Consider the following 72,089-nt stretch of genomic DNA (forward strand, 5'->3'; position numbering starts at 1 on the left):
ACGGAGCGCAGGGATTCCATGTGGAAATGCCGCACTCTCAGGGACTTGTTCACTTCTTTTAAGTCCAGAATAGGGCGAAAGCACCCACCTTTTCGCGGCACCACAAAGTAGATGGAGTATCGGCCGCAGCCTTGCTCTGCGGGAGGCACCGGGGTCACTGCCCCTAACTGAATCAGACCTTGTAAAGTCTCCTCCACCGCCGCCCGTTTGACGGCAGAACTGCATCGGGACTCCACAAACACGTCTCTTACTGGGGCGTTGAATTCTATTCTGTATCCATCTCTGATCAGGTCCAGAACCCACTGATCTGAGGAAATCTTGGCCCACTCCTCGACAAAGAGGGAAAGCCGTCCTCCGATGACAGGCATCGAGGAGAGGGCCGGCGCACCATCATTGAGAGGGTCGCCCCTGAACTCCTGGTCTTGAGCCACCGGCTGCGGAACGCTTGTCCGAGCGAAAGGAGTTCCTCTGCTGACCACGGGCACGTGAAGTGAACCCAGCAGAACGCCCCGGGCGGTACCTTCTAGCTTCACGGAAGCGAGGTCTGTACGAGGAGTGGACCGCCTGGCCCTTAGAGGAAGGCCTCTGCCTATCTTCGGGCAAGCGCTGGGGTTTTGGATCACCCAGGCCTTTCACAATTTTCTCCAACTCCTCACCAAATAGGAGAAGTCCTTGAAAAGGCAACTTCACCAACCTTTGCTTAGAGGCCATGTCCGCTGCCCAGTGTCATAGCCACAGACGACGGCGAGCCGCCACTGCTACTGCCATTTGTTTAGCCGAAGCTCTGACAAGGTCATAAAGGGCATCAGCCAGAAAGGACAAGGCCACCTCCATCCGCGGAGCCACATCCAAGAAGGGCTCCGCTCCATCTCCGGGCTGAGCCACTGCCTGTTGCAGCCAAGCTAGGCAGGCTCTCACAGCATAACAGCTGCATGCAGACGCCCGAACAGTGAGACCTGCAATTTCAAAGGACCGTTTCAATGCTGTTTCCAGCCTACGGTCTTGAACATCCTTCAGGGCAACACCTCCTTCAACAGGGAGGGTAGTTCTCTTTGTCACCGCAGTGACTACGGCATCCACTGTAGGCATTTGAAAACGAGCCATATGTCCCTCACGCAGAGGGTATAACTGCCCCATAGCCCTGGAAACTCTCAAAGGTCCCTCGGGGTCAGCCCACTGAGCCGAAACAAGCTCTAGGATGGAATCGTGCAAAGGGAAGGCCCGAGCAGCTTTCTTAGTACTAGCCATCCTGGGATTACCCGAGGAGGCCATGCCACTGTCAGGATCTTCAATCGAGAGGGCCTGCAGGGTATGTGAAATAAGCGCTGGCAGCTCATCACGGTGGAAAATCCTCACCGCGGAGGGATCATCCAGATCCTGTGGTAAATCCGCACCTGACTCTGGTTCCTCAGACCAAGAACGTCTGTCAGAGTTCTCCGAATCCTCACACCCCGACCACGGGGGGGAAAAAGGTGCACCACAATCTGAAGGGGAATTAACCCTTCTGCGCTTATCTTTAGGCCAAGCATCCGGGAAAAAAGCCTCACTGGGCAGTCCCAGGCCAGAATCCATCGGGGGGGGCAATCAGAGGAGCCTCAGGTGACCCCTGAGGAAGGGCTCTTTTCATCATGTATGCTTTATGCAGCAAAAGTACAAAATCCGGGGAGAAAATCTCACCCTGGGCACCCAAATCCTGTCCGGTGCTAGCCACTCCTGAAATAACCTCATCTCGAGGTGCCCCACCCGGCTCAGGTCTCTCCGTGTCCACGGAGGCCGCGCCATGCGGTGTAAGCAAAATGGCGCCCGCTGCCAGCTCAGAGCGGGAAGAAACATCGCTCGCCATGCTCGGGCCGGCTCCTACGCCAGTACAGCACGATTTACAGAGCCCTGCTGCTGATTTGCGCTTGCCACAAGTGGAACAGCGCTTTACATTGTCCACAGCCATCACCGAAAAACGGCGGTAAAATCCAAAATGGCGGTTTCGCGCCAAAATCGCCCCGATCGCGGGCCCACCCCGGAGGAGTTGGAAAACACTCTTACCTCAAAGGATCTAGTGTACAACTATGATCCTGCTGAAAATCAGGTCAAAAACCTCTGTTCCAGCGTCTCTGCGTTTAAAAACGCGACGCGACTTTTTTTTTTCTTTTAAGCTGCAGAGGTATTGAAGACTCCGGAGGCTCAGATGAGTGGGAAAGGCAGGGAAAGGGCAAACCTATATGCCTGCACCCACTGTTGGTGGGTAAGGACAGGGAAAGCAAGGCAATATGTCCACATCCACAGAGGTATGGGTAAGGCAGGGAAAGGGCTAACCTATGTGCCTTTAAAGTGAAGCTGCTATAGCCTCCAACACCCCGGTTAACAACTGGCAAGCCAGGAACCACCTCCCGGCAGATTTTTCTGGAGCTCGAACAAGCTGCAGCCACCCTGCTAAGGGAGATAGAGAATACTGAAGAGGCAGTGGAGCTAGCTGGCCAAGAGGGCACTGTGAAAGTCTGAGTGCTCTCTATCTCCCCTGCTGGTTGATGGACATAACCCATACGTAATGGCTTCATCTGCTTGATGACAAGGAATAGTAAATTTAAAAAGAGTGGGCGTGAAAGGAGGTTTAGGATAAGAGCCTGTGATCCAATATGAGGGGTTAGGACCAGTTTGTGTGTTAGTAGCCAACTGAATGATCGCAGCAGGCCCAGATCAGGTAAAAGTAGAGATGTGGAATAAATCAGTACGGTGTCATCTGCATAGAAAAATAACTTGATGTTAAAGTCTTGAATCAATGTAGATAATGTGCTCAGAAAAATATTGAAAAGAAGGAGAGCAGATGGATCCTTGTGGAATTCCACAAAGAAGGGGAATCTCAACCGAGGTAGATGTTGAAGTGAAAACTGAATAAGTGTGGCCTTTTTAGATAGGAAGAAAAACAATTTAAAACAGTACTGGAAAGGTCCATAGCCCAGAGAGAAGAAAGCAGTAGTGAGAGATCAATCAGATCGAACACTGCCAAGAGGTTAAGCAAAACTACAAGAATAATATCACCAGAGTCAAGAGTTGAGCCTGCAAAGAGGTGGGATAATGTGGGATACAAATGCCATTAAATAAATAAATAAACAAACTGCCTTAATACTACTGATGGGAGAGTATATCAAATTTAATAACTGAAATAGATTGCTTCTCCCTGCACTGTACACTGCTGACAGTGGGAAATCTTTGAATGTTCATTCAGCAAATGGTTGGCTAGGTAATAACTATCCAATTTCTCTGCAGATGTCTGTGAGCTGAGGTGATTTCCCATAATCATGGAATAAACAATCACAGCTATGTGGAATTTCAGGAGTGCATTTTATTGGCAATATTTTATTTTCATTGGATCTAGGATACAGAAAATAGTTGAGAATAATATAATCAACAGTTTGTTAATAATTACAATCTACTGAATTGTGGTGCCTTTTCTAATAATTTAATTCAACTTTAATACATGGAAACTGACACTTCAAACATGATGCAAAATAAACTGTTATGAACCTTTCCATTTGATTAGTCATCCAGATACATCACTCCAAAATATCAACAATTTAAAACTACTGTCTCTCAATAAAAGGAAAGCATCAGAAACACAAGGCATGGAATTGAAACTCCACAGAAATATAAATCAGGGAGGTAACTGTCATATCTAGCAGAACACTACCTTTTAATATATTATGCAATAAATTCAATTACAACTGCATCCATACAATAAGAGATCATGTGGTATACCAATAGGACAATATATTTACAAAATACACAAGCTTTCAAGAGTACTCAGAAGCCAAAGGTGTTCTCTCCACTGTACGCCACATACAAAAAGCCATCTTCATCTTTTTCTTTCTCATACAGTTGTCCCATAGTGAGGCTTTGGAAGAAAACAAGAAAACAAATACAAGCTTGAGATTAGATTAAAATTTGGAAAGGCTCTAGCTCTCCGCTAACCATGAAATGCACCTCTTTGAAGGGAGGCTCTTTCTGCAGGTACATAATGCCTTGCAGGAAAGCTAAAATAGGTCTTCAGCTAGGTTAAATGAGAACCCCGCTTTTGCTGCAGAAAACATCCAAGAGAAAAGCAGCAGCAGAGTAAACAATAAGGTCACTATCACCGATCCCTTCCAGCATGGCTTTGACATTTGTTGATGGAACACAAAATATCAGTGCTGGTGCCAGATTGCAACAACTCCTAGTCAAAGGTGGTTCACCCACTGTACTGCAAAGCTTTACTTTTGTACCTTGATTTGAGCTCATAAAAAAGGGTGAATTAAACATAAAGGTGGCTGGACTTGACTAGTAAGGAGCTGATTCATTTATGTTTTCTACCTATTCTGTGTCTATAGGAAAAGACAGATGATTGGGTATCTGGGTTTAAAAAAGGTTTGGACAGGTTACTGGAGGAAAAGTCTATAGTGTGCTATTGAGACAGACATGGGAAAGCCACTGCTTGCCCTGGGATTGATAGCATGGAATGTTGCTACTATTTGAGCTTGTGACCTGAATTGGCCACTGTCGGAAACAAGATACTGGGCTAGATGGACCACTGGTCTGACCCAGTATGTCTGTTCTCATGTTCTACCTTTTTATTGAGGCATTAACATTTCAAAATGTGTCATGATGGCTTATTCCAGAGCTTCCTAAACCTGTCCAGAGGACCCCACAACCAGTCAGGTTTTCAGGATTTCTAAAATATGCATGAGACAAAGGGGCTCATTTCAAAGCACTTAGACTTACAAAGTTCCACAGATTACTATGAAACTTTGTAAGTCTAAGTGCTTTGAAAATACACCTCATAGTGGTATAAGTTGGAAGGGAAAATTACATCTTACCTGATAATTTTCTTTCCTTTAGTGCTACCAGACCAATCTAGACAAATGGGTTGTGTCTGTCTACCAGCAGATGGACACAAAGAAAAAATAGTTCAAATAAACCACCCAATAAGGGTATCGTGCAACCATGGAATGTTCAGTATTTCATATAGCCAAGCAATAGAGTCCATAACATCCATTGAGAATAACGTCAACAATGCACCCCCCTAAAAGGCCACTCCATACCAGATACAGCACATAGTGTGGCTAATACTCAACTGACAAGCAGAAATTACACTGAGTCAGGAGAAGAGTGCCACGGGAAGCACTGAAACAGGAAATGAAAGAGTGTCCCAGTGTGTGGCAGTGGCCAAAAAAACCCAAACAGGATGCTAGGAATTATTAGGAAAGGGATGGTAAATAAGACCAATTATATCATAATGCCATTGTATCGCTCCATGGTGCGACATCACCTTGAGTATTTCATTTAGTTCTGGTCACCATACCTCAAAAAAGATGTAGTGGAATTATAAAAGGTTCAAAGAAGAGTGACTAAAATGTTAAAGGAGATGGAACTCCTCTCGTATGAGGAAAGGCTAAACAGGTTAGGGCTCTTCAGCTTGGAAGAGAGACGGCTGAGAGATATGACTTGAGGTCTACAACATCATGAGTGGTGTAGAATGAGTAGAAGTGAATCGATTTTTTACTATATAAAAAGTACAAAGACAAGGGGACACTCAAAGTTACATGGAAACACTTTTAAAGCTAACAGGAGGAAAAGCGAAAGCTACATACCTGTGGAAGGTATTCTCCGAGGACAGCAGGCTGATTGTTCTCACGATTGGGTGACGTCCACGGCAGCCCCCAGAATCGGAAGATCTTCCTAGCAACAAACGTTTGCTAGCTCTCACGTGATCCATGCGCATCGCGCATGCGCGACCGTCTTCCTGCCCGAACGCGAGCATGCTCGCCAGTCAAGTAGAAAGCAAAAGACCAGGGAAGACACAACTCCAAAGGGGAGGTGGGCGGGTATGTGAGAACAATCAGCCTGCTGTCCTCGGAGAATACCTTCTACAGGTATGTAGCTTTTGCTTTCTCCGAGGACAAGCAGGCTGCTTGTTCTCACATATGGGGTATCCCTAGCCCCCAGGCTCACTCAAAACAACAAATATTGGTCAACGGCAAGGACATAACTGAGATTTACCTACTATTCAACCAACTAACAGAGAGTGCAGCCTGGAACAGAATAAAAATAGGCCAAGGGGGGTGGAGTTGGATTCTAAACCCCAAACAGATTCTGCAGCACCGACTGGCCGAACCGACTGTCGCGTCGGGTATCCTGCTGTAGGCAGTAATGAGATGTGAATGTGTGGACAGATGACCACGTCGCAGCCTTGCAAATCTCTTCAATAGTGGCTGACTTCAAGTGGGCCACTGACGCTGCCATGGCTCGAACACTATGAGCCGTGACATGGCCCTCAAGAGTCAGCCCAGCTTGGGCATAAGTGAAGGAAATGCAATCTGCTAGCCAATTTGAGATGGTGCGTTTCCCGACAGCCACTCCCCTTCTATTGGGGTCAAAAGAAACAAACAATTGGGCGGACTGTCTGTGTGGGCTTGTCTGCTCCAGATAGAAGGCCAATGCTCTCTTGCAGTCCAACGTGTGCAACTGATGTTCAGCAGGGCGGGTATGAGGACGGGGAAAGAATGTTGGCAAGACAATTGACTGGCTCAGATGTAGAGTCCTAATAAATCATTTTGGTAAGTTTTAGACCCCTGAGGCCTTTTTTGGCCGAAACACGGACCGTGTAGGGTCCTAATAAATCATTTTGGTTTCTCAACATCTGTGACTTCAGTTTTGTCTTTCTGGATATCTTCCGCTTATTTTGTTGTCTTCTTGTGTTTTTGGCGGGAGATTTGGACTCTTTGTTGTTCGTTGTCAGATGGAACTCCGACACCACCTTGGGCAAGAATTTAGGGTGAGTGCGGAGGACTACTCTGTTATGATGAAATTTGGTATAAGGAGCATGAGCTACCAAGGCTTGAAGCTCACTGACTCTGCGAGCTGAAGTGACTGCCACCAAGAAAATGACCTTCCAGGTCAAGTACTTCAGATGGCAAGAATTCAGTGGCTTAAAAGGAGGTTTCATCAGCTGGGTTAGAACGACATTGAGATCCCATGACACTGTGGGAGGCTTGACAGGGGGCTTTGACAAAAGCAAACTTCTCATAAAGCGAACAACTAAAGGCTGTCCTGAGATCGACTTACCCTCTACACGGTAATGGAAAGCACTAATTGCGCTAAGATGAACTCTTACAGAGTTGGTCTTAAGACCAACCTCAGACAAGTGCAGAAGGTACTCAAGCAGGGTCTGTGTAGGACAAGAACGAGGATCTTGGGCCCGGCTGTCACACCAGACGGCAAACCTCTTCCACTTGGAAGCATAACACCTCTTCGTGGAATCTTTCCTGGAAGCAAGCAAAACTCGGGAGACACCTCCGAAAGACCCAAGGAGGCAAAGTCTACGCTCTCAACATCCAGGCTGTGAGAGCCAGGGACTGGAGGTTGGGATGCAGAAGCGCCCCCTCGTTCTGAGTGATGAGGGTCAGAAAACACTCCAATCTCCAAGGTTCTTCGGAGGACAACTCCATAAGAAGGGGGAACCAGATCTGTCACGGCCAAAATGGAGCAATCAGAATCATGGTTCCACGGTCTTGCTTGAGTTTCAGCAAAGTCTTCCCTACAAAGGGTATGGAAGGATATGCATACAGGAGGCCCTTCCCCCAATGTAGGAGAAAGGCATCTGACGCTAGTCTGCCGTGGGCCTGAAGTCTGGAACAGAACTAAGGGACCTTGTGATTGGTCTGAGTGGCAAAAAGATCTACCAAGGGGGTGCCCCATGCTTGAAAGATCTTGCGTATGACTCTTGAGTTGAGAGACCACTCGTGAGGTTGCATTATCCTGCTCAACCTGTCAGCCAGACTGTTGTTTACACCTGCCAGGTACGTGGCTTGAAGAAACATGCCATGACGGCGAGCCCAAAGCCACATCCTGACGGCTTCCTGACACAGGGGGCGAGATCCGGTGCCCTCCTGCTTGTTGATGTAATACATGGTAACCTGATTGTCTGTCTGAATTTGGATAATTTGGTTGCAGAGCCGATCTCTGAAAGCCTTTAGCGCGTTCCAGACCGCTCGTAACTCTAGGAGGTTGATCTGGAAACCTATCTCCTGGAGGGACCAACATCCCTGGGTGTGAAGCCCATCGAGATGAGCTCCCCACCCCAGGAGAGGCGCATCCGTAGTCAGCCCTATTTGCAGCTGAGGAATTTGAAAAGGACGTCCCAAGGTCAAATTGGAGCGAATCGTTCACCAATGTAGGGATTGGAGAAAAACTGTTGACAACTGGATCACGTCTTCCAGATCCCCCGCAGCTTGAAACCACTGGGAAGCTACAGTCCATTGAGCTGATCTCATGTGAAGACGGGCCATGGGAGTAACGTGTACTGTGGAGGCCATGTGGCCGAGCAATCTCAACATCTGCCGAGCTGTGATCCGCTGAGACGCTCTTACCCAGGAAACCAAGGACAGGAGATTGTCTGTCCTGGCCTCGGGGAGGTAGGCATGATTAGTCTGGGAGTCCAGCAGAGCTCCTATGAATTCTAGTCTTTGGACTGGGAGAAGGTGGGATTTTGGATAATTTATCACAAACCCTAGTGGCTCCAGAAGTTGAATAGTCACCTGCATGGTATGCTTTGTAGCGCTATAGAAATGCTAAATAGTAGTAGTAGTAGCTCCTGCCTCCGAGGTTTTCTTTACCAGCCAACTGTTGAGATAAGGGAACACATGCACTCCCAGTCTGCTAAAGACGCCGCCACTACCGCCAGGCATTTCGTGAACACTCTGGGTGCAGAGGCGAGACCAAATGGAAGCACACAGTACTGAAAGTGCTGTGTTCCCAGACGGAATCGAATATACTGTCTGTGAGCTGGCAGTATCGGGATGTGAGTATAAGCATCCTTTAAATCCAGAGAGCATAGCCAATCGGTTTTCTGAATCATGGGAAGAAGGGTGCCCAGGAAAAGCATCCTAAACTTTTCTCGGACCAGATATTTGTTCAGGGCCCTTAGGTCTAGGATGGGACGCATCCCCCCTGTTTTCTTTTCCACAAGAAAGTACCTGGAATAGAATCGCAGCCCTTCCTGCCCCGGTGGCACGGGCTCGACCGCATTGGCGCTGAGAAAGGCGGAGAGTTCCTCTGCAAGTACATGCTTGTGCTGGAAGCTGAAAGACTGCGCTCCCAGAGGACAGTTTGGAGGTTTTGTGATCAAATTGAGGACGTATCCTAGCCAGACTATTTGGAGAACCCACTGGTCAGAGGTTATGAGAGGCTACCTTTGGTGAAAAAAACTGTAATCTCCCTCCGACTGGCAAATCGTCCGGCTCAGACACTTTTATCTCGGCTATGCTCGTCTGGAGCCAGTCAAAAGCCCATCCCTTGCTTTTGCTGGGGAGCTGCAGGGGCCTGAGGAAGCGCACGCTGTTGACTTGAACGAGCGCACTGGGGCTTGGCCTGAGCAGGCTGGTGGGCAGGTGGATTGTACCTACGCTTACTATAAGCGTAAGGAGCATTCCTCCTTCCCCCATAAAAACGTCTACCTGTTGAGGTAGATGCTGAAGGCGTCCGATGGGAGAGCTTGTTGAATGCGGTGTCCCGCTGGTGGAGCTGTTCTACCACCTGTTCAACGCGCTCACCAAAAATATTATCCCCCCGGCAAGGAGCATCCGCAATCCGCTGCTGTACCCTATTCTCCAGGTCAGAGGCACGCAGCCTTGAGAGTCTGTGCATCACTATACCTTGAGCAGCAGCCCTGGACGCTACATCAAAAATATCGTAGGCACCCCTGGACAGGAATTTCCTACACGCCTTCAGCTGCCTGACCACCTCCTGAAAAGGCTTGGCCTGCTCCGACGGGAGCTTATCAACCAAGTCCGCCAACTGCCGCACATTGTTCCGCATGTGGATGCTCGTGTAGAGCTGGTAGGATTGAACCTTGGACACGAGCATAGCAGAATGGTAGGCCTTCCTCCCAAAAGAGTCCAGAGTCTTAGACTCATGCCCCGGGGGCGCTGAGGCGTTATCTCTACTACTCTTGGGTTTCTTGAGAGCCGAATCCACAACTCCAGTCATGAGGCAACTGGGTCCTCATCAACTCCAGATCCCCATGGACTCGATACTGGGATTCAACCTTCTTGGGAATGTGGGAGTTACTTATCGGTTTCGCCCAGTTTGCCATCAATGTCTGCTTGTAGACATTATGAAGGGGAACAGTGGACGATTCCTTAGATGGTGAAGGATAGTCCAGGAACTCGAATATCTCAGCCCTGGGCTCGTTCTCAGTAACCACTGGGAAGGGAATGGCCATAGACATTTCCCAGACAAAGGAGGAGAAAGACAGACTCTCGGGGGGAGAAAGCTTTCTCTCAGGTGAAGGAGTGGGATCGGTAGGAAGACCACAAGACTCCTCGTCAGAGAAATACCTGGTGTCCTCATACGCCTCCCACGAGGCCTCACCATCGGTATCGGAGAAAAGTTCATGAACCTCAGTCCGAAGCCGAGCCCATCTTGACGTCGAGGAACCCGGTCCTCTATGGCGGTGTCGAGAAGACGACTCCTGTGCCGGCGGCGACGAAGCTCCTTCCAGCGACATCGGCAGGGAGTCCTCCTGGGTGGCAGGAGACGCTGATGCCGCAAGCGGTACCGGCGTCGCAGTCCGCACCAACTGCCACATCTCTCGATGGTACCGCCAGCGCAGGCACCGGCGGTACCGAAGCAGAAGGTCGCAGCAGCCCTTCCAGAATCTCTGGAAGTATGGCTCTGAGGGGCTCGTCCAGAGTGGCTGTCAAGCAAGGCAGTGGGGCTGGTACCGGTGACAAGCTGAGAATCTGTCTGGAGCGTGGAGGCGGGACCGGGCTGTCCGGGGCAGAGCGCATTGACACCTCTTGTATGGAGGGCGAGCAGTCCTCCCGGCATCGACGCTTCACGGGTACCGAGTCGTTCGGTGTCCTGGAGCTCTCGGTACCGTGTCGGGAAGGTGACCGATGACGGTGCTTCTTCGCCTTCGTGTGTAGCACGGCATCGGAACCTCCCGGTACCGATGAGGAAGACATGGAATCCAAACGTCTCCTCGGGGCCAGGTCCGAAGGTGGTCGGTCCCAGGGGGCCTGCACCGCAGGAGCCCTCGAGGCAGGCGGAGACCCACTCGATGGCTCACTGCTACCAGCGTGGGATCTCTGGACAGCCATCACCTGCGCTCTGGACGTTGATGCTCCCTGGCGACGACCTCAGTACCGCTGGCTCCGTCGACATCAAAAGACCGGACGAGGCCCCGAACAGGATGTTCTACTGACCTAATCTCGCCGCCTGGGTCCTCTTCTTGAGCTGGAGGCACAAAGTACAGGCGTTAGGGCGATGACCAGCCCCGAGACACTGAAGACACAAAAAGTGCCTATCATTGAGCGAGATCGTCCGATTGCACCGCGTGCACTTCTTGAAGCCGCTGGCAGGTTTCGAGGACATGGGCAGAAAAATAGCGCCAGCATGGTCAAAAGCGATGATGCCGGAAAAAGGGGCACCAAAAAGGGGAAAACCCCGTATGGGCGGCAAAAAAAGCCGCTAACGTAAGAAAAAGGAAACTTACGGAGAAAACTTCTAAAACGTAGCGGAGCTTATTTTTTTTTTAAACAGGAACATACGAGGAAAAGATGGGCCGAAAAGGCACGAAAACCGTGACGGGGGCCTCTCTGGGGGAGAGAACGAACACGTCCGTTCTGACCGCGGAAAAAGAGAGACTGGCGAGTACGCTCGCGTTCGGGCGGGAAGACGGTCGCGCATGCGCGATGCGCATGGATCACGCGAGAGCTAGCAAACTTTTGTTGCTAGGAAGATCTTCCGATCCTGGGGGCTGCCGTGGACGTCACCCAATCGTGAGAACAAGCAGCCTGCTTGTCCTTGGAGGATATTTTTTTATTCAAAGAATAGCTAAGCTTTGGAACTCTTTGCTGAAGGATGTAGTAACAGCGGTTAGCATATCTGGGATTAAAAAAAGGTTTAGACAAGCTCCTGGAGGAAAAGTCCATAGTCTGCTATTGAGACACACATGGGAAAGCCACTGCTTGCTCTTGGATTGGTACCAGGGAATGTTGCTACTATTTGGGTTTCTGCCAGGTACTTGTGACCTGGATTGGCCTCTGTTGGAAACAGGTTACTGGGTTAGATGTACCATTGGTCTGACCCAGTATGGCTATTATTTTGTTCTTATGCTAGATGACTGAGGGGTAAAAGGGGCACTCAGGGAAGATAAGGCCATAGTGGAGAGACTAAATGAATTCTTTGTTTCGGTCTTCATCGAGGAAGATGTGGGAGAGATACCAGTGCTTGAAATAAATATCTGTAAACCCAGAAGATGGGGCAATTTGACAAATTGAAGAGTAGCGAATCGCCTGGACTGGATGGTATATATCCCAGAGTACTGACAGAATTGAAAAATGAACTTGCAGAGCTATTGTTGGTAATATGTAATTTATCTTTAAAATCCAGCACAGTACGTCAGTGCCGAGCAAAATGGTACAGACTATTATAAAGAATGAAATTATGCATAACCATGGATTAGTGAAACAAAGCCAGCATGGATTTAATCAAGGGAAATCTTAACTCACCAATCTACTACATTTCTTTGAAGGGGTGAATAAACATGTGGATAAAGGTGAGCTGGTCCATATGCTGTATCTGGATTTTCAAAAGGAATTTGAAAAAGTACATCATGAAATGCTCCTCAAGAAACTAGAAAATCATAGGATAGGAGGTGATGTCCTATTGTGGATTAAGAACTGGTTAAAAGACAGAAAACAGAGAGTAGGATTAAATGGTCAGTAGTCTCAATGAAGAAGGATGGGTTTCTCAGGGGTCTGTGCTGGGACTGCTGCTTTTTAACATATTTATAAATGATCTAGAAATGGGAATAACTAGTGAGGTAATTAAATTTGCTGATGACACACAGTTATTCAAAGTTGTTAAATCGCAAGAGGATTGTGAAATACTGAAAGAAGACCTTGGGGATCTTGGGAGACTGGACATCCAAATACCAGATGGCATTTAACGTAAGCAAGTACAAAGTGATGCTTGTGGGAAAGAGGAACCCAAACTACAGCTATGTGATGCAAGAGACTAGGAAAAGGATCTAAGGGGTATGTTTACTAAGGTGCATTAGCATTTTTAACGCGCCTTTAAATTTAAGGCATGTTAAATACTAACACACCAATACATTCCTATGGGTGCATTAGCATTTACTACTACTACAAATCATTTCTATAGCGCTACCAGTCGTACGCAGCACTTCACAATAGAACATGAAGAAAAGACAGTCCCTGCTCAAAAGAGCTTACAATCTAAATCAAGACAGACAGACAGGACAAATAAGGGATAAGGGTAGGACAGACAGATAGGACACATAGGGAAAAGGGACTATTGAAGAGAGGAAGACAAGAAAAAGGTTACGAGCAGGTGACAAGTTAGGAATTAAAAGCAGCATCAAACAAGTAGGCCTTTAGCCCGGATTTGAAGGCGGCCAGGGATGGAGCTTGACGTAATGGCTCAGGAAGTCTGTTCCAGGCATAAGGTGTGGCGAGATAAAAGGAACGGGGTCTGGAGTTAGTGATGGAGGAGAAGGGTGCAATTAGGAGAGATTTGCCTAGTGAACAGAGTTCCTGGGAAGGAGTGTAGGGAGAGATGAGGGTGGAGAGGTAGTAAAGGGCTGCAGAGTGAATGCACTTATAGGTTAATAAGAGGAGTTTGAACTGTATACGGAAACGGATAGGGAGCCAGTGAAGTGATTTCAGAAGAGGGCTGATATGGGCATAGCGTCTTTGGCGAAATATTAATTATGCAGCAGAATTTTGAACAGATTGAAGAGGAGAGAGATGGCTGAGTGGAAGACCTGTGAGAAGCAAGTTGCAGTAGTCCAAGCGAGAGGTGATGAGATTGTGGATGAGGGTTCTGGTAGCGTGCTCAGAAAGGAGAGGGCGAATTTTGGCAATATTATAGAGAAAGAAACGAAAGGTTTTAGCAATCTGTTGAATATGTGCAGAGAAGGAGAGGAAGGAGTCGAAGATGACCCCAAGGTTACGAGAAGATGAGACAGGAAGAATGAGCGTATTGTCGACAGAAATAGAGAGTGGGGGGAAGGGGAGAGGTTGGTTTAGGTGGGAAGATAAGGCGCTCAGTTTTGGACATACTGAGCTTCAGGTGGCAGTGAGACATCCAGGCAGCAATGTCAGACTGGCAGGCAGATATCTTGGCCTGGATTTCTGCCGAGATTTCTGGTGTGGAGAGGTAGATCTGGGAGTCATCAGTGTAAAGGTGATATTGAAAACCGTGGGCTGAGATCAGAGCACCAAGGGAGGAAATTTAGATGGAGAAAAGGAGAGGTCCTAGGACAGATCATTGAGGTACACCCACTGAAAGCGGGATACAAGAAGAGGAGGATCCACCAGAATATACACTAAAAGTAAGCTGAGAGAGGTAAGAAGAAAACCAGGAAAGAGTAGAGTTCTGAAATCCAAGTGAGAACAGCGTGCCAAGGAGTAGGCTGTGATCAACAGTATCAAAAGCAGCAGAAAGATCGAGAAGGATGAGGATAGAGTACAGCCCTTTGGATTTAGCCAGGAATAGATCATTGGAGACTTTAGCAAGTGCTGTTTCAGTTGAATGAAGGGGATGAAAGCCAGATTGGAGTGGATCAAGAATAGCTTGAGAAGAAAGAAAGTCAAGGCAGCGACGGTGGACAGCACGTTCTAGTATTTTGGATAAGAAAGGGAGGCGGGAGATGGGGCGATAGATGGAATGAGAGGTAGGATCCAGAGAAGGTTTTTTGAGGAGTGGGGTGACTACGGCATGTTTGAAGGCATCAGGGACAGTCGCAGTGGAAAGTGACAGATTGAGGATATGACAGATGAAAGGGGTGACAGCAGGAGAGATAGTGTTGAGTATTAGCATTAGTATTAGCATTTAAAGTGCGTTTAAAGCATTTAAAGTGCATCTACCATTAATGCGCATTAAAAACTCTAGTGCGACTTGGTAAACATACCCCTAGGTGTCATCACTGATGACACTTTGAAACCCTCTGTTCACTGTACAGCGGCCACTAAGAAAGCAAATAGAATGTTAGAAATTATTAGAAAAGGAATGGAAAATAAAAATTAAGACTGTTCTAATGCCTTTGTATCACTCCATGGTATGACTGCACCTCGAATACTGTGCAATTCTGGTCACCTCATCTCAAAAAACGTTATAGTGGAATTAGGAAAGGTACAGAGAAGGGTGACGGAAATGATAAAAGGGAAGGGACTACTTCCCTATGAGGAAAGGTTAAAGAGGCTAGGACTCTTCAGCTTAGAGAAGAGACGGCTGAGGGAAGATATGACAGATGTCTATAAAATACAGAATGGAATAGAACAGGTAGACATGAATCGCTTGTTGACTCCTTCCAAAAATACTCGAGAAAATACTTCTTCACTAAATGTGTAATTAAACTCTAGAATTCATTGCCAGAAAAATGTGTTAAAGCAGTTAGCTTAGAAGGGTTTAAAAAATGTTTGGATAATTTCCTAAAAGATAAATCCATAAGTGTCACACTTTCACAGCAGGAACTAGGTTTGTGAGCCCTTGGGCCACTGCCGAGGAGCGGCAGGCGAAACCACCCCACACCAGAGACAAGGCAGAACTCTGACAAACAGTTAGACTTCACCTACACTTGACCACCGTTCCTCAGGAGTTGAGCCCCTGGGTGCAGGTGGCCAGCAGGACTTACCGGACAGGGCAGGACCTGTATCCCCACTAGGCTGAACCAGGACTGAGGGTCAGAGGGGAAAGGAACATACAGGGACAGCAGGCAGGGAAAGGATAAGCTAAAGGACAGGACTGAAAGCTGCAAGCAGCCACTAAAACAGGGAACAAAACACTGATAAACAAGACACAGAACTGAAAGCTGCAGAGCAGCCACAAAGACACAAGCAGACAAGGACTAAACACAAAACTAACCCAGAGACAAGACTAGAAAACAAACCACAACCTAATCTAACTACACACAGACTAACTGAAAACAGACAAGAAATTTCAGGCAAGAACCCCCACAAAGCAGAAGTGCAACAAGCACCAACAAACCAGGGCCTAAGGCGATGATGCAAAGGCAAAGCAGAAAGGTTTCAAAATGGCTAATAAGCCCAGCAGCAGCTGAGGCTCACAGCTGCAGCAATCACCAGGCAACTACGGGTGTTGTGTAGGTTCAAACAAAACAAGTCTGGCAGCCCGGAAGATCCAGACCGGACTGGGCTGAAATCTGGAACGGGTGATAATAACCAGACAGTTCATTGCGGCCACCAGGTCTGGCCACCAGGTGGCGAGAAGAAGGAGAGCCCAAAACATAGGCACAACCGTGACAATAAGCCATTATTAAGATGAACTTGGAAAAATCCACTGCTTACTTCCAGGACAAGCATCATAAAATCTGTTTTACTCTTTTGGGATCTTGCCAGGTACTTGTGACCTGGATTGGCCACTGTTGGAAACAGGATACTTGTCTTGATGGACCTTTGGTTTGTTCCAGTATGGCAATGCTTATGCTCTTATCCCGAAGAACCACACCACCTAAGAAATGAGATGTGGAGGGGCTCTGGACCAGTCTTGGTAGGACTAAAGGAAAGAAAATTATCACGTATGACATAATTTTTCCTTCCTTCGAATCCAAACCAGACCAGTCCAGATGAATGGGATGTAGCAAAGCAGTTTTCCAATAGGGTGGGATGACTATATGAAGGGAAAGCCAACTTTTCTCAAGGCATAAGAATTCCCAAATCACACCGAAGGCCTAAAAAAAACTGGAAAAGGATGCAGACAAAGGAAAAGTTTAGATTTCAGCAAAGCTTCCCCACAGGAGGCTCTTGAATAAACTAGACAGGCTGAAGATAGGACCTGAAGTGGTTAACTGGATTAGGAACTGGTTGACGGACAGAAACCAGAGGGTGGTTAATGGAATTTGCTCGGAGGAGGGGAAGGTGAGTAGTGGAGTGCCTCAGGGATCGGTGCTGGGGCCGATTCTGTTCAATATATTTGTGAGTGACATTGCCGAAGGGTTAGAAGGTAAAGTTTGCCTTTTTGCGGACGATACTAAGATTTGCAACTGAGTGGACACCAGGGAGGGAGTGGAAAACATGAAAAAGGATCTGCGGAAGCTAGAAGAATGGTCTAAGGTTTGGCAATTAAAATTCAATGCGAAGAAATGCAAAGTGATGCACTTAGCGAGTAGAAATCCACGGGAGACGTATGTGTTAGGCGGGGAGAGTCTGATAGGTACGGACGGGGAGAGGGATCTTGGGATGATAATATCTGAGGATCTGATGGCGACGAAACAGTGTGACAAGGCGGTGGCCGTAGCGAGAAGGTTGCTAGGCTGTATAGAGAGAGGTGTGACCAGCAGAAGAAAAGAGGTTTTAATGCCCCTGTATAAGTCGTTGGTGAGGCCCACCTGAAGTATTGTGTTCAGTTTTGGAGGCCATACCTTGCTAAGGATTTAAAAAGAATTGAAGCGGTGCAAAGAAAAGCTATGAGAATGGTATGGGATTTGCATTACAAGAGTATGAGGAGAGACTTGCTGACCTGAACATGTATACCCTGGAGGAAAGGAAAAACAGGGGTGATATGATACAGACGTTCAAATATTTGAAAGGTATTAATCCGCAAACGAACCTTTTCCGTAGATGGGAAGGTGGTAGAACTAGAGGACATGATATGAGATTGAAGGGGGGCAGACTCAAGAAAAATGTCAGGAAGTATTTTTTCACGGAGAGAGTGGTAGATACTTGGAATGCCCTCCCACGGGAGGTGGTGGAGATGAAAACGGTAGCGGAATTCAAGCATGCGTGGAATAAACATAAAGGAATCCTGTTCAGAAGGAATGGATCCTCAGAAGCTTAGCCGAGATTGGGAGGCGGGGCTGGTGTTTGGGAGGCGGGGCTAGTGCTGGGCAAGACTTCAACAGTCTGTAACCTGAAAATGACAGATATAGATCAAGGTAAGGTATACACAAGAAGTAGCATATGAGTTTATCTTGTTGGGCAGACTAGATGGACCATGCAGGTCTTTTTCTGCCGTCATCTACTATGTTACTATTATGGCTATTTTCAAAGCACTTAGCCTTCCAAAGTTCTATAGGTTTCTATGGAACTTTAGAAGGCTAAGTGCTTTGAAAATATGCCTCTATGTATCCCAAAATCAGGAAAAATACCACAAAAAAGTCAACAGAAGACAAGGGCCATAAGGACTCGAAATCAACTGGTATGCCACCCACCAGTGACTCACAAGGCTCTGAAACCCAAGCCCAGCGGGTTGGTGTGAGAGAGGAAAACCCAGTCCAAGGCCCGCAATAGCCTAGAGAGAACAACCCAAGATCCAAGCACAGGGATGGATCCGAACCCTACAGAGAGTGAGAAAAATACGCACTACCAATGCCGACAGGGCAACATAATGTAATTTGAGAGCCAGAAGAGTTCATTAGACTCCCAAGTGAAAAGGGAGGCAGCTAAACCTAGAGTGCCCCCAACAAAAATAATGCACTAGAAAGGCAATGAGCTCTCCCAGAGATGGAGATGCAACCACCACGTCATGTTGGAGCAGCGTCGCCCCATGAACGCTGCAGTTAAAAAGAAAATGCAGAAGCGCATGTGGACTCGATATCCAGAGCTCGACTCATAGTCACTGCAAGAGGTGGAGCCGCGACCATGGCCAACGAGGGAGCTCTGCCATCCGTCAGTGAAGAGGACCAACCGCATCACCCAGGAAGGAGGCATCTGCCCCACAAAGAGAGGGAGCTGTGACCCATACAGCAAAAATACCTGCACTCCCTACACATAGAAGAATCTGAGCTGGATATGGAGAGATGACACATGTTTCTACAAGAGAAAATGGTGGAGCTCTGCACACCCACAATGAAAACTGCTCCACATATGTACAGATGAAGCTGCACTCTACCCAAAGAGATGGGCCTGCAGACCCCATGTAGAGATGCAGATAAGGTCCAAATGTCGAGACAGAGGCACACTTAACAAACAGAGGTGAAGCCGCACATTACATGCAAGAATGGAGCTGCACCCTACTACCATGGATGTGGTAGTGTCCCACCAAAATTCTTTAACTGCTATATTTCACTATATGTCCGTCTCTATGCTGCAGAAGCAAGACCAGTTTCTTCCACAGAAATGCCCTGGGCCATTTTGGGGGTGGGAGGACTTATTTCTCTGGAGCCCATTTCCCAACTTGATGTGTCAGACATATCTTCCCCACCCCCACTCCCCCCATGCAAATTTCATTTCACTCTATTACATTTTCTGCATTATTTTGCCCCTAGTAGAAAGGTAGGCAGGTATCTCTTGACCCATCAAACACATAAATGGCAAGTGACCGACTCACCTGCAAATGCGCAGTAGAGACTTCCCTCTCTGTCCCGCCCTCGCATCAAGACATGATGACAGAGGGCGGAACAGAGAGGGAAACGGTGTCGGACTGTTGGACGCTGCCACTGCCGCTTGGAAACGAACATTGCGCGCACCAACCTCCACCCTCCCCCCCATCCCTGCCGCTCCCGCCCCCCTCCGTATCGGGCCCCCTGCACTGACCTGACAGCGCCTCTCACCTCCGTGTGGAAGCGCAGCAGGCATCAGCAGAGCGATCTGCTGCTGCCTGCTGCGCTTCCACACGGAGGTGAGAGGCGCTGTCAGGTCAGTGCAGGGGGCCCGGCACAGAGGGTAGCTGGACATGGGGGGAGGGCAGGGGGGAGAGGGCATGGTTGCTGGACATGGGGTGCGAGCAGGGCAGAGCGGAGAGTTGCTGGACATGGGGGGAGGGCAGGGTTGGTGGACGGGGTGGGGGGGAGGCCAAGGTAAAGAGGAGGGTTGCTGGATATGGGGGGGGGGAAGGATCGATGGACGGGGTGAGGCCAGGGGAGAGAGGAGGGCTGCTGGACATGGGGGGGGGGAGGGCAGGGGAGAGAGGATGGTTTGCAAAACACAAATGTCGCCCGTTTTAACGGGCTTAACGGCTAGTTTTGCATAATTCTTTCCAACTTTGGGTGGGATGGAAAGATTAAAAAATTACCAACAGAATCCTTACCTGGACTGTGGAACGGTCTTGTCTACAAACAGGAAGATTGCTTTCTCTGATGGTAGCTGGATCCGTTTCCTGATGATCCACATAAACTGCGCAACAGTAATATCTGATGGAACTAAGTATTTTCGCTTATCAATATCCACAATTTGGGAGCCTGAAACTTTTTCCACAATGACCTGAAAGGACAGAAGGAACCTGGTGAAGAGATGGACCTAGACTTATCCTTGACAAACACAAAATGATGGTTACAGAAATTAACCCTTACCTTCGCTTCTCTGAGAAGCAGTTAGAAAAGAAAAGATTCCGGGATAAAAGTACACAAACAAGGCTTCCCTTTTGGGCTCCTGAGCTCATGGATTCAAAAGAACAGTTTGGTATCCTCCTAGCTCGAGGCCCCAGGCACTCGCCTTTCTTGCTTACCCTTTACACCTTAACACAAGCAAATCTAAACTTCTTCTAATACAGGGAGATGGAAATAGTCCTTACACAATCAGCAGGGAATCTTGACAACTGCACGGATACATTTTAATAATACTATAAAGTCAAAATATTTATATCCAGAATTAAGTGGATCTGATGTCAGGGGCCAAGGCAAAATATTTAGTCACTGTCCAAATAACTCTTTTCAAGAGGGCTTACTATCTTAAAAGTGTGCACCTAAGACAACAGAAGGTAAAGTAAAAAAAAAAAAAATCACAAGAAGAAGCAGAGGGATCTCAACCATGGCTTTCCTGATTCTCAACCTGCTCCTCCTACCAATAGGCTACTTTTCTGCTGTATTCCGAATGCAGAAATGAAAGGAGTAACTTTATATGGATAAGCTATCTATGTAAAGTTATGCCAATGTTTTCAACACTCAAGGCTGAAAATCTGCATAAGTTTGTGTTCTTCAGCCAGCTTATTTTTCAATGGCTGGAAACACAAGGAAATAGATACACGAGAGGAGGTGATGATTATTTTGTTTACAAATTTGTACACTGCTATATCTTAATAGTCTAGGCAGAGTACAAAAATAAATCCATAATAATAATAATAGAACAAATTAAAACCTATACTTAAAATATAAACATAAAATCAGATTAGATCAGACATATGGATGTGTGCTGGGAGTAAAAATGTAAATCAAGGAGAAATTATGTCTTGCCGGATAATTTTATTTTCTTTAGTCAGTGAGACCGTTCTGCACTAATGGGTATTATCCCTTCCTACCAGCAGGTGGAGGTACAGAAAACTGAATTCTGCCACTGATATCACCAGCAAAAGCTGAGGTGCTCCGTGAAACAATCCAGTATACATCTGCCCAAGCAGCAGAAGGTCCCTTTATAATGCACCCAGACCCATCAACTACTGCAGCTGCAATGATAATGAAGCAACCAAAACACCATGCAATGGCATTCGCTACCCGCATACACCAAGGTATAGATATATCACAGGAACCCCATATGGCTGACAATCACAAAATGAATTTGTCCTCTAATGTTGATTTGATAAACACTATCCACTTTTCTTGTTATTATATGACCATTCGATCTGTAAATAATAAAACATTTCTGATTAGAGATTGGATCAGTGCACATTGACAAGGGTGCTTTTTCTTAACTGAAATCTGGCTTTCTGTGAATTTTGTCCTGTAGGTTATAGGGTGATTTCTCTATCATGGGGTGAAAGGAAAGGGGTGGTCTTGCCTTAGTCTATAAAGCAACTTTTGATGTTAATCTAATAGAGTCGATTGTTACAACATATAGAGATTTTTGCATGTCAGCTTATGGAATCTACTTTACATTTCAACTTTTTTATTGATGACACTTCAAAAGAAAAAAAAAAGAATAAAGGAAATATCCCTTTACATTCTTCGAACTGATTTAACTGAACATATTCCTAAGAACATTCAAGCAATACAACCATGAAACATATCATCAACATTTTCCACTTACTTCCCCCTCTCTATCCAACTCCCTCCCTCCTCCCCACCCCTTATTTCCAACTTTGGTATGCCAACAGTTTTTATTGTTGACAAATCTAGTAACTCTTTTCCCTATAAATTCCCATTAGAACGTCATACATAAAAATATGAGTACACACCAATGGTCATCACACTATTACATGTTGCTTCCCCTTCCCTTTATTAGTCAAAGGTCTCTATCCAGAATTAGTTACCAGGTCTGTGGTAGCCCCTGTCCCGGGGGAAGTCTTAGGGCCTGTGCTCTGATGCCCCCCTCCCCCATTCATGAGAGCGTCTCTTTTATTGTGGCTGACTTATACGGCTGCACCAATCAACCTAATACAGTGACAATAACTGGACCTGATAACATTTGTATATCGGTTAGTGTTTATGCCAAATCCTCCTTAGCGTAATTCCCATGACCACTTGAATTAAAACAATCCGGCCTTCTCCCTCCTATCCACCCTCTCTACCCACCCTTTTATACCTAAAGAAATAAATAGAAGCAAAGAAAACAAAACAAAAAAACAACAACCCCACCTCTGTATTATAAAGACTTCATAGACGGTTCAGGATGAAACTACGAGCTTTGGGTGCCAAGGATTGTAAATAAGGTTCCCAAATCTCCAGGAATGCCTTCTTTCTTTTTGGGGAGGATCCCACCTCTCTCCTCTCCATCATCAACAGCTCATAGTAACATAGTAACATAGTAGATGACGGCAGAAAAAGACCTGCATGGTCCATCCAGTCTGCCCAACAAGATAACTCATATTTGCTGCTTTTGTGTATACCCTACTTTGATTTGTATCTGTGCTCTTCAGGGCACAGATCGTATAAGTCTGCCCCGCACTATCCCCGCCTCCCGACCACCAGCCCCACCTCCCAACCACCGGCTCTGGCACAGGCACAGACCGTATAAGTCTGCCCAGCACTATCCTCACCTCCCCAGCCCCGCCTCCCAACCCCAGCTCTGGCACAGACCGTACAAGTCTGTCCAGCACTATCCCCGCCTCCCAACCACCAGTCCCGCTTCCCACCACCGGCTCTGGCACAGACCGTATAAGTCTGCCCAGCCCTATCCCCGCCTCCCAACCACCAGCCCCGCCTCCCGATCTTGACTAAGCTCCTGAGGATCCATTCCTTCGGCACAGGATTCCTTTATGTTTATCCCACGCATGTTTGAATTCCGTTACCGTTTTCATTTCCACCACCTCCCGCGGGAGGGCATTCCAAGCATCCACTACTCTCTCCGTGAAAAAATACTTCCTGACATTTTTCTTGAGTCTGCCCCCCTTCAATCTCATTTCATGTCCTCTCGTTCTACCACCTTCCCATCTCCGGAAAAGATTCGTTTGCGGATTAATACCTTTCAAATATTTGAACGTCTGTATCATATCACCCCTGTTTCTCCTTTCCTCCAGAGTATACATGTTTAGTTCAGCAAGTCTCTCCTCATACGTCTTGTAACGCAAATCCCATACCATTCTCGTAGCTTTTCTTTGCACCGCTTCAATTCTTTTTACATCCTTAACAAGATATGGCCTCCAAAACTGAACACAATACTCCAGGTGGGGCCTCACCAACGACTTATACAGGGGCATCAACACCCCCTTGCTTCTGCTGGTCACACCTCTCTTTATACAGCCTAACAACCTTCTAGCTACTGCCACCGCCTTGTCACACTGTTTCGTCGCCTTCAAATCCTCAGATACTATCACCCCAAGATCCCTCTCTCAGCTCGTACAAGCTGTTCCTCCAGTCCAGTAATCCGGGGGCTCGGAGTGTACCCAGGCCTTTAGAATTAGTTTCTTACCCACTGCTGAGCCTCCCCAGTGTGCAGTGCAAATAACTCATACTTATCTAAGAGTAGACCCCGCGGAGTAAACGGAATCCCACTTTTTAAAACACTCTAAAAACCCCACAATTTGCCTCCAAAAGTTCTGGATCTTGTAGCATTCACAAAGGGAGTGATATAGTGTGCCCTCCCTCTGCCCACACTTAGAACACAAGGAATCAACCACTCCCCCAAGCTTGGACACTTGATATTTTGACATGTATGCCCTATATAAAATCCTGTATTGACATTCTCTCAAGGCAGCGTTTCTTGACAATGCGGGTATTCTGGCCGATAACTTCTGAAAATCTAGTTGCAGGTTCGGATGCTTCAGGTCCTGGGCCCATTTCCCTAGTATGCGTTCTGTGTCTCTACCCCTACTCAACTCCCCTAACGCTTTTTGTAGTCCAGATACCGTGAGACGCCTCCCAGGCACAGAGCTAAAAAATTCCCTTATATAACGCCCATGTCCACTGCTCAATTTCCCTTACTCCAAAGATCTAACATAATGTGCTAACTGGTAGTAAGCAAATTGATGACTCTGAGTGATGCCTACCCCTAGGGCTCCGAGCTCCAACAATTGCCCCTTAGAGTCCAGTACATGTTCCAATCTAGTGATCCCCATCTCTGCCCACCTACAAATTACTTTGTTCTCCGTACCAGGTTTGAACTGTGGGTTACCCTGCAGGGGTAAAAGGTCTGTTACATCCGCCGCTAGCCCCCAGCTCTTGTTTAACTCTCTCCATACCTCTCTCAAGGGGCCAACCAGTACACTGTTACTCACCCATGTCGGGAGTTGACGGCTTGGGCATTGCAACAAAAAATACAAGTGAAAAGGTTTGAAGCACTCTTATTCTAGTTTACGGGGGGTATAATCTGCCTGTCTAATAGCCAATCGCCCAGGTGCCGGAGTAGACTGGCCTGATTGTAACGATAAAGGTCTGGCAATCCCATTCCTCCCTCTCTCCACGACCCCATCATTAACTTCAAAGGGAGTTTTGGCTTAGACCCCCTCCAAATGAATTTCCGAACATGTTTGAAGATCTGATTTAGGTCTTTGGCCCGTAATCGTATGGGGAGTACCTGAAATAGGTAGAGCCATAGTGGGAATTCCACCATACGAAACAGATGCATTCTCTCATGTAGGTTGAGTGGCAGGACTCCCCATTTATCTAACCGGTCCTTCAGAGCTGTAACCCTGTCGCCTATATTCATCAAGTGTATATCTGATGTTTTCATGGGGATCTGAACCCCCAAGTATTGGAGTGACTCTGGGAACGTTGTTCCCCACAGCTGCCTCACACTGGGATCGGTTGCTAGCGCTAGTGATTTTGAATAGTTAATTTTGAAGCCAGCAAAATCGCCATATTCCAGGAATAGTTCTAATAAGGCCTCCAACGAACGTTTTGGTTTGGTAAGATGGACCAGTATGTCATCTGCAAAGGCAGATACCCTAAACCCTGTGGATCCCCAATTTACCCCTTCTATTTCCAGGTGATCTTGAATTTCCCTGATTAGGGGATCTAGTGCCAAGACAAATAGTAGGGGCAAGAGAGGACATCCCTGTCTCGTGCCCCTCCTGATCAGAAATAAGGATGACTGTTCTACATTGATCCACAGATATGCCTGGGGGTTTACGTAAAGTGCTCCTATTGCCTCTCTGAAGGCCCCTTCAATGCCCATCTGTTTCAGCACAGCAAACATAAATCCCCACACCACCCTATCGAAGGCCTTCTCGGCATCAAAACTGACAACCAGAGAAGGCCTTTTCTGTCATTCCACAGTCTCCAAGAAGGCCAGCAGGGCTCTTATATTTCGTGCCACTGTCCTACCTTTCACAAATCCAGCTTGAGGAGATGCTATTAATTAAGAGCTTTGCCAATCGGTTGGCCAAAATCTTTGCGTATAGTTTAAGGTCACTTTTCAACAGGGAAATTGGTCTATAGGAACCGACCTCAGTTTCGTCCCTCCTGGTTTCCGTAATATTATAATTTTTGCTATGTTGAGGGAGTCTGGCATTGTCCCCGTTGATACCATGGTATTAAATAAATCTAACAGTGGAGGTGTGACCTGCTCTTGTAGTATCTTGTAAAAAGCTATACTGAATCCGTCTGGTCCCGGCGCTTTATGTAGCTCACTCTGCTGCAGGGTCACTAACAGTTCCCCTTCTACAATAGGATTACTTAAAGTCTCCCTTTGCTCCTCTGTGATCTTGGGCAGCTTTTGGTTTATTACGTATAAATAACTGTCCTCCATAATATCTGTAGGATCTGCATATAGTGTCTTATAAAATTCCCTGAATCTCCCTATAATACTTCCTGTCTCCCTTAGGAGACTTCTTCCCCCATCCTTCACTTGTAGAATCTGCGAGGGGCCTTTCTTCCTTTGTACCAACCTACCTAGTAACGCACCTGCTTTGTTTCCATACTGGAATAGCTGGTGTTTATAGTACATTTGTGTTTTCTGTGCTCTTTGATGAAGAAGCTCATTTAAGTTTTTCTGAGTTATGAGCAATTCCTTCTTATTATCTTCTGTGACTTCCTCACCAAGTCTCTTCCTCCTCACCCGGACCTCTCTTTCCAAGCGAAGGATCTCTTTGTCCATCATTTTCCTGGCTCTTGCTCTATAGGCTATCACCTCTCCCAGCATAACTGCTTTGGCTGTTTCCCAGTACAGAGCCGCATTATGCCGGTGCTCTCCGTTAAATTGTTCAAATTCCTTCCATTTTTCACTTATGACCTGTCCAGCGCGACCCAGCCGATGTGCATGCTCAATTTTCAACACCTTCTCCAGTCCGGGTATGTTCAGCGTCTTGGGCAGCCATGTTTCAAGGAACTCCCGCAGCTCTGCCTCGTGTATGGACTCCGGCAGCCCCACCAGCCTAAGGTTGTTCCGGCGTGATCTATTTTCTAGATCTTCGACTTTCGCTTCTAGTTTACTCAGTTGCTCCTGCATTTGCTCTTGCTTGCTTTCACATTTCTGGCACTGATCTTCCACATCAGACAGTCTCTGCTGGAACCCCGTCAAATCTGTGCGAAAGCTTTCCAGCTTCCCATCCATTTGCTCAATTTGGTCTGAGATTTTCTGTAGTTTTTTTTGTCTACTGATGCCTCTAATAGGGTCGAGACCTCCGTGGCTATTTCAGCCGCCCAGGCGGAGCTCACCGACTCGCCCGACGCACCAACCTCTGCCATTTTGCTTTCGCCCGTGCGGCTCCTTGTGCCTTCTTTCCGATTGATTTTTGGGGCCACTCCGACCTGAATCCCAGCCGACAGACTTTGTGCGCACTGTAGATGTTTCCCGGTCTCTGCTGTTCAATTTCGTGGGTATTTTGACTGGTTTCTGCAGCGCTAGGGGATGTTGTTAAACAAGGGGTCTCGGAGCTCTAACCAGCGGCGACCTTCCCTTCGCCTAGCATCACATGACTCCTCCGCTTATGGAATCTACTTTAAGTGATTCGCTAACTTGTATATCCTTTGTTACTGTCCTCCTGGGAAATGGTCTAAAACCTCCACTATATTTTATGATTTTGTTTTTAGAAATTCTGTTCTTAATCCGTATACTCTAATTTGGGGGGATGTTAACATACATTTAGAGGAGGTTGGCAACTCAGTGAGCTGTGATCTTTTTTCTTTTCTTTCTTCATTTCATTAATCTACTAGTAAAAAAAGGCCCGTTTCTGAAACAAATGAAACGGGCGCTAGCAAGGTATTTGTTTTCTGCCATGAATGTGCTGTAAGTGATTTTTATTATAATTGTGTTGTGTTGGTAATGAATGTGTGTGTATGTTGTTGTGTGGTGTGGGGGAGTTTGCTTGTGTGTGTGAGTGAGAGATGTAGATTATCCAGGGTTGAGCTTTTGTATGTATTTTGTGGGGGGGGGGGGGGGGGGAAGTGACAGACAGAGATGTTGTTTTTCCGTTTTGAGTTTGTGTATTAAGGGGGGTGGTAGGGGAGTGTGTGTGTTTCTGTTTCTCCATAGCACAGTTTGTGTCTGATGCTTGGGGGAAGGGGGGGTGTTTGAAGCAATGTATGTGTGTGTGTGTGTCAGAAACATGCTGTTTTTCCTTTGGAGAGTTTTTTTATGATGTGAGTGGGTGGTGGTGGTAGGGGGGTTGTGTGTGGAGGTTGACATAGTTTGTGTCTGATGCTTGGGGGAAGGGGGGGGTGTTTGAAGGAATTTATGTCTGTGTGTGTGTCAGAAACATGCTGTTTTTCCTTTGGAGAGTTTTTGTATGTTGTGTGTGTGTCAGAAACATGCTGTTTTTCCTTTGGAGAGTTTTTTATGATATGAGTGGTTGGTGGTGGTAGGGGGGTTGTGTGTGGAGGTTGACATAGTTTGTGTCTGATGCTTGGGGGAAGGGGGGGTGTTTGAAGGAATTTATGTCTGTGTGTGTGTCAGAAACATGCTGTTTTTCCTTTGGAGAGTTTTTGTATGATGTGGGTGGGTGGTGGTGTTAGGGGGGAGTGTGGAGGTTGACATAGTTTGAGTATGATTTTTTTTGGGGGGGGAAGAGTGTAGCGGCATCTATGTGGCAGAGTCTGGGCACTCACCTGGATAACTTTTCGTCTGCTGAAAGAATTTGTTTCTGTTTTCAGCACCACACCATTCTTCCCTCTCTGTGTAAAAAGCAATGGTTGACTATTGCATGTCAGTTTGTGTAATGACAGCTGGTGCTGTGCGCAAGCGGCGAGACACAGGGAGTGTAGTGGATGCGCATGGGCGCTTGTTGTGGGTGCGTGAGTCGTTGGCGCTAGAGAGAGTGACAGCGGGAAGCAGGGTATGCGGTGCGCAGGCGCGATTGGTGTGGGCACGCGAGGCTTTTTGTGGGAGAGACAGTGAGATCGGTCTACAGGGTATGCGGTGCGCAGGTGCGTTTGTTGTGGACACACGAGTCGAGTTGTTTTTTTGAAGCCACATGTTTGTTTTGTGCACGCGAACGCTGCGATTCTTTTTTGCTGACGATTTGACGCGAGGAAGGAGCAGACAGAGATGGAGCCTGAGCTTCAGAAGCTTCATACTCTTCACTGAAGCCACGGAGTCAGCTTCAGAACGTTGAGGGTGCTTTTTATTATATAGGATTCCTCCCTCCAATCCCACCCATGGCAGGGGACATAAAATTGGATTTAATCTCCTATTGTGATACCACTTTCATTACTTCCACTATTAGTATAACGGATATTAATTGGGAACAAAATCTTTGGTCTGATCATTTTCGTTATTCCTTTAAATTGTACTGGAAGCACATTAAGGGCTCGATTCATCATCAACCTACTCACCGTATCACCAGAGTAGGTGAGCCAGCTGACTTTTGGGATGGCTATATTTCTCGGTGATCCAATACTAGCTGAGCTGAGTTTATTGATGATTGGCAAAGGATAAGTTCTGCAATTCTTGATGAGATTGCCCCATTCTGATCAAAACGTATCCCAGATATAGTAATAAATGTTTTATGCCTGAGCTATTGAAATTAAAGCAATTATGTAGGACGCTCGAGCGAAAATCGGTAAAGGATAAATCTAATTATTCTAGGGCAAACTGGAGGAAGACGGTCCATGACTATAAGAAAATGTTAAAAACAACTAGGAAAAAATACTTTTCTAAAGTAATAGAAACTGATCAACCTAATATTGAGCACTTGTTTCAGATTCTTAATACACTTACTAATACTTCTTTATCTCAAAATGATAAGCTCATTCCGGAAGCAGATCAATTGGCAGATTATTTTCAAAGTAAAGTAAGCTTAGAATTTTATTTCATGATTTGTTCTCAGACTTTTTACTTTTCCTAATAAGGATAATATACCAGTTAATCGAATAGGCAGTGTCTACACCGGGCTCCTTTGGATGACATCATCCACATGTGAGAATACACTGGCCCAGCTTGTCCTTGGAAATTTACAAGAATTAATTTTTTAAAATCAAACATCATCTGGATAAGTTGTGAAGATACCCAGACAAGTTTTCTGAATACTGGCCTGCACAATAGCAGTTTTCAAAGCCATTTCCAATAGAACTACAGTTTTGGTTATGAAAACGGATTATTTGAAAACTACCATCCTGTACTAACATTGTTTTCTTGGGAAAAAATACCCACAGGAAATGAGGGTGGTACAAGTCTCTGTGGGTACGTTTTCCTATGACAAAATCTGCAAACAAATGGAATAGCTGGGGAACAAAAAAGTAGCCTGTTTAGAGCAACAGAGTGAGAATCTGGAAAGCCAGGGTTCAAGCCCCATTGCCGCTCCATGTGATCTTGGGCAAGTCACTTTACCCTTCATTTCTTCAGCTACAGTACCTCATGAAAGACTCCAGTCATGGGATAGGGGCTGATTCATAGTAGATGACGGCAGAGAAAGACCTGTACGGTCCATCCAGTCTGCCCAACAAAATAAACTCAAATGTGCTACTTTATATGTATACCTGACCTTGATTTATCCTTGCCATTTTCGGGGCATAGACTGTAGAAGTCTGCCCAGTACTTGCCCCACCTCCCAACCACCGGTGCTGCCACCCAATCTCCGCTAAGCTTCTGAGGATCCATTCCTTCTGAACAGGATTCCTTTATGTTTATCCCACGCATTTTTGAATTCCATTACTGTTTTCATCTCCACTACCTCCCACGGGAGGACATTCCAAATATCCACCACTCTCTCTGTGAAAAAAAAATACTTCCTGACATTTTTCTTGAGTCTGCCCCCCTTCAACCTCATTTCACATCCTCTAGTTCTACCGCCTTCCCATCTCCGGAAAAAGGTTTGTTTGCAGATTAATAACTTTCAAATATTTGAATGTCTGTATCATATCACTCGTTTCTCCTTTCCTCCAGGCTATACACGTTCAGGTCAGCAAGTCTCTCCTCATACCATTTTTTAAGCTTTTCTTTGCACCGCTTCAATTTATTTTACTTCCTTAGCAAGCCTCCAAATCTGAACACAATACTCCAGGTGGGGCCTCACCAACAACTTGTACAGGGGCATCAACACCTCCTTTCTTATGCTGGTCACACCTCTCTCTATACAGCCCAGCATACTTCTGGCTACGGCCACTGCCCTGTCACACTATTTCATTGCCTTCAGATCCTCAGATACTATCACCCCAAGATCCCTCTCCCCGTCTGTACATATCAGACTCTCACCGCCTAACACATACGTCTCCCGTGGATTTCTACTCGCTAACTGCATCACTTTGCATTTCTTCGCACTGAATTTTAATTGCCAAACCTTAGACCATTCTTCTAGCTTCTGCAGATCCTTTTTCATGTTTTCCACTCCCTCCAGGGTGTCCACTCTGTTCCAAATCTTATCATCCGCAAAAAGGCAAACTTTACCTTCTAATCCTTCGGCAATGTCACTCACATATTGAACAGAATCAGCCCCAGCACCGATCCCTGAGGCACTCCATTACTCACCTTTCCCTCATCTGAGCAAATTCCATTAACCACCACCCTCTGTCGTCTGTCCGTCAACCAGTTCCTAATCCAGTTCACCACGTCGGGTCCTATCTTCAGCTTGTCAAGTTTGTTCAAGAGCCTCCTGTGGGGAACCGTGTCAAAGGTTTTGCTGAAATCTAAGTAGACTGCATCTATAGCACGTCCATGATTAAATTCTCTAGGTTACCCAGTCAAAGAATTCAATGAGATTTGTTTGGCACAATTTACCTTTGGTAAAACCAAGTTGTCTCGGATCTTGCAACTTATTGGCTTCCAGGAAATTCATTAGGAGTTAGTGTCCTATTGTGGATTAAAAACTGGTTAAAAGATAGAAAACCGAGAGTAGAGTTAATGGTCAGTAGTCTCAATGGAGAAGGGTAGATAGTGGGGTTCCACAGGGCTCTGTGCTGGGACTGCTGCTTTTTAACATATTTATAAATGACCTAGAGATGGGAGTAACTAGTGAGGTAATTAAATTTGCTGATGACACAAAGTTATTCAAAGTTGTTAAATCGCGAGAGGACTGTGAAAAATTACAAGAGGACTTTACGAGACTGGGAGACTGAGTGTCTAAATGGCATACGACGTTTAATGTGAGCAAGTGAAAAGCGATGCATGTGGGAAAGAGGAACCCAAATTATAACTACGTAATGCAAGGTTCCACATTAGGAGTCAGGGACCAAGAAAGGGATATAGGCATCATCGTTGATAATACGTTGAAACCCTCTGCTCAGTGTGCGGCAGCAGCTAAGAAAGCAAATACAATGTTAGATATAATTAAGAAAGGAATGGAAAACAATAATGAAGATGTTATAATGCCTTTGTATCACTCCATAGTGCGACCACACCTTGATTATTGTGTTCAATTCTGGTCACCGCATCTCGAGAAAGATATAGTGGAATTAGAAAAGATACAGAGAAGGGTGACAAAAATGATAAAGGGGATGGGACAACTTCCCTAAGAGGAAAGGCTAAAGTGGCTAGGACTCTTCAGCTTGAAAAAAATATGGCTGAGGGGAGATATAATAGAGGTCTATAAAATAATGAGTGGAGTGGAATGGGTAGACGTGAATCGCTTGTTCACTCTTTCCAAAATACTAGCACTAGGGGGCATGCAATGAAGCTACAAAGTAGTACATTTAAAATGAATCTGAGAAAATATTTCTTCACTTAACATGTAATTAAACTCTGGAATTTGTTGCCAGAGAATGTAGTAAAAGTGGTTAGCTTAGTGGGGTTTCAAAAAACTTTGGATGGCTTCCTAAAGGAAAAGTCCATAGACCATTTTTAAAATAGACTTGGGGAAAATGCACTGCTTATTTCTAGAATAAACAGCATAAAATGTATTGTACTGTTTTGGGATCTTGCCAGGTACTTGTGACTGGGCTTGATGGACCTTCAGTCTGTCCCAGTATGGCAATACTTATCATAAATATGCAAATAAGATCCCTACCCTACTCCTTCTTTGGGCTCCAAGTTAGCAGCCAGGTGGGTATCTGAATAATTACAATTGCTTAATAAATATTTATCTGACCATCTAATATGTGTTTAATGAATGAGTAGAATGTCTATATTGCACCTCTTGGCCTCCAAACACAATAGCTGACCATTGGCTCTAATAAGAACATAAGAGTAGCCACACTGGTCAGACCAATGGTCCATCTAGCCCAGTATCCTGTTTTCCAAACAGTAGCCAAGTCAGGTCACACAGCACTCCATACTACAAATCCCAGGGCAAGCAGTTGCTTCCCATGTCTGCCTCAATAGCAGACTATGGACTTTTATTCCAGGAATTTGTCCAAACCTTTTTTAAACCCAGATACGCTAACCGCTGTTACCACATCCTCCGGCAAAGTGTTGCAGAGCTTAACTATTTGTTGAGTGAAAAAAATATTCCCTCCTATTGGTTTTAAAAGTATTTCCATGTAACTTCCTCGAGTATCCCCTAGTCTTTGTACTTTTGGAATGAGTAAAAAATTGATTTACTTCTCATTGTTCTATGCCACTCAGAATTTTGTAGACCTCAATCATATCTACTACTACTACTTAACATTTCTAAAGCGCTACCAGGGTTAAGCAGCGCTGTACAGTTTAACACAGAAAGACAGTCCCTGCTCAGAGGAGCTTACAATCTAAAGGACAAAAACGTGTAGTCAATTAAATTGAGGCAGTCTAGATTTCCTGAATGGAGGTATAATGGTTAGGTGCCAAAAGCAACATTGAAGAGGTGGGCTTTGAGTAAGGATTTGAAGATGGGCAGGGAGGGGGCTTGACGTATAGGCTCAGGAAGTCTATTCCAAGCATAAGGTGAGGCGAGGCAGAAAGGGCGGAGTCTGGAGTTAGCGATGGTGGAGAAGGGTACTGAGAGGAGGGATTTGTCCAGTGAGCAGAGGTTTCGGGTAGGAGCATAAGGGGAGATGAGGGTAGAGAGGTAATGAGGGGCTGCAGATTGAGTGCATTTGTAAGTCAGTAGGAGAAGCTTGAACTGTATGCGGTACCTGATCGGAAGCCAATGAAGTGACTTGAGGAGAGGGGTGATATGAGCGTAACAGTCCTGGCAGAAAATAAGACGTGCAGCAGAGTTCTGAACGGATTGAAGGGGGGATAGATGGTTAAGTGGGAGGCCAGTGAGGAGTAGATTGCAGTAGTCAAGGTGAGAGGTAATGAGAGAGTGGATTAGAGTACGGGTGGTGTGCTCAGAGACGAAATGGCGAATTTTGCTGATGTTATAGAGAAAGAAGCGGCAGGTCTTAGCTGTCTGCTGGATATGCGCAGAGAAGGAGAGGGAGGAGTCGAAGATGACTCCGAGGTTGCGGGTAGATGAAACAGGTGGGATGAGGACGTTATCTAATGAAATAGAAACTGGGAGGAGAGGAGAAGTGGGTTTGGGAGGAAAGACAATAAGCTCAGTCTTGGCCATGTTCAGTTTCAGGTGGCGGTTGGACATCCAGGCAGCAATGTTGGATAAGCAGGCCGATAATTTGGCTTGGGTTTCACTAGTGATGTCTGGTGTGGAGAGATAAAGCTGGGTGTCATCAGCATAAAGATGATATTGGAAACCATGAGATGAGATCAGAGAGCCCAGGGAAGAGGTGTAGATTGAAAACAGAAGGGGTCCAAGGACACACCCCTGAGGAACTCCAACAGAGAGCGGGATGGGGGTGGAGGAAGATCCATGAGAGTGTATTCTGAAGGTACGGTGAGAGAGATAGGAGGAGAACCAGGAGAGAACAGAGCCCTGGAACCCAAGTGAGGACAGTGTGGCAAGAAGTAGACAGTGTCAAAAGCGGCGGATAGGTCGAGGAGGATGAGGATGGAGTAGGTACCTTTGGATTTGGCAAGGAACAGGTCATTACAGACTTTAGTGAGTGCCATTTCTGTCGAGTGTAGAGGGCAAAAACCGGACTGATGCGGATTGAGGACGGCATGAGAGGAGAGAAACTCAAGGCAGCGGCTGTGAACGGCGTGTTCAAGTATCTTGGAGAGGAAGGGTAGGAGGAAGATAGGGCGGTAGTTGGAAGGACAGGTAGGGACTAGTGATGGTTTTTTGAGGAGTGGTGTGACTACAGCATGCTTGAAGGTGTCAGGGACAGTTGCAGTGGAGAGAGAGAGGTTGAGAATATGACAGATGGGGGGGGGGGTGACAGTAGGAGAGATGGTGTTTAGTAAGTTGGTGGGGATGGGATCAGAGGAACAGGTGGTGCATTTCGAGGAGGAAAGAGGCCTCATCCGTCTCTTTTCCACGCTGAAGAGCCCTAACCTCGTTAGCCTTTCCTCATATGAGAGGATTTCCATTCCCTTTATCATTTTGGTCGTTCTTCTTTGAACCTTTTCTAATTCCGCTATATCTTTTTTGAGATACGGTGAGCAGAACTGAAAGCAATACTGAAGGTGCGGTCGCACCATAGAGCAATACAAAGGCATTATAGTGTTTTGGGTCTTATTCATCATCCCTTTCCTAATAATTCCTAGAATCCTATTTGCTTTTTTGGCCACTGTCACACACTGAGCAGAAGATTCCAGCGTATTATCTACATCCATATCTTTTTCTTGAGCGCTGACCCCCAAGGTGGACCCTAGCATCAGGTAACTATGATTTGGATTATTCTTTCCAATGTGCATCACCTTGCATTTGTCCACATTAAATTTCATCTGCCAATTGGATATTGAGTTCACCTTACATTCACAGAGATAATACTCACTAGTCTCCACATATCCTTAATCTTCCTCCCTCTCCTGGGCTCCCCTCTAATTCCAGCCCACTACTTGCCCAGACATTATTTTCTAGGAAGAGGCAACTCTCTGCTATTGAATATCCACCATTCCCAGACTCCTACTTTTCTTTCTAATCCTCCTGAGTTTCCTATAACCCCTATCCAAACACACACTCTTCCCATTCAGTAATGCACCTCTCCAGCACCCCTACAAAATTAATCAACCTTCCATTCTCCATTCATCTGTTTCTCTTCTCTCTATCCCATAAGAGCTCAGCTTTACAGTTTACCAGTCTTCCAGTATTCTTTCTTCTCTCCATCCTCTTGTCATCTAACCACAGAGTTACATTTGCACATCTCTGACATGCCCTGATAAGTTACCATAGAAAGTCACAAACTACAATGGCTTTCTCCACTTTGCCACTTTACATGGCATCTGCATTTCTCTGTCTGCTGCAATGTCCATCCCTCTATTACCTGCCTCTTTCAGCTCCTGCTCCACACTCTGAGGCTATTGAGTTGATGGGTTTTACCATTTACTGAGAAGGCAATCCCAAATGAGAGGAGTTCCTCCAAGTGCAGGGTGCTAGGTCTAAACTCCCTACTCCTCGGTAAAGTTATGGGGATTAAATCAGCATATGCAGTTATACTATGCCCTTCCCATACAAATCATGGGTACATTCTCATTTTGTTCACTATCTGTTCCTTTAATTCAAGTCTTATACACATTATTCAACCTAATGATGATACCTCTAGCCAAACTACTAGCCAATCAAAACCTCAACCCCTAAATCTATTCAGATGACGTCACAATTTACATCCCATTCAAACATGAGCTAAAAGAAACCACTAACAAGATCAACCAAAGCCTCCAAATAATGCACACTTGGGCAGATGCATTCCAACTAAAACTTCACACAGAAAAAACACAATGTCTTGTACTCACCTCACAAAAAACTTCAACACCATAATCACACCATACTGTTCCCTTCCTGTCTCACAAAACTTGAAAATTCTTGGAGTCACCATTGATCGAAACCTCACTCTTGACACCCACGTGAAAAACACAATGAAAAAGATGTTCTACACCATGTGGAAACTTAAAAGAGTAAAACCTTTCTTCCCGAGATACATCTTCTTACCCTGGTACAGTCAATGGTAATAAGTCATTTGGACTACTGCAATACACTATACGCCGGTTGCAAAGAACAGACAATCAAAAAACTCCAAACTGCCCAGAATACGGCCGCCAGACTCATATTTGGAAAAATTAAATATGAAAGCGCAAAACCCCTAAGAGAGAAACTTCACTGGCTTCCTCTTAAGGAACGCATTGTGTTTAAGATCTGCACGATTGTACACAAAATCATTCATGCAGACGCCCCAATCTATATGCTAAACCTCATGGACCTACCTCCCAGAAACGCCACAAGATCATCCCGCAAATTTCTCAACCTGCACTACCCCAGCTGCAAAGGACTTAAATACAAACTGATGCATGCCACCACCTTCTCTTACATGAGCACGCAGCTATGGAATGCATTACCTACAGACTTGAAAGCAATCAATGAAGCAACTATCTTTCGAAAATCTCTGAAAACATTCTTCTTCAACAAGGCCTACAATGAGAACATATAACCTCACTAAGTCACTTCACTCTCTCCTTCTTCTCCCCTCCCTTCCTAATCGCTACACATTACTAACTGTATCTGATATCCTGATATGACAATATTATCAAATCTATGTAAGCCACATTGAGCCTGCAAATAGGTGGGGGAATGTGGGATACAAATGCAATAAATAATAATAATATAGCAATGTCTCTTGGGAGATTTTCTTAGGAAGTGAAGTCAGGCTAGGCACATAGGGAGCTGACCTTCCTGATCACTACTGCCCCTCACAATCCAGGGCTCATAACTTCTTTGCTATGGTCATGCAATATTTATACATCTTCCCCTCTTTTCCAGGTCCTCCATTTTGTCAGCAGTTCCTGCTGTCTTTGCTCAAGGGCTTTCAGGTTTTTTTGGAGGCCCCCAAGCTCCTCACCCTGATCTTCATCTGTATTTCAGTACTCATTCTGTCACCTCCAATTTTACTTCCTCAATGTGCTCTAATATGTTTTTGCTTTACTGCTCCAAAATTCAATTTCATTTTCTGAAAGCAGCTACTAAGTTCCAATTTTGGAGATCAATATCAACATTCCTCATTCTGGGCTTTGCACTGGCCGCTGCTGCCACCTTCTTCCCTCGTGTGTGCCACAGCCGCTATTCTGTCTCACTCATCGTGGCTCATCTTCACAACTAAGTAAGAGAACCCATGTGTATCTACTGATTTTAGTTTGAAAGGAACGGGAAATGGGATGGGTTTTGATATACTGGCTTTCTGTAGTTACAATCAAAGCAGTTTATGTATTATATACAGGTACTTATTTTGTATCTGGGGCAATGGAGGTTAAGTGACTTGCTTAGAGTCACAATGAACTGCACTGGGTATCAAACCTGGTTCCCTTGGTTCTCAGGCTACTGCATTAACCATTAGGCTACTCCTCCACTCCACACAGAACATGTAAGCTGCTTCTGCCCCAGTGCAGCTCACTTCATCTTGCAAAAACAATGCAGAATCAGGTAGGATTGTGTTAATTATAGGGTCCAGTTTAAGAGAGGCCCCTGCTCAGGCTTTCATCCTGCACAGTGATGTCACTTCCTCCCTATTTAATAGTTTCTAACATGGTACAACTTCAATTCATGTCTTCTAGTTCTACCGCCTTCCCATCTCCGGTATTAATCCACAAACAAACCTTTTCCGGAGACTGGAAGGCGGTAGAACTAGAGGACATGAATTGAGGTTGAAGGGGGGAAGACTCAGGAGTAATGTCAGGAAGTATTTTTTCACAGAGAGGGTGGTGGATACATGGAATGCCCTCCCACAGGAGGTGGTGGAGATGAAAACGGTAATTGAATTCAAAAATGCGTGGGATAAACACAAAGGAATCCTGTTTAGAAGGAATGGATCTACGGAATCTTACCGGAGACTGGGTGGTGATGCCGGTAATTGGGAAGCAAAACCGGTGCTATGCAGACCTCTACGGTCTATGCCCTGATCATGACTGAATTGACATGGATACACTTGAGTGTCAATTTTAAAGAACTTTGACGTTAGCTTCAGAACTTTTAGTACAAGAACAGTTCTGGGCAGACTTCTACGGTCTGTACCCTGAGAATGGCAAGGACAAATCAAACTCTGGTATACATATAAAGTATCACATACCATGCAAAATTAGTTTACCTTGTTGGGCAGACTGGATGGACCATACAGGTCTTTATCTGCCGTCATTTACTATGTTACTATAGAAATCTCAAGAAAGCAGATCTCTTTCACAGGACTTGTAAAGAAATATTCATTAAAAAAACAAGCGTCAATCATCAGATAATAAATGTGTATGAACGGTTTTTCACAAAACTCTCCCCAGCTCTCCCAAACCACTCACACCAACCCAATTGCAAATGTATCATATTGCCAACAGCACATTCAACTCCAGCAGGACTTATATTTCATAAGAAAACATGGAAAGATTAAAACTCACCGGAACACGATCAGGATACTTTGCTCGAATTTTTGCAGATTCAACATATCTGTGCTCTGCAAGTAATAACAGAAATTATACAAACATAAAAACACTACATAGAAAGAGATTATGGACCCAATATTCAAATGCAAATAACCAGATTAACGTCGGAAGTTATCCAGCTATTTGCACTAGTTGAGACTGTCTGCAGATTTTCAGCAGTTCTCAGAAAAGTACTGCTGAATATCCTTACAGGATGCCTCAGCATTATCCAGACAAAGTTAACAGTAGGGCAACAAAAACTTTTAATAAAAGGAAACATCATATAATCTTTCTTTTCTATCCGCTGCTTGTATTAAATATATACTCTTTTGATCCCACATCAAGCAACGAAGTAATGTAATTCTTTACCACCAACTGTTCAATATGATGTGGATACTGAAACGAGTGAAATCATATCTCCCCTTGGTCACTTTCCAAAACCTGGTACAATCCAGTTATTACCCACGTAGACTATTGCAACAGTGTTTTCTTAGGATGTAAGACCCAAATCCTGAAAAAAATTCAGACTATCCAGAACAAGGCAGCCAGACTTATCTTTGGCAAATCAAGATTTGAAAGCGCATCACCTCTTCGATAGAAGCTTAATTGGCTCCCCATCAAAGAATAAACTTCAAAGTCCATACAATGATTCATAAGATCATATACGGAGAATCCCCTAGCTACATGAATAACCTGATCGACCTCCCAATCAGAAACAGATCAATGTCCTCACGTACTTACCTCAATTTACACCTTCCCAACTGCAAAGGAATTAAATACAAAACCTCCTATGCATCCAGTTTCTCATTTTGGGCAGCCAGCTTTAGAACGCTCTACCAAGATCCATCCGAACAATTAACGACTATCTACCCTTCAGAAAAACGTTTAAGACACATCTCTTCAAGCAAGCTTACCCTAACGATCCAACTTAACCTTATAAGCCCACCCACACAACTCCTGCTCTGAAGATGACTATACCTTAAACCATGTCTCTCAAACTTCTTATACTCATCCCCCCACTGTTTCGCAACCTTCATCGGGAGAAATACAAAAAACGTTTTTCTTTTCAATCGCGATGGATTGAAAAGAAAAAAATTTTTTTTTGTATTTCTCCTGATGAAGGTTGCAAAACAGTGGGGTCCCTTGCTGTCGAGAAAGTTTACAAGACATTGCGAGTGTGAAAGACTGAAAGTTTATACCCACTTGAAAGATCAATATGAGAAATTGTAATTGATTTTTAGACCTTCCTGCAAGTGTGATTGTAAAGACTGAGGTAGTAACTTGAGACATTACCATTGCTATTTGAGAATCAGGACATGCATGACTTCAGAAGATTTATAAAGCAACAATTCAAGCAAAGTTATCCATTTTTGGAGTTTTCAGTCGTCATTGTGCGATGAGTGTCCAATATTGTAATTGTGCTTTGTTTTCTACCTTTGGTGTCTCTGAGTTCAATTTCACTGAAGAAGGTTCAAGTATTGGATGCTGTAGTTTTTCAGATCCATTAGTATTCACTATAGGGGTGTGTGGTGATTTTGATCACCTTTTGATATTGTAAGACACTCCGCTTTCCGTTTACAGAATCTTTTTCTCCCTGAGTATATATTGTTTGGGTTTTTTTGATTTCTGTGATTTTTTTTGGAAGGCGGTAGGAGCCTATGATGTTGGCCATTTCAGTGGAGTCCTAGTGTTAGGCTCCCTGGGCTGTTGAGGCTATTTTATATATAAAGAAATTTATCCTTGATCAAAGTCCCACGTTCAACTATGGATTGAACAAAAGAGTGAATTTATAGTTTTTGATGTATACTTGCACTCTTTGCAGTTTGAAATATTTTTAAGTTGTATACTATGCCATACTTTGTTTGTATTGTTATTTTAATATTTTTACTGCTGTAATTGTCTATTGCTCATGTCAGACATAGAGTTCTAAATTTAGCCCTGTATTGTACTGGTAACGAATGAAGTTTTTGCAAAGATGGTGAACAATAATATGAAGAATCACAATTTGTTCTAGACTGTAGAAAAAATGTTCTCTTTTTCTGTTGATTTGGTATTTGTATCCAATGAGTTTCAATAGCATGCGGACAGTATCCACAGCTTTCACACTTACTAGGATACCCCATAGTTCTAGCCACCTTATACTTAGTGGTTGCAAGCTTCTCTCCTGGATTTTGACCCCTTATATATGCAAAGCAAGGTAACTCTTTAAATTAACCATGCAACGTTAAAACTGGCCAATGTTTACATACAATTTGTTGTATAGCCCATGAAGCTGAAACTTAAGGTAAAACACACGTAATGTAAAGTGCGGGGAGATGGAAAAATTGGCAGATCAAGGAGAAGGACTGAGGATAGTTGGAGAGTTTCTTCTTTAGAAAAGTTTTACTCGACTGTTTGAAATCGAATGTAAGGAATGTAACTACAGGAGAATTTTAATTCTTCACAGAAAAGAAGATCAATAAGGAAGAATAATAATGATTGATGAACATTTGTTTGCACAAAAGCATAAGTTTGATATGACTGTTCAGTATTTATAAGGAGAGAGTCAGTTGAAACAAATATTTAAAATAGAAATAAAGGATAAACAAAAAAAAAAGAAAAAAGAAACAAACTTTTTAGTTTTCTGTTCTTACTAATGTTTTTATAGTTACAGTCTGTGAAATCTGTATGTGTGTTGTCTTTTTATAGTGCTTTCCTATCACAAATGGATTTCAGAGTATGTTTTAATATTATTTTAATGTTATTTTATATTGTAAACCGTTCTGGTTTACCTTTGTAATAAGTGACGGTCTAGTAAATGAATAAAGGATAAACGATAAATACAGTTTGTAATTAAGGAGGACAATTGATACATTCCAGCTACTGAGGAAGTGAGGGAAAGTATGGCAGCCTGAGTGAAATGAATGATGTGTGCAAGATTAATGGTAGTAGGGTGGTTTTTGTATACTGATATGATAAAATTTAAAAACTGATTAATACATTTGTATTATTATATTTCAAGAATATGGAAGTTACTGGATATATGTATAAATATTCATTGTGGATATCCTGAAAACCTGACTGGCTGGGGTGCCTCCAGGACCAGGTTTGGGTACCACTGTCATAAACTATGTTATTCCTCTTCTGAGCATATCTATAAGGGCCTTTGTTGTTATTTGCATGTGTGCGGACCACCCTTACCACACCCCCAAAGGCATCACAAAATCCCCTCCAGTCAAGCCCCTACCCCCATTAAAGCATCACATATACCCCCTTCAGTGACGTCCACTCCCCCAAAAGGCATCACATGTCCCCCCTCCTTCAGTCTAGGCCCCCCCTCCCAACAGAAGTTGGAGAGGCTGGGTGGGACTAAACTAGGTCCTGCTGTGCCAGCTAGAGGCTAGTGTACAGGATTTGGGATTTGGGGTATGAGGTATCATGTAAGGGATAGGAGGTACAGTACTACTACTACTATTTAGCATTTCTATAGCGCTACAAGGCGTACACAGCACTGCACAAACATAGAAGACAGTCCCTGCTCAAAGAGCTTACAGTCTAATAGACAAAAAATAAAGTAAGCAAATCAAATCAATTAATGTGTACGGGAAGGAAGAGAGGAGGGTAGGTGGAGGCGAGTGGTTACGAGTCAAAAGCAATGTTAAATAGGTGGGCTTTCAGTCTAGATTTAAAGGTGGCCAAGGATGGGGTACAGGACTCGGGGTATAGATTAGTGTCCAGGATTTGGGGTATAGTAAAAGGGGTATACAATATGGTTTGAGGTATAGTGTAAGGGGTAGGAAATAAGGGATTTGATATATAGGAGAGTATACGGTATAGTGTATGGGATTTGGGATATGAGTTATAGGGTAGGAGGAACAGGATTTAGGGTATACTGAACAGATTTGGGGTATGAGGTATAGTAAGGAGTAGGAGGTATGGGATTTGAGGTATGAAGTATAGTATAATGGATAGGAAGTACAGGATTTGAGGTATAGTGGGGTATAATGTACAGGATTTGAGGTACAGTATAAGGGATATAGGGTACAGTATACTGGATTTGGGGTATGAGCTTTAGTGTAAGGGGTAGGAGGTACAGGATTTGGGATATAAGGAATGGGATTTGGGGCATGAACTTTAATGTAATGGGTAGGAGGTACAGGATATGGGGTATACTGTACAAGATTTGGGGTATAGTGTAAGGGGTAGGAAGTACAGGATTTGAGGTATAGTGGGGTATAATGTACAGGATTTGAGGTACAGCATAAGGGATATAGGGTATAGTGTACTGGATTTGGGGTATGAGCTTTAGTGAAAGGGGTAGGAGGTACAGGATTTGGGGTATAAGGTATGGGATTCGTGGTATGAGGTTTAATGTAATGGGTAGGAGGAACAGGATTTGAGGTATACTGTACAAGATTTGGGGTTTGAGGTATAGTGTAATGGGTAGGAAGTACAGGATTTGAGGTATAGTGGGGTATAGAATATACTGTACAGTATTTGGGGTACTGCACAAAGAGTACAGTATATAGTTTACAGGATTTGGGATATAACGAATGGGATTCCCGGTATGAAGTTTAATGTAATGGGTAGAAGGTACAGGATTTGGGGTATGAGGTTTAATGTAATGGGTAGGAGGTACAGGATTTGGGGTTTGAGGTATAGTGTAAGGGGTAGCCATCTATCCCCCGTTCAATCCGTTCAGAACGCTGCCGCACGTCTTATATTCCGCCAGAACTGATATACTCATATCACCCCTCTCCTCAAATCACTTCATTGGCTTCCGATCAGATATCGCATACAATTCAATCTTCTCCTCCTTACCTACAAATGCACTCAGTCTGCGGCTCCTCACTACCTCTCCACCCTCATCTCCCCCTATGTAACCTCCGCTCACAGGACAAAGCCCTTCTCTCATTATCCTTCTCCACCACTGCCAACTCCAGGCTCCGCTCATTCTGCCTTGCCTCACCCTTTGCCTGGAACAATCTTCCTTTACCCATACGCCATGCCCCCTCCCTACCCATCTTCAAATCTCTGCTTAAAACCCACCTCTTCAATGCTGCCTTCGGCGCCTAACCGCTTGAGAAATATAGAATGCCCAATCTATCCACCCTATCAGATTAACTGTTCACTCGCCCTCTAGATTGTTCTCTTGTCTTTTAGATTGTAAGCTCTTTGAGCAGGGACTGTCTTTCTATGTTTAAATTGTACAGCGCTGCGTAACCCTAGTAGCGCTTTAGAAATGTTAGTTAGTAGTAGTAAGTACAGGATTTGAAGTATAGTGAGGTATAGAATATACTGTACAGTATTTGGGGTACTGCGTAAACAGTGCAGTATATAATTTACAGGATTTGGGATATAAGGAATGGGATTCCCGGTATGAAGTTTAATGTAATGGGTAGGAGGTACAGGATTTGGGGTATGAGGTTTAATGTAATGGGTAGGAGGTACAAGATTTGGGGTATATAGGGGATTTGGGGTTTGAGGTACAGTGTAAGGGGTAGGAAGTACAGGAGTTGAGGTATAGTGGGGTATAATGTACAGGATTTGAGGTACAGTATAAGGGATATTGGGTATAGTGTACTGGATTTGGGGTATGAGCTTTAGTGTAAGGGGTAGGAGGTACAGGATTTGGGGTATAAGGTATGGGATTCGGGGTATGAGGTTTAATGTAATGGGTAGGAGGTACAGGATTTGAGGTACAGTATAAGGGTTATTGGGTATAGTGTACTGGATTTGGGGTATGAGCTTTAGTGTAAGGGGTAGGAAGTACAGGATTTGAGATAAAGTGGGGTATAATGTACAGGATTTGAGGTACAGTATAAGGGATATAGGGTACAGTGTACTGGATTTGGGGTATGAGCTTTAGTGTAAGGGGTAGGAGGTACAGGATTTGGGGTATAAGGTATGGGATTCGGGGTATGAGGTTTAATGTAATGGGTAGGAGGTACAGGATTTGAGGTACAGTATAAGGGATATTGGGTATAGTGTACTGGATTTGGGGTATGAGCTTTAGTGTAAGGGGTAGGAAGTACAGGATTTGAGATAAAGTGGGGTATAATGTACAGGATTTGAGGTACAGTATAAGGGATATAGGGTACAGTGTACTGGATTTGGGGTATGAGCTTTAGTGTAAGGGGTAGGAGGTACAGGATTTGGGGTATAAGGTATGGGATTCGGGGTATGTTTAATGTAATGGGTAGGAGGTACAGGATTTGAGGTACAGTATAAGGGTTATTGGGTATAGTGTACTGGATTTGGGGTATGAGCTTTAGTGTAAGGGGTAGGAAGTACAGGATTTGAGATAAAGTGGGGTATAATGTACAGGATTTGAGGTACAGTATAAGGGATATAGGGTACAGTGTACTGGATTTGGGGTATGAGCTTTAGTGTAAGGGGTAGGAGGTACAGGATTTGGGGTATAAGGTATGGGATTCGGGGTATGAGGTTTAATGTAATGGGTAGGAGGTACAGGATTTGAGGTACAGTATAAGGGATATTGGGTATAGTGTACTGGATTTGGGGTATGAGCTTTAGTGTAAGGGGTAGGAAGTACAGGATTTGAGATAAAGTGGGGTATAATGTACAGGATTTGAGGTACAGTATAAGGGATATAGGGTACAGTGTACTGGATTTGGGGTATGAGCTTTAGTGTAAGGGGTAGGAGGTACAGGATTTGGGGTATAAGGTATGGGATTCGGGGTATGAGGTTTAATGTAATGGGTAGGAGGTACAGGATTTGAGGTACAGTATAAGGGATATTGGGTATAGTGTACTGGATTTGGGGTATGAGCTTTAGTGTAAGGGGTAGGAAGTACAGGATTTGAGATAAAGTGGGGTATAATGTACAGGATTTGAGGTACAGTATAAGGGATATAGGGTACAGTGTACTGGATTTGGGGTATGAGCTTTAGTGTAAGGGGTAGGAGGTACAGGATTTGGGGTATAAGGTATGGGATTCGGGGTATGAGGTTTAATGTAATGGGTAGGAGGTACAGGATTTGAGGTATACTGTACAAGAATTGGGGTATAGTGTGGGGATTTGGGGTTTAATGTAATGGGTAGGAAGTACAGGATTTGAGGTATAGTGGGGTATAGAATATACTGTACAGTATTTGGGGTATTGCGTAAAGAGTACAGTATATAGTTTACAGGACTTGGGGTATAAGATATGTCATAAGTGTGCTGAGTTTGGGTCACTTACCGTCTCCCTCCACCTCCTGAATTCACTTGTCCCGGTTCGGCTCTAAGGCACAGACACATTTACCAACATTGCAGTCCACATCTATATGATGGGCGCGAATCGATCAGTACAGCCGGGACCAGCGCACTCGCTATGACAGCGGGTCGGTACCGGTACCAGAGTGACGAGATTCCGACCCGGGAAGCGGTACCGCAAGACAGGGCCAGGCGGAATAACTGCGTCACTCTATCGGTTCCGGAGCAAACCGCGTCCGTCACTGCCACTTACCTAGTGAGTGGTCCTCCTTAAACATCCACTTCATGGTACCGGTACCGGCAGCGGTCACCGGGCCAAAGCGCAAACGACGACAACAACAACAACACGACCTGAGGAGGCAGACGCAAATTCCGGATCTCTGACGTCATCCCGTAACAACCCGCCGCGCAACAGCGCGCCCCACCCACCACCAAAGAGATTGAAGAAAACAAGAGACGGGGTTACGTCAAACATTTGAAGCCACTTAGATTAGCCTTTGTTTCGTTTTCCCTGCAGGCGCAGCCGTCATCTAGTACACTCAAAACAAAACAAGCAAACCTATGAGCCGCGCCAGCATCCTCCTTGTCCTTCTTTGTTGGTTGGTTGGTAGCATTTTTATTTCTTCCCGCTTATATTTTCAAACATGCTGGCTTGTGCCGCATATGGATGTACACAGAGGAAGTATCAGTTTAATCGCTTAGAGTACTAATTTGTTCTACACTTTAATTCATTGTGTCATTTGGAGGGGCTGGCTATAGACACTCGGCCAGTAGCGTAGCCAGACCTCAATTTTTGGGTGGGCCTGGGGGTGGACTGGGTGGGCATGACCCACATATTTCCTCTCTGTCCATCCCCCTCCCGTAAAGATAAATACCTTGGCTGGCGGGGATCTCTGGGCCCTGCCAACTGAAGGCTTGAGAAGTTGCATCCCTGCGCCAGTCACCAGCGTGGCAGGAAGCAGCGTTCAGCAGCTTTGCCTGCCTGCCTTTTAAAATAATTTGTCTCCCCAGGCACCCCTGCATTTACTTCTTTGCCCGTCGCAAAGCGCTGCCGTTCACACAGGCAGCTCCGCTCCCCTTTGCTGCGTCCATCCGACCCTCTCTGATCCACTTCCTGTAGTGGATACGTAGGGCCAGATGGACGCGGCAAAGGGGAGCGGAGCTGCCTGTGCGAACGGCAGTGCTTTGCAACAGGCGAATAAGTAAATGCAGCGGAGCCTGGGGAGACAAATTATTTTAAAAGGCAGGCAGGCAACGCTGTGAATGCTGCTTCCCGGACCCGGCGGAGCCGCGGGAGAAAAGGCAGCGACAGCAGCAGGGTGTTGGATGGGCGGGCCTGGAGGGAAAGTGGCTGGGCCTGGGCCCATCCAGGCCTACCCGTGGCTACGCCCCTGCTTCCTGTATTCGTGCACAGATGTTGTCACCCCTTATTTTATCATCCTCACTTTAATATCCCCTTATCTCTTGTTTGTCCTGTTTGTCTGTCCTAATTAGATTGTAAGCTCTGTCGAGCAGGGACTGTCTCTTCATGTTCAAGTGTACAGCGCTGCGTACGTCTAGTAGCGCTTTAGAAATGATAAGTAGTAGTAGTAGCAGTCACCAACCAAAACAGACAAGTTATGAAAATCAGTAGCTTAACAATCAGACTTACTATTTATAGGTACAATTAAACAAAAAAAAACATTAATAGAGAGGGATCCAAGATGGCCGCACTTCATTAAGACGCTGCAGGTCGGGATCTTACCTTCGAAATAATGCCTAAACGTCGAGGGAGAGTAGCGGCTAGAGCTTCCCCGCTACCCCCTCCATTGCCTGGTACCATCGATCGATTCTTCAGACCGCCGGGTCTTGCCTCTTCAAGCGGGATGTTGCCAGCTGGAAATGCCGTTGAACTAGAGACTTCGGCTTCCTTTGGCCCTGATGTCACGCTAAGCCCCGCTATGCGTTCACCACCTCCCCAGCCGATTGGCGCGAGTTCTTTTCTCCTTGAATCGACAGGGTCTACCCCGGAAGGTACAGAGGGCCCTGTAGAGCGTCGATTGGAAGCACAGCTAACAACGGAGAAGAGAACGGAGGGCATTTTGCCTAATGAGACGCCGCGGAGTGAGGGGAGAGGAGCTGAGGAACAGAGTCGGACTCCGGAGCTGACTTCCACAAGGTTTGAAATTCCCAGAGCGTTAGTAGAAAAACCAAAAGATGTGACATTAGATACCTTATGGGATTTGGTGTCTAACCTGGGTCAAATTTTTCTTAAGCAAAATAATGAGACGTTACCAAGATTAAAATCTTTGGAGACTGATTTTCTAAAAAAAGAAGAGGAGTTTAAAGATCTGAAGGACAAATTTGGGAAATTAGAGGAGAAAGTTGATAAAAACAATTTCGAATTTTGAAGTAATTCAATCTACGATGATAAAAGATTTGACCAGTCTTAGGATGAAGACTGAAGTATTTGATAACTATACTAAAAGTCATAATTTAAGATTTGTCAACTTTCCCAGAGTACAAAATGTAACTCCTCAAGAAATGTTAAAACGCTACTTGCATGAGATCTTGGATATTCCTGAACAGAATCTCCCACCTTTTACCTTGGTTTATTATATTCCTGGGAAAGACCCGAATCAGATACCTGATAAACCAATAGACATTTCTCTTTTGCTTGAAACTACTGACTCTGAACTTGCCTCAGCCGCCACTTTGGTGGCGACTGTGGCATTATTGCCAGATAAGAATTGGATATTCCGCATGTTTTTCCGTAATAAAGAAAAGCCTTTTTTAGGGCTTAAAATTCTCCTGTTTCCAGATGTCTCTAAGGAGACTAGACGGCGGAGGAAACAATTCTTGCTCCTAAAGCCTGAAGTGTTGCACTTGGGGGGTACCTTTTTTTTAAGATACCCTTGCAAGTGCATAATAAGGCTTGGGGGTAAAAAATATGTATTTATAGAACCTGCTCATGTCTCTGCACTTATAGCCTCAGCAAAATTGGATAAACGATAAAATAATTAGGCAACCCCACTTAATGTAGTGCGATATCCAGTTATATTTTCTTTTTCTGTTGTTTGTTTCCAGTATTTTCCCTATATTTTGGATTCCTGATTTATGGACTTGAGTGTCAATTTCTTATGAAGAGTGAAATTATTTTACTCTTTGTGGTTAAGTTTTTTTTCTGAGAAAGATTTATGTATATGTATGACACTTCCTAAACAAGATGTTTCTTGTAATAATTTGAATAATTGAATAAATAAATACATAAATAAATAAATAAAAAACATTAATTAGGTTGAAACTGAGAGCATTTAACATCTTTTTTTCTCCTGTGCCTATATCAAAAGAAAAAGATGGCATGTGGGAACTTGCTCCTTTTTGTTTTGTAGAATGCAGTAGTATATTATAAGAATGCACTTGCTTTCTTTTTCACTACTACTATTTCACAGATATGTATTGAATAATGAGGTAGGGGCTTCTTCCATGCAGAAGTTCTGTCCATAGACAGTCAAAATGTGTCAACATTGTCCAGTTCATCACACTATTAGCCACCAAGTTCATACAAAGTTAATTATGTTCAATGGAAAATACATTTGTTGGCTGAGGCTGCTTGCTATATTAATATGCCATCACTGTTTTATTATTGATACCAAGTATTACATATTAAGGGCATTTGCTGTAAACTTTGTTTCAATTGATTTATCCAGTCCTTACATGCACATAGCTTTTGCGTTTTAAACCCAAAGATGAATCCTAAGGGGGATTGAATAATTAGGTATAAACTGTGGTGTTCTTTGTTTTTGTTGTTGTTTGTTTGTTTACTTTACTTGTTTTTAACTTCTTTGGGTCATGCTGATCTGTACATCTGCTGTCTGTAATTTTGGAAGATGGAAATTAGAAAATAAACATTACATTTTGAATGTACTCTGTAGAAGTTGTTGTTTACTTTTGCAATGTGTATATGGATGCCTGTTCTGGTGTATGCGTGTGATAATATTTGAATAACTGTCTATACTTATTACTATTATTTCTGAACATGCGGCATCATTAAAGGGCAGACTTTTAAATGTCCAGCTGGGTATATGTGGTAATTTATTGCATTTGTATCCCACATTTTCCCACCTTTTTGCGGGTTCAGTGTGGCTTACAATATGAGTTAAATGTTGGAAATACAATTTGTTACAGATTGGTTATGGATTACATTGTGCAGAGTTATGCGAAACAATTGAGGTGTCGTTAAGGAATGGAACAATGGAATACAAACATTGAAACTTTGGAAGTAAACAATGGGAGCTTAGAGGGCGATAAAAAGGCATGAAGACATATGGTATATATCTTTCTGTGAGTAAAGGTATGAATAATGTGATAGTACGGGAATGAGAGTTCAGAGGTGAATGTATGATGCATTAGTGAACAGTAAGTGTGGACTTTATGTGTTTTGGTTCTTTCCGTACATTTTTTCAAAGAGATGGGTCTTCAATAATCTGCGGAAGGAAGCTTGCTCGTTGATTGTTCTTAAGTTGCGTGGTAGTGTATTCCAATACTGCGTGCTCATGTGAGAAAAGGTTGACGCGTGTAGTGCTTTGTATTTCACGCCCTTGCAATTGGGGAAGTGGAGGTTAAGGAAGGTTCGGGATGATCTTTTGGCGTTTCTGGGTGGTAAGTCTATTAACTCAGACATGTAGGCTGGGGCTTCGCCGTGAATGATTTTGAGGCATATTTTCAAAGCACTTTGGGAGGCTAAGTTCCATAGGTTTCTATGGAACTTTGGGAGGCTAAGTGCTTTGAAAATGAGCCTGTTAGTGGACTAATGTGCAAACTTTAAAAGTGACGCGTTCCTTGAGTGGAAGCCAGTGCAGTTTCTTTCGTAATGGTTTTGCACTTTCATATTTTGGCTTTCCATAGATGAATCTCATCTTTGTTAAATGTTTGACATATCCATGTACTTGCTCCCATGATATAACTGAATTCTATTATTCTGTCTTACTGTATTTTCAAATGTAAGCCACATTGAACCTGAGTTTACTTCAGATAATGTGGGACAAAATGTACAAAAAATATATCCTTTATCCTCCACCTTTTAAGACACTGCCTATCCAGCTGGATGGTGATGGCACAATGAAAGCAAGTTTGGTCCAGTGAAGACTAACTCAAAATAACCTGTTTCTTACCTGGGCCTGGTATTGAAAATGCAACCCTATCATGCCTCTCTGGTTATGTTCTGCTAAAAATATGAGTTTGACGTCGGTGCCGGGCGAAATGGTAGAGACTATTATTAAGAACAAAATTACAGAACATATTCAAAAGCATGGACTAATGAGACAAAGTCAACATGGATTTAGTGATGGGAAATCTTGCCTCACCAATCTACTACATTTCTTTGAAGGGGTGAACAAACATGTGGCTAAAGGGGAGCCGGTTGATATTGTGTATCTGGATTTTCAGAAGGCGTTTGACAAAGTACCTCATTAAAGACTCCAGAGAAAATTGGAAAGTCATGAAATAGGAGGCAGTGTTCTATTGTGGATTAAAAACTGGTTAAAAGATAGAAAACAGAGAGTAGGGTTAAATGGTCAGTATTCTCAATGGAGAAGGGTAGATAGAGGGGTTCCCCAGGGGTCTGTGCTGGGACCGCTGCTTTTTAACATATTTATAAATGACCTAGAGATGGGAGTAACTAGTGAGGTAATTAAATTTGCTGATGACACAAAGTTATTCAAAGTTGTTAAATTGCGGGAGGATTGTGAAAAATTACAAGAGGACCTTACGAGACTGGGAGACTGGGCGTCTAAATGGCAGATGACGTTTACTACTACTTAACATTTCTAGAGCGCTACTAGGGTTACGCAGCACTGTACAAATTAACAAATAAGGACGGTCCCTGCTCAGAAGAGCTTACAATCTAAAGGACGAAATGTCAAGTTGGGGTAGTTGAGATTTCCTGAGAAGAGGTGTAGTGATTAGGTGCCGAAGGCGACATTGAAGAGGTGGGCTTTGAGCAATGATTTGAAGATGGGTAGGGAGGGGGCCCGGCGTATGGGCTCAGGGAGTTTGTTCCAAGCATGGGGTGAGGCGAGGCAGAAAGGGCGAAGCCTAGAGTTGGCGGTGGTGGAGAAGGGTACTGAAAGGAGGGATTTGTCTTGAGAGCGGAGGTTACGGGTAGGGACGTAAGGGGAGATGAGGGTAGAGAGGTAAGGAGGGGCTGCAGATCGAGTGCATTTGTAGGTGAGTAGGAGAAGCTTGAACTGTATGCGGTATCTGATCGGAAGCCAGTGAAGTGACTTGAGGAGAGGGGTGATATATCGGTTAAGGCAGAAGATAAGACGTGCGGCAGAGTTCTGGATGGACTGAAGGGGGATAGATGGCTAAGTGGGAGGCCGGTGAGGAGTAGGTTGCAGTAGTCAAGGCGAGAGGTAATGAGAGAGTGGATGAGAGTTCGGGTGGTGTGCTCGGAGAGGAAGGGGCGAATTTTGCTAATGTTATAGAGGAAGAAGCGACAGGTCTTGGCTATCTGCTGGATATGCGCAGAGAAGGAGAGGGAGGAGTCGAAGATGACTCCGAGGTTGCGGGCAGATGAGACGGGGACGATGAGGGTGTTATCAACTGAGATAGAGAGTGAAGGGAGAGGAGAAGTGGGTTTGGGTGGAAAAACAATAAGTTCAGTCTTGGCCATGTTCAGTTTCAGGTGGCGGTTGGACATCCAGGCAGCAATGTCGGATAAGCAGGCCGATACTTTGGCCTGGGTTTCCGCAGTAATGTCAGGTGTGGAGAGATAAAGCTGGGTGTCGTCAGCATAAAGATGATAGTGGAAACCATGAGAAGAGATCAGGGAGCCTAAGGAAGAGGTGTAGATTGAGAAAAGAAGGGGCCCAAGGACAGATCCCTGAGGAACTCCAACAGAGAGCGGGATAGGGGAGGAGGACGAACCATGAGAGTGTACTCTGAAGGTACGATGGGAGAGATAAGAGGAGAACTAGGAGAGGACAGAGCTCTGGACCCAAAGGAGGACAGTGTGTCAAGAAGTAGGTTGTGATTGACAGTGTCAAAAGCGGCGGATAGGTCGAGGAGGATGCGGATGGAGTAGTGACCTTTGGATTTGGCGAGGAACAGGTCATTGCAGACCTTAGATAGTGCCGTTTCTGTCGAGTGTAGGGGGCGAAAGCCGGATTGAAACAGATCGAGGATGGCATGAGAGGAGAGAAAATCAATGCAGCGGCTGTGAATGGCGCGTTCAAGTATCTTGGAGAGGAAGGGTAGGAGGGAAATGGGGCGGTAGTTGGAGGGACAGGTAGGGTCAAGTGATGTTTTTTTGAGGAGTGGTGTGACCACAGCATGCTTGAAGGTGTCCGGGACAGTTGCAGTGGAGAGAGAGAGGTTGAGGATATGATAGATGGTGGGGGTGATAGTAGGAGTGATTTGTGTTAAGTAAGTTGGTGGGGATGGGGTCAGAGGAACAGGTGGTGGATTTCGAGGAGGAGAGGAGATGGGCGGTTTCCTCTTCGGTGATAGCAGGAAAAGAGGAGAAGGAGGCCTGGGTAGGTTGGTTGAGAGAGTGGGTTATAAGATGAAGAGGAGGAGAAGGTTTGGTGTTGAATTCGAGGTTGATCTTCTGGACCTTGTCACGGAAGTAGTCGGCCAGAGACTGAGGACAGAGTGAGGGGGGGGGGGTGGGAGCGGAGGGCACTTTGAGGAGGGAGTTGAGGGTGGTGAAGAGACGACAAGGGTTAGAGCTGAGGGAATTAGTCAGTTGGGTGTAATAGTCCTGTTTAGCGAGGAATAGGGAGGATTGGAAGGAGGATAGCATGAATTTGAAGTGAATGAAGTCAGTATGGGCGCGAGATTTCCTCCAGAGGCGTTCAGCCGAATGGGCGCAGGAGCGAAGGTATCGGGTGCAAGGGGTCAGCCAGGGCTGGAGATTGGTACGCCTTGTGGGACGGGAGATGGACGGTGCAAGGGTGTCTAGAGCAGAGGAGAGAGTGGCATTGTAAGTGGAGACAGCTTTGTCAACAGATTTGGAGGACATGATGGAAGTGAGGAGATCAGAGATACTAGAGGATAAGGTGGGGGGGTCAACAGCCTGGAGATTTCTGGACGTAGTAGTTAGTGTTGGGCGAGATTGAGGGGGAGGGTGCTGAAGTGTGACTGTGATAAGGTGATGGTCAGAGAGAGGAAGAGCTGAAACGCAGAAATTGGAGGGTGAGCAAGTAGAAGAGAGGACGAGATCAAGACAGTGGCCAGATTTGTGAGTAGGGGTGGTGGGGCTCAGTTGGAGGTTGAAGGAGGAGGTAAGAGTGAGGAACTGAGAAACATATGAGTCGGATGGGTTATCAGTGTGAATGTTGAAGTCACCAAGAATGAGGGATGGGGATGAGGGCTCAAGAAAAATGGAGTGCCAGGCATCGAAGTGGGTAAGGAAGGAAGGAAGGAAGGGATTTATCAGGGGGGGCGGTAAATGACTGCAACTCTGAGTGGCAGTGGGTAGAATAGACGGATGGAGTGAACTTCAAAGGATGAGAAGCAGTGAGACTGAGGTAGGTGGAGAGGTTGAAAACTGCAGGAGGGCGAAAGTAGTAGCCCGACGCCGCCACCGCGGCCAACTGGGCGGGGCGAATGGGAGAAAAGATAACCTCCGTGGCATAGGGCTGCGATTGAGGCAGAGTCGTCAGGGGTGAGCCAGGTTTCAGTTAGGGCGAGCAGTTGAAGGGAATGAGAGATGAAGAGGTCGTGGGTGAAGGGAAGTTTGTTGCAGATCGAGTGGGCGTTCCACAGGGCGCACGAGAAGGGGAGGGCGGAAGGGGGGAGGAGGGGAATAGAGATGAGATTGGAGATATCGCAGGAACGTTTGCATAGATGAGATGAGGACGAGGACAGGTGTGGTGGACCTGGGTTGGGGTTGATGTCACCCGTGGATAGCAGGAGAAGGAGCAAGAGAGTGCGGAGAAGGGTGGGTGAGGAAGGGCGACGAAGGCGATGAAGACGGGATGCGCTTAGGAGGAAAGGGGAAGGGTTCGTGGCAGGAAGGAGGTGTTGAAGGTTGAGAGCTAGGAAGGAGGAGGAAGACAGTAGGGATGGTGAGGTGGTGGAGGACAGGGGTAGGTAGGGTATTGGAGTGAGCAGGACTGAAGAGGACAGGGATGGGTAGTGAGATCGTGTGGTATACAGCGGTGGGAGGGGGAAAAGATTAGGGAGGGACAGGGCAAGGAATAGGATGTGAATGGGGGCCATATGTAGTGACTGAGGTGTTCACAGGGCAGGTAGGTGGGCTGGGAGACAGGCAGGTGAGGGTGAGCAGTTGGGCAGGGGAGTGATGAGCTGGTAGGAAGATGGGCTGGGAGGCAGGCAGGTTTCAGGGTGGGTGGTAGTCAGTCAGTCAGGTGATTGGCTAGTAGGCAGGTTGAGTGGCAGGAGCAGGTGGATTGGGCAGCAGGCAGGCAGGAGCAGGTGAGTGCGGTGGAGAGCACAGCAGCAGTACTGGAACAAGCTGGAATGGTTTGAAGCAGGAGCTGGCGGACTAGAACAAGCTGAAGCAGACAGACTGGAACAGGCTGGAACAAGCTGAAGCAGACGGACTGGAACAGGCTGAATCAGGCAGTCTGGAGCAAGCTGGCTGGAGCAGAAGGCCTGGAGTAAGCAGGTAGAAGCTGGATCAGGCAGACTGGAACAAGCTGGAGCAGAATGACTGGAGCAAGCAGGGAGAAGCTGGATCAAGCGGACTGGAACAGGTTGGAGCAGATGGACTGGAGCAAGCAGGGATAGCGGGATCGGGCGGACTGGAACAATGTGAGCAAGTGCAAAGTGATGCATGTGGGAAAGAGGAACCCGAATTATAGCTACGTCATGCAAGGTCCCACTTTAGGAGTCACGGACCAAGAAAGGGATCTAGGTGTCGTCGTTGATGATTCGTTTAAACCTTCTGCTCAGTGTGCTGCTGCAGCTAAGAAAGCAAATAGAATGTTAGGTATTATTAGGAAATGAATGGAAAACAAAAATGAGGATGTTATAATGCCTTTGTATCGCTCCATGGTGCGACTGCACCTCAAATATGGTGTTAAATTCTGGTCGCCATATCTCAAAAAAGATATAGTGGAATTAGAAAAGGTGCAGAGAAGGGCGACAAAAATTATAAAGGGGATGGGACGACTTCTCTATGAGGAAAGGCTAAAGCGGCTACGGCTCTTCAGCTTGGAGAAAAGGCGTCTGAGGGGAGATATGATAGAGGTCTATAAAATAATGAGTGTAGTTGAACAGGTAGATGTGAAGCTTCTGTTCACGCTTTCCACAGTGGCGTTCCGAGGGGCGCTGACATCCGGGGCGGATCGCCGATGCGTCCCGCCCCCCCCCGGGTGCAGCGCCCCCCGTGCAGCGCGCCCCCACCCGGCGAAAGAACCCCCCCCGGGTGCACACCGCTGGGGGGGGTGCCACGCGCCGGTCAGCGTCGTTCGTTTCCATGCTCCCTCTGCCCCGGAACAGGTTACTTCCTGTTCCGGGGCAGAGTGAGCATGGAAACCAACAACGCTGACCAGCGCACGGCACCCCCCCCCCCAGCGGCATGCACCCGGGGCGGATTGCCCCTACCGTCCCCCCTTGGTACGCCACTGGCTTTCCAAAAATACTAGGACTAGGGGGCATGCGATGAAGCTACAATGTAGTAAATTTAAAACGAATCGGAGAAAATGTTTCTTCACTCAACGTGTAATTAAACTCTGGAATTCGTTGCCAGAGAATGTGGTAAAGGTGGTTATCTTAGCGGAGTTTTAAAAAGGTTTGGACGGCTTCCTAAAGGAAAAGTCCATTGACCATTATTAAAAGGACTTGGGGAAAAAACACTATTTCTGGGATAAGCAGTATAAAATGTTTTGTACTTTTTGGGATCTTGCCAGGTATTTGTGATCTGGATTGGCCACTGTTGGAAACAGGATGCTGGGCTTGATGGCCCTTGGTCTTTCCCAGTATAGCAATACTTACGTACTTATGTAATAAGTAAAACCATTAACTGACTGTCTTGAAATGATTATATAACCTTTAGATGCATGACTAGGGACACAAACATACACTTATTTATTCAATATCACAATTCATCATGTAGAGTCAGAAAACAACTGTTTAGGGTGCATGGTGTTCACAATGAGCTCCTTTTATTAATCGATCAGATAGAAGAGATAAGAATTTTCAGTTTTGGAACAGTATAATTAATCAAAAGAACAAAATACAAGGTAACAGCATTTTAAACTGCTTTATGCATAAAATCTTATTGCTAGTATTGTCACCCTTGCTTTGGACTTATTTATGTTGTAATATATTGCTGTTGGTGTTCTGGAACCTTAATAAAAATTATTAAAAAAAAAAGAACAAAATACAAGAACAGCCCATTTAGTTATGTTTAAACAAAAGAAATCTGCATGCAGTGGCGTAGCCAGAAGGCAATTTTTGGGTGGGCCAACAGGTTGGATGGGTGGGCACTACAACTTTTTTGAAAGAGAAAAAAACAGCAACCTGATGCACCCATGCTCTGTCCCTACCATGCTCCTCATAACTTCAATGAGGGTAGCAGTGCAAATCCAACATATTATATTCACAACATTACAAATAAAATAATGTTTGTACCTTTTTGTTGTCTGTTCATTTTATTTTTCAAATCATATTGGTCCCAGTGTCTGATTTCTGCTTCCCTCTGTCTTTGCTTAACTCACTTGCCAGGGTCTCCTGTCCATTTGACATTTCTTCTTCACAAAATTATACACACAGACGCCCCAATCTACATGCTAAACCTTGTGGACCTGCCTCCCAGAAACACAGTGAAATCCTCCCGCAAATATCTCAACCTGCACTTCCCCAGTTGCAAAGGACAGAAATACAAACTGACACACGCCACCACCTTTTCCTACTTGAGCACGCAGCTGTGGAATGATCTTCCTACAGACCTGAAAGCCACTGACGATGTAACTAACTTCCACAAATCTCTGAAAACTCATCTCTTCCAAAAAGCATACAAGGAAAATACATAACCGACAAACCACTTTAACAGCTCACACAATGACCACACCACACCTCTAACTGACATAACTCTTCCCTGTCTATCCTCAATTACCCAATCTTTAAACATCAATAATTGTACTCGTCATCAAGAACCACATATGCTTATCTTCTCTTAACAATATTCAATCTATAAGAAATGTACCTGTTATCACGAAATGATTATGTCATAACCACACTCTGTAAGCCACTTTGAGCCTGCAAATAGGTGGGAAAAGGTGGGATACAAATGTAATAAATAATAATCCATGTCCATCATCCATCTCCCATCTCTGCTTTCCTATATTTCCTTGTCCAGTATTTCCTGTGTTCATATCCCCTGATCCCAAAAAACAGCACCACGGGCCTTTAAAAATGGAACACAGTTCTTTAATGAATGAGCCTTGACAAAAAGACCCGACACGGGCCGTGTTTCGGTGAATAGCACCTGCGTCAGGGGTCCCCACGTCTCATATAGTAAAAGCTACAAAGCACCAAGGCACTTTCACTTTCTGTATCCAAACGGATGAAAAAGGCATTGCTCCTCTGTGCCCATATGCCATTGCCATCCCCATACAGTATCTCACATTTGTGTGCCTTTCCCCATGCTCCCACCTAATGCCCATCATCTCCCTTCTGTATCTGTACACCTCCCTATGTCCCTTTTCTCCCTCCTCCACACCAATGTGTCCCTCTCCTCTCTGATCCCACCCCAACCAGCTTCTCTTCCTCTCTCTTTCCTTGCAATTATGCATCTAGCTCTTTCTCCCACTGTGGGTTCAGCATTTGACTCCCTCTTCCTTTATCTCCTTGTCCAGCATCTCTCTCCCTTCCCTCTAACCCCTCCCATAGGTCTAGCACCTTTCTCTCTTTGCTCCAGCCCTCCTTGCAGGTCCACATCTCTCTCCTTTCCCTTCAGCCCCCCCCCCACTACATGTCCAGCACATCTCTCCCTTTCATCCAGCCCCCCACTACATGTTCAGCACCTCTCTGTCTTTCATCCAGCCCCCCTACATGTCCAGCACCTCTCCCCTTCATTTAAACTCTCTGCATATCCAGCACATCTCCCCTTTCCCTCCAACCCCCCTGCAAATCCAGCACCTCTCCCCTTTCCTCCAACCTTCCCCCTGCAAATCCAGCATCTCTCCCCTTCCCTCCAGCCTTCCCCCTGCAAGTCCAGTACCTCTCTCCCTTCCGTTCTCTCCAACCCTCTGCCCCTCACAAGTCTAGCAACTCTCCCTTCCCTTCAGCCCACTCCCCTTGAAGGTGGAGACAAACAAAGCAGATCAATCAGTGATATGGTTCAAAACTTTATTTTCAGAGATTCGCCCGACACAGACTGTGTTTCGCCCACAAGGGCTGCGTCAGGGGCTCTACAAAAGCAAATAAAATCAAATACAATTAAAAACATATATATTTGTATAATACTATATCATAAAACGTTAATAATGAAAAAGAAACCATATCAGATATATAAAATCAATCAAACACTTGGAAGGAGAAATCAAATATCGTCGAGGAAATAAACATAAATACTTGCATAAACCTATGTTTACAAATTTGAGTAACACAAATAAGACATAATCATAAATTCTCTGTTATGCATATGATAATTATCTGAAATAGAGATAACTGATTTAGATAGCATAAGAACAATAGTCCAAACAATAATTAACATAATAAAATATCATTTATACTTACATATATAGAGAATCGGACTCACAACAATTATAACAAAATACCTCATACAATTTTATCACTCAATAAAACTCACAAATTTATCACTCAATAAAACTCACAAAAAGAATTATATGGCAATATATATTTATAATACATTTAAAATGTCAGTTATAATTATATATATACACAAAAAAGGTAAAATAGAATATTAAAAGGACCAAAATAAATCATATGATTCAACAAGACAATGGCCACACAGAAAAGATTCTATGGCAATACTTATTTAAAATGTAATTTGTTATCAGTTATCTCTTTCAGAAAGGAATGGCATATATGTTGGATGAATACCTTAATAGGAGAAATCTATTACTATAATGTTACTTGAAAACATACATAATCAAAATAATAAAAACGTAGATAACTCACAATAGTCCAAGCAGGACATGAAATTGAAACGTAAAAAAACAGCCATATAATTCTTTTTGTGAGTTTTATTGAGTGATAAATTTGTGAGTTTTATTGAGTGATAAAATTGTATGAGGTATTTTGTTATAATTGTTGTGAGTCCGATTCTCTATATATGTAAGTATAAATGATATTTTATTATGTTAATTATTGTTTGGACTATTGTTCTTATGCTATCTAAATCAGTTATCTCTATTTCAGATAATTATCATATGCATAACAGAGAATTTATGATTATGTCTTATTTGTGTTACTCAAATTTGTAAACATAGGTTTATGCAAGTATTTATGTTTATTTCCTCGACGATATTTGATTTCTCCTTCCAAGTGTTTGATTGATTTTATATATCTGATATGGTTTCTTTTTCATTATTAACGTTTTATGATATAGTATTATACAAATATATATGTTTTTAATTGTATTTGATTTTATTTGCTTTTGTAGAGCCCCTGACGCAGCCCTTGTGGGCGAAACACAGTCTGTGTCGGGCGAATCTCTGAAAATAAAGTTTTGAACCATATCACTGATTGATCTGCTTTGTTTGTCTCCACGTTGGATTTTGCGGATCGCTTGCCATCTTGTTTCTTAGGGCACTCCCCTTGAAGGGCCAGCTCACTCCCCTTGTAGGGCCAGCGGCCCACTCCCCTTGCAGGGCCATCAGCCCCCCCCCAAAAGTCCAGCACGCTTCCCTTCAGCCCCCTCCCCTTGCAGAGCCAACTCCCACCCCCTGCCGCAGCGCTTGTATTCAACGCTATCGGTGCTGCCTCCCCCTGCACCTCACAGTCTCCCATTCCCGTGGCAGCGCTTGCAATTTGCTACCGGCGCTGCCTGATCAACAGCTGACAGACGAGGCGCCGACGACCTGCTCTGGGACCTTCCCTCTGCTGCGTGCATTCCGTCCTGCGTAAACAGGAAGTTGAATCAGCGCGGCAGAGGGAAGGCCCCGGAGCAGGATGTCACGCCGCGTCTGTCAGCTGTCAGGCAGCGCCGAGCAAATTACAAGCACTGCTGCAGGGGTGGGAGAGGGCGAGCCGGCGAAGAGACACGGTGAGGGACTCTGGATGGGCCTGAGACAAAACTGGGTGGGCCTGGGTCCACTCAGGCCCACCCGTAGTTATGCCCCTGTCTGCATGAAACAAAATATTTATATTTATTTTGACAAAAATCCATTTGTAACAGTATATCTAAAATGCAAATTCTACAAAACAAAGCTGTCAAATAAGTAAAAAAACACACACACAAAAAAAGTTTGTCCTCCATCTTTTAAGGCACTGCCTATCCAACTGGAACAGGTTTAGACGTTTTGCAGATGGACCACGACTAGGCAGCCCTTACTTCTAATAACCTTTGACTATTATTGTTTTCATAAGCGTTTGCTATTGTTTTGGGTGAACTAAAACGGCGTCAAGCTCCGCCCACTGGCTTCAGCTCATATAATGGATTTGATAGGTTCACTTCGTTTGCTGTCCTTGGGGCTTTTGGATCTGCGTTAGCAATCGCTGGCGTCGGTTGCTATGGTGACAGGACTATGGTAACGGATAGAGTCCAAACCTCATAAGGCGCACCGCACCATCTTTTTAACTTCGAGGGGCGCGTGGCTGGAGTTAGGCCTACAGCGCGGAAAGTCGCGTGCACGGTGTAGTTATAGTCCCGACCGAGCGGAAGCCGGTGACCGAAGCAGCCTTCGGTTCCTTGTTCAGGGCCTGAGGGTGTAGTGGGGAATCTTTCCTCGAAGAGGGAGGCATGCAGCACCGAACTAGGGGGACAGGCAGACGGACATAGTGAGCCACAGGGCAGGGGAGAGGGACAGACAGATACAGTGAGCCACAGGGAAAGACAGTAAGCTACAAGGGAGGGAAGAGAGACAGGCAGACACAATAGGGCACAGGAGAAGGAAGAGGGCCAGACAGACGGACACAGTGAGCCACAGGGGAGGAGAGAGGGACAGACAGACAGACGGACACGGTGAGCCACAGGGGAGGAGAGAGGGATAGACAGACGGACACAGTGAGCCACAGGGGAGGAGAGAGGGATAGACAGACGGACACGGTGAGCCACAGGGGAGGAGAGAGGGATAGACGGACACGGTGAGCCACAGGGGAGGAGAGAGGGACAGACAGACAGACGGACACGGTGAGCCACAGGGGAGGAGAGAGAGACAGACGGACACAGTGGGCCACGGGAGGGGGGAGGGATAGACAGGCAGACACAGTGGGCCACAGGGGAGGGGAGGACAGACAGACAGACGGACACAGTGGGCTACAGGGGAGGGGAGAGGGACAGACATACAAACGCAGATAGACAGACATAGGGGAGAGGGACAGACAAACAGTGAGTGAGCCACAGGAGAGGGACAGACAGACAGACAGACGCAGACAGCTACAGGGGAGGGGAAAGGGACAGACACAGTGAGCCACAGGAGAAGGAAGAGGGACAGCAGCCACAGTGAGCCACAGGGGAGGGGAGAGGGATAGACAAACACAGTGAGCTACAGAGAGGGTTAGAAGCTTGCACAGTGAGCTACAAGGAGGGGGAGAATGACAGACAGACAGACAGACAGACAGACACAGTGAGTTACATGGGAGATGAAATGGACAGACACAGTGAGCCATAGAGAATAATGAGAGACAGACACAGTGAGCCGCAGGAGAAGGAAGAGGTACAGACAGGCAGACACAGTGAACTATAGGGGAAGAGAGACGGACACAGACAGGACAGATAGTCAGTCACAGTGCAAAGGAAAAAGAAAGACACAGTGAGCTAGAGGACAAGGGACACAGACATACTGAGTTGTGGAGGAAAGGAAAAACAGAATGGGTAAAAGAGCCATAGTAATTCAGACCCACGTTGAACTACAAAAGAAGGGAGAGAGTCAAATATAGTGAATCACAGTGACAAGGAGACAGACCTAGTATTATTGTTATTTATTATAATTTGTATAGTGCTACCAGGTATGTGCTGCACTCTACAGACACATACTGCAGACATCAGATCTTGAAGCTTTCAGTAAAATAAGTCAGACGGACAAGAAATGCAGACAAACCATAAGGCCTTTAATTTGAAAAGGTTGGGGGCAGTTGTCTATGAACAATGAGAGGAGACTGTGTCAGATGAATAGCATACAGCTTTTCATATATTCTTAGCCCTGAGTTATTGTGTATGGGCAAATGTGAGAAATAACATTTTTGGAGAAAAGATCCCATAAGAATATACATTTGGAAAAGGACTGAGACTGGATTTTTCACCTAGACTTCTGTGCAGAGGGAGTGAATTCTGCAGTTTATTTTTACAGCGTGACATTTATGCCACAATGGCTCTATATGAGGTTTATTCTCACCCAAAACTAATTAAATATAAAACTAGTATCTGCTCCAAGGCTACTTTGTTTATGTTGATACTTTTGGTGCTAACCTACATCTCTCCGTTGCTGGTGGCTTTTAGGAGTCAAGGTGAAAATTGATTAATTGCATTTAAATTATTCCTTTCTTTGTAACTAGTTGTCAGAGTTGTGATACTCTTTTTATATGTTTCAGGATTCTGGCTGAAGAAAAGTAGTTATGAGGAGCAGCCGACTATCCGTTTTCAGTATGAAGTGTTATTGATTGTTCTTACTGGTTCCAGTGGAAGTTACGCTGCTTGGAGCACATTTCCAAGTTTCAATAGCTTGCAGGGTGACAACCTGAGGATTCCCTTGGTGATGGTAGGTTTTGGAAATGTCATACGTACTGTAATATTAGAGCTTTGTAAAGTACACATGTAAATTCTGACTTCCTGAGCTCTACCCAGACTCCACCCCAGAACACAGCCGCACTAAGTTTGTATACAAGTATGCATGTTGTCTTCATCAGATAATTTTATATAAAAATTTGAAGATGTAAAAATCAAACTTTGAGAAAGTATTTCAGCAATTACAGATTAAAGATAATTATGTCAGGTTGCCTAAAAACTGTTGCTGGGAGTGGCCCTATTAAGCCTTCTCATATCTAATCTGGAAAGGTTATTGTCATCACCAAAATTGCTATACTGATATCATCAAGCTTTGGTAGTTGATATGTGTGAAGGTGCGTATGGATTTCTTTTAATCATGCTAGTGACACTTAGCTAGTATCCCAGTATGATTGTAACAATGTTTGTATCTCTCTGCCAAATTGTTGTGGTCTCTGAACGCATTTGTTGGGTCTTGAGGATCTTTCTTTAGATCTCTAGATGTAGTACAGAATAATCACTTGAGACTGGAAAACCTGATTATGTATATCCTAGAGGAGAGGAAGAACAGGGGAGATATGGTACAGATGTTTAAATACTTGACAGGTATTAATATAGAAACAAATATTTTCCAGAGAAGGGAAAACTAGAGGACATGAATTGAGGTTGCAAGATAGTCTACTTAGGAGCATTGTGAGGAAATTCTTTTTCACAGAGAGGGTGGTTGATGCCTGGAATGCCCTCCCGAGGTAAGTGGTGGAGGATAAAATGGTGACAAGTGCAAAGTGATGCATGTGGGAAGGAGGAACCCGAATTACAGCTATGTCATGCAAGGTTCCGCTTTAGGAGTTACGGACCAAGAAAGGGATCTGGGAGTCATTGTGGATAGGACGTTGAAATCTTCAGCTCAATGTGCTGCGGCGGCTAAGAAGGCGAACAGAATGTTGAGTATTATTAGAAAAGGGATGGAAAACAAGCATGAGGATGTTATAATGCCATTATATTGCTCCATGGTGCGACCGCACCTGGAGTATTGTGTTCAGTTCTGGTCGCCTCATCTTAAAAAAGATATAAAGCAATTGGAGAAGGTGCAGAGAAGGGCGACGAAAATGATAAAAGGGATGGGACGACTACCTTATGAGGAGAGGTTAAGACGGCTAGGACTCTTTAGCCTGGAGAAAAGGCGGCTGAGGGGTGATATGATAGAGGTCTACAAAATAGTGAGTGGGGTAGAGCGGACAGATGTGAAGCATTTGTTTATGCTTTCTAACAATAATAGAACCAGGGGACACAAGATGAAATTAGAATGTGGTGGGTTTAAAACAAATTGGAGAAAGTTTTCTTTGCTCAGCGTGTGGTTAGGCTCTGGAACTCATTGCCGGAGAAGGTGGTGACGGCGGCTGGCCTTGCTGAGTTTAAAGGGGGTCTGGACAGATTCCTGAAGGAAAAGTCCATTGATCGTTATTAAATTTTGGGTTTTTGCCAGGTTCTTGGGGCCTGGATTGGCCGCTGTCGGAGACAGAGTGCTGGGCTTCATGGACCTTTGGTCTTTTCCCAGCGTGTCAGTGCTTATGTACTTATGCACTTATGACTGAATAAAAAAAGGCATGGGATGAACACGGAGTAGCAAGCTGCCTGCGCCGGATGGTATTCATCTCAGAGTACTGATAGAACTATTGTTAGTAATATGTAATTTATCTTTAAAATCAAGCATAGTACCAGAAGATTGCAGAATGGCCAATGTAACGCTGATTTTTTAAAAAGGTTCCAGAGGTGATCCGGGAAATTATAGACCGGTGAGCCTGACGTTGGTGCGTGGCAAAATGGTACAGCATATTACAGAGCATATTCAAAAGCATGGATTAACGAGACAAAGCCAACACGAATTTAGTGATGGGAAATCTTGCCTCACCAATCTACTACTTTTCTTTGAAGGGGTGAACAAACATGTGGATAAAGGTGAGCCGGTTGATATTGTGTATCTGGATTTTCAAAAGGCATTTGACAAAGTACTTCATGAAAGACTCCAGAGGAAATTGGAGAGTCATGGGGTAGGAGTTAGTGTCCTATTGTGGATTAAAAACTGGTTAAAAGATAGAAAACAGAGAGTAGGGTTAAATGGTCAGTAGTCTCAATGGAAAAAGGTAGATAGTGGGGTTCCCCCAGGGGTCTGTGCTGGGACCACTGCTTTTTAACATAATTATAATTGACCTAGAGATGGGAGTAACTAGTGAGGTAATTCAATTTGCTGACGACACAAAGTTATTCAAAGTTGTTAAATCGCAAGAGGATTATGAAAAAGTACAAGAGGACCCTACGAGACTGGGCATTCAAATAGCAGATGGCGTTTAATGTGAGCAAGTGCAAAGTGACGCATCTGGGAAAGAGGAATCTGAACTTTAGCTACGTGATGCAAGGTACCACATTAGGAGTCACCGACCAGGAAAGCGATCTAGGCGTCGCTGTTGATGATACGTTCTAACCCTCTGCTCAGTGTGTGGTGGCGGCTAAGAAAGCAAATAGAATGTTAGGTATTATTAGGAAAGGAATGGAAAACAAAAATGAGAACATTATAATGCCTTTGCATCGCTCCGTGGTGCAACTGCACCTCGAATACTGTGTGCAGGTCTGGTCACTACATCTCAAAAAAAGATATAGTGGAACTAGAAAAGATACAGAGAAGGGCAACAAAAATGATAAAGGGGATGGGACGACTTCCCTATGAAGAAAAGCTAAAGCAGCTAGGGCTCTTCACCTTGGAGAAAAGATGGCTGAGGGGAGATTTTTTTGTTTTGTTTTGTTACATTTGTACCCTGCGTTTTCCCACTCATGGCAGGCTCAATGCGGCTTACATGGGGCAATGGCGGGTTAAGTGACTTGCCCAGAGTCACAAGGAGCTGCCTGTGCCTGAAGTGGGAATCGAACTCAGTTCCTCAGTTCCCCAGGACCAAAGTCCACCACCCTAACCACTAGGCCACTCCTCCACAGATATGATAGAGTCTGGATTTAAGACCAACTCAGTAAGAGTTCACCTTAGTGCATTTAGTGCTTATCATCGTGTGGAGGGTAAGCCTATCTCTGGACAGCCTCTAGTTGTTCGTTTCATGAGAGGTTTGCTTTTGTCAAAGCCCCCTGTCAAACTTCCACCAGTGTCATTGGATCTCAATGTCGCTCTCACCCAGGAGATAGATTTGCAAGCACTGCCTCCATGGTATGCAAATCTATCTCCTGCATATTCATTGTGGATATCCTGAAAACCTGACCTGCCTGCGGCTCTCGAGGACCGGAGTTGCCTACCCCTGCCCTACCTCATGCCCATCCTGGCGAAAGCAGCTTGCACACCTTGGATTGCAAGAGAGCATTGGCCTACTAAATGGAGCAGACCAGGCCCCACAGATGGTCTACCCAGCTTTTTGTTTCTTTTGATCCCAACAGGAAGGAGGGGTCGCCATCGGGAAACGCACCATATCCAATTGGCTGGCAGATTGCATTTCCTTCACTTATGCCCAATCTGGGCTGGCCTTAGAGGGCCATGTCACAGCTCATAATATCAGAGCCATGGCTGCATCGGTAGCCCACTTGAGGTCAGCCTCCATTGAAGACATTTTCAAGGCTGCAACATGGTCTTCAGTCCACACATTCACATCACACTACTGCTTTGAACAGGATACCCAACACTATAGTCAATACTTGTCTGGTTAAGTGCCAGTATTCAGCAGTTAACCAACCAAGGTCACTGCATAAGTAGGACCACCTAAAAGTCGGTCCTATTTTTATGTGGTGCCTCTTAGCCGGTTAAGGACCTGATGATGAATTCTCCACGCTGTTCCAAAACAGCGCCGTAAAAATAGTACTGGAACAGCCCAGGGAATCTCTAATGATCACTGCTAACATGCACATTTAGGCATGTTATTAGCGTTGATCATCAGTGGAAAATGCGGGAGGATTGTGCCTGGGCATGCACTCAGGCACAATCCTCCCGCACTTGTTTGACAGGTCTGGGCTGTCAAAAAAACAAAAGCATCCGGTGGGATCATAATTATGACTGTAATTGTGGATGTTTTCTTCTTTTTGTACCCTATTTCTCCTCGACATGGGCTGAATTTCCTGGTATCCTATTTTGGTAAAATTGACTTTTGCCTCTGTTTATTGTTGGACTAACAAGTTTTCTTTAATTGTTATTTGAAAAATTATTTTCAAAACTTAATAAAAAAAAAAGAGAATGAAGATGAGAGAACTTTTAAATCCTTTTACTAATTCTCAAGAAACTGTCTTGGTTTCTTTTACTTGATCGTTGTGAACCTGGCAGGTAATGGCAATGTAGAAATGTTGTTGTATTGTAATATAAATGCATAGGTAATCTTGAATCACTCTGCTTTTCTCCGAGGACAAGCAGGCTGCTTGTTCTCACGACTGGGTGACGTCCGCCGCAGCCCCCACCAACCGGAAGAAGCTTCGCGGGCGGTCCGCACGCAGGGCACGCCCACCGCGCATGCGCGGCCGTCTTCCCGCCCGTGCGCGACCGTTCCCGCCAGTCCTTTTTTTTTCCGCGCTGGAGAGAGTCGTGCAATTGCCGCTCTCTCTTAGTCAGCCCCGGAAAACCGTCGCGTTTTTCGCGAATTCGTTTGTTTCTGTTACCGCGCGCTCCAGTTTTTTCTTTGTACTTAAAAAAAAAAAAAAAGAGAGCACGTGCTTTATTTTCCCTCGTTTCTAGCGGGGGCGTCGCGTTGCGGCCTAGTGGCCGCGCGGTCGATTATTTTTCGAGGTGTGATTTACCGCCACCATCGACGACTTTAACTTCGCCGATGCGATTTTTCCGTCAATGTCCTCGAAGGTCCCGAGTGGATTTAAGAAGTGTGGTCGGTGCGGCCGGCCTATCTCGCAGACCGACACCCAAGCTTGGTGCCTCCAGTGCCTCGGGCCGGAGCACAATATCAAGTCGTGTTCTTTGTGTCTTGGTCTCCGGAAACGGACTCAGGTTGCGAGGCAAGTTCTTCGGGACCGTCTTTTGGAACTTTTTTGGGGCTTGGGGATCCCTGCCAGCCACATCATACATGTGCTGCTACTGGGTGGGGCCCGGGCCTACCCTTGCCTACATCACTGGCAGCACTGCAGGCTGGGAAACAAAACTGTTCTGATCTGCAAACCAGCCAAAGTTTTGGCACGGACAGTGGAAGGGCTCCGGCAAAATTGTAAACCGCTTAGGTCTAGGCAATTTATATAAATAACTGAAAATAAATAAATTAGAGAAAATGGCTGACATTGGCCAATAACGTGGCTACTTGTAACCACTCGCCTCCACCTACCCTCCTCTCCTCCTTCCTGTACACATTAATTGATTTGATTTGCTTACTTTATTTTTTGTCTATTAGATTGTAAGCTCTTTGAGCAGGGACTGTCTTTCTTCTATGTTTGTGCAGCACTGCGTACGCCTTGTAGCGCTATAAAAATGCTAAATAGTAGTAGTAGTAGTAACTTGCGCCGGCCCCTCGACGTCGACCTCGACGGCATCGGTATCGACGGCTGGTTCTTCGGTACCGGTATCGATGCCCGCGAAATCGGCACCGATGGCATCGACCCCAGGAGAACAGGTCCCGCCGGCCCGCCGGTCCTCCGGTGAGGGTAGGGGTGAGAGGCCACGTGGGCAATCGGCCCCGGTCACTCCCTCGGCCCATGGCCCTCGGGACCGAACCCTGTCTGACCCGGTTCCTTGAGACCGAGGGGGATCAACCTCCTCCTCCTCCATTCCACCTGGCACCGATGACGGGCACCGCAAGAAAACAAAGAAGCACCGTCACCGGTCGCCTTCGATGCATCCGGTTTTCGGTACCGGCGAGGAGTCGACGCCGAAGCGTCCGCGTCGAGAGGAGAGATCCCCTTCGGTTGTGGAGGTACCGACGCGTCAGGGTCCCAGCACTTCGGTGCAGTCTCCTGGACCTGAGCAGCTTCCGGCACCGACACCTCTACCGGCCCCCCCGTCTTTCCCGGCAGCGGGCCTGGACGAGTGCCTCCGAGCCATCCTTCCGGGGATCCTGGAAGGGCTGATGCGCCAGGCTGTGCCGGCGCCGGGGGTGCTTGCGCCCTCGGCGCCGTTGACTGTGGCGCCGGCGAGCTGTAGCCCGGTGCCGAGGCCGTCGACACCGCCGCCGCTTGCGGCGCCGGTCTCGACCGCCACGCAGGTGGAGTCCCCGTCGACGTCGATGGAGGGAGCTTCGTCCCCGCCGGCGCGGGAGTCCACCGCTGGACGACACCGAGGCCTCGGTGCCTCGACGTCGAGCCGGGCCCGGTTAAGGACTCAGCTACATGAGCTTATATCCGATACCGAGGAAGAGGCCTCGTGGGGGGAAGAGGAGGACCCCAGATATTTCTCCTCAGAGGAGTCTGCGGGTCTTCCCTCGGACCCCACGCCTTCACCAGAAAGGAAGCTCTCGCCTCCTGAGAGCCTCTCCTTTGCCTCCTTTGTAAGGGATATGTCTATTTGCATTCCCTTCCCCGTGGTCTCTGTGGATGAGCCGAGGGCTGAGATGCTCGAGGTCCTCAACTATCCATCACCACCTAGAGAGTCCTCCACGGTGCCGTTGCACAATGTCCTCAAAGAGACACTGCTTCGGAACTGGATGAGACCGCTATCTAATCCCATCATTCCCAAGAAAGCAGAGTCCCAGTACAGAATCCACTCGGACCCAGAGTTAATGCGGCCCCAATTGCCCCATGACTCGGCGGTCGTGGATTCTGCTCTCAAGAGGGCACGGAGTTCGAGGGATACCGCCTCGGCGCCCCCGGGGCGGGAGTCTCGCACTCTGGACTCGTTTGGGAGGAAGGCCTACCAATCCTCCATGCTCGTGACCCGCATCCAGTCATACCAGCTCTATACGAGCATCCACATGCGGAACAATGTGAAGCAACTGGCGGACCTGGTCGATAAGCTCCCGCTGGAGCAGTCCAGGCCTTATCAGGAGGTGGTCAGGCAGCTGAAGGCGTGCAGAAAGTTCCTGTCCAGGGGTATCTATGACACCTGTGACGTGGCATCTCGTGCTGCGGCCCAAGGTATAGTGATGCGCAGGCTCTCATGGCTGCGTGCCTCTGACCTGGACAACCGCACCCAGCAGAGACTGGCCGACGTCCCTTGCCGGGGGGATAATATTTTTGGTGAGAAGGTCGAGCAGCTGGTGGACCAACTGCACCAGCGGGAAACCGCTCTCGACAAGCTCTCCCACCGGGCGCCTTCAGCATCCACCTCAGCAGGTGGACGTTTTTCCCGGACCCGGCAGGCTGTGCCCTATTCTTTTGCGAAGCGTAGGTACACCCAGCCGGCCCGAAGGCCTCGTCAGGCACAGGGCAGCCCCAGCGCGCTCGTTCTTGTCAACAGCGTGCGCCTAAGCAGCCCCCTGCGCCTCCACAGCAAAAGCCGGGGACGGGCTTTTGACTGGATCCACGGGAACATAGCCGCCCTCAAAGTGTCCGTACCGGACGATCTACCGGTCGGGGGGAGGTTAAAATTTTTTCACCAAAGGTGGCCTCTCATAACCTCCGACCAGTGGGTTCTCCAAATAGTGCGGTGCGGATACGCCCTAAATCTGGCCTCCCTGCCACCAAATTGTCCTCCGGGAGCTCAATCCTTCAGCTCCCATCACAAGCAGGTACTTGCAGAGGAACTCTCCGCCCTTCTCAGCGCCAATGCGGTCGAGCCCGTACCACCCGGGCAAGAAGGGCAGGGATTCTATTCCAGGTACTTCCTTGTGGAAAAGAAAACGGGGGATGCGTCCCATCCTAGACCTGAGAGGCCTGAACAAATTCCTGGTCAAAGAAAAGTTCAGGATGCTTTCCTTGGGCACCCTTCTGCCAATGATTCAGAAAAACGATTGGCTATGTTCCCTGGATTTAAAGGACGCATACACGCACATCCCGATACTGCCAGCTCACAGACAGTATCTCAGATTCCGCCTGGGCGCACGGCACTTTCAGTATTGTGTGCTGCC

The 72,089-nt window shown here is 45.6% G+C and overlaps 2 protein-coding genes across 4 annotated transcripts in view; one reads left to right on the forward strand and one right to left on the reverse strand.

Annotated features, from left to right (window-relative positions):
- Positions 1 to 3,324: 3,324 nt before the first annotated feature.
- GABARAPL2 (GABA type A receptor associated protein like 2) lies at positions 3,325 to 46,653 on the reverse strand. Its single transcript, XM_030204686.1, has 4 exons — positions 46,519 to 46,653; positions 39,045 to 39,100; positions 20,044 to 20,216; positions 3,325 to 3,886 (listed from the first exon to the last, which is right to left on the reverse strand). Exons 1-4 carry the CDS (start codon positions 46,550 to 46,552, stop codon positions 3,796 to 3,798), a joined length of 354 nt encoding a protein of 117 aa, XP_030060546.1. The 5' UTR covers positions 46,553 to 46,653; the 3' UTR covers positions 3,325 to 3,795.
- Positions 46,654 to 62,764: 16,111 nt separating this feature from the next.
- TMEM231 (transmembrane protein 231) overlaps positions 62,765 to 72,089 on the forward strand; it is a 65,287-nt gene continuing 55,962 nt past the window's right edge. Inside the window, exons 1-3 of one of the 3 annotated variants that reach the window (XM_030204690.1) lie at positions 62,785 to 63,471; positions 63,847 to 63,854; positions 63,939 to 64,105. In XM_030204690.1, the coding sequence (XP_030060550.1) occupies positions 63,437 to 63,471; positions 63,847 to 63,854; positions 63,939 to 64,105 (210 nt within the window). In that variant the 5' untranslated portion in view covers positions 62,785 to 63,436. Of the gene's footprint in view, positions 63,855 to 63,938; positions 64,106 to 72,089 lie in introns of all 3 variants that reach the window. The other 2 variants (XM_030204691.1, XM_030204689.1) reach the window with 2 other exon arrangements.

Source organism: Microcaecilia unicolor, chromosome 5 (assembly GCF_901765095.1).
Source record: "Microcaecilia unicolor chromosome 5, aMicUni1.1, whole genome shotgun sequence".
In the NCBI taxonomy this organism is placed as follows: Eukaryota; Metazoa; Chordata; class Amphibia; order Gymnophiona; family Siphonopidae; genus Microcaecilia; species Microcaecilia unicolor.

Bases quoted from the DNA above. Each gene is read 5' to 3' on its own strand.
- GABARAPL2 (XM_030204686.1), bottom strand. From the start codon at position 46,552: ATGAAGTGGATGTTTAAGGAGGACCACTCACTAG. The intron at 39,101-46,518 runs GTAAGTGGCAGT...TATTACTTGCAG, and splicing joins TAAGGAGGACCACTCACTAG to AGCACAGATATGTTGAATCT. The intron at 20,217-39,044 runs GTGAGTTTTAAT...CTGTCCTTTCAG, and splicing joins AGTATCCTGATCGTGTTCCG to GTCATTGTGGAAAAAGTTTC.